The 72,089-nt window shown below is 42.7% G+C and overlaps 1 protein-coding gene across 1 annotated transcript; it reads right to left on the reverse strand.

Moving 5' to 3' along the window:
• Positions 1–16,726: 16,726 nt before the first annotated feature.
• On the reverse strand, positions 16,727–53,454 carry dipk1c (divergent protein kinase domain 1C). Its single transcript, XM_033018916.1, has 4 exons — positions 52,370–53,454; positions 33,674–34,369; positions 27,798–27,962; positions 16,727–17,153 (listed from the first exon to the last, which is right to left on the reverse strand). The coding sequence occupies exons 1-4, from the start codon at positions 52,553–52,555 to the stop codon at positions 16,950–16,952; spliced, it is 1,251 nt and encodes a 416-aa protein (XP_032874807.1). The 5' UTR covers positions 52,556–53,454; the 3' UTR covers positions 16,727–16,949.
• Positions 53,455–72,089: the final 18,635 nt, after the last annotated feature.

A 72,089-nucleotide genomic window follows, 5' to 3' on the forward strand; every position in this document is an offset into this window, starting at 1 on the left:
GTGCAAGTAAGTTAAGATTTTGAGAAGAGGATTAGTAACCTGCAAGACTTGTTAAACCTGAAAATGGTTGTCTTCTACATTTTAAATATTTACTGAGTAGCTCTTTGACTGAAATGAGTTTTTAATTCTTATCTTGGTTTGAAGCACTATTTTGTTATGGTCTTCAATATGGGATTCATGCTGTTGATCTCCTTTGAGTAAAGGAAGTGCAGAAGGAAAAGATGTACGACAGATTGTGTGTGCCAATCTGAGTCTTTCTCTTAATTTGCCCACAATATCTTTTCAAACCCTTATATCAGCCGATATGCAGTTTCACAGACTAATCAGGTAACATTCTATTCATCACCTGTATCTGAAGAAGGGTTTCGGCCTGAAACGTTGCCTATTTCCTTCTCTCCATAGATGCTGCTGCACCTGCTGAGTTTCTCCAGCACTTTTGTCTACCGTCAACATTCTATTCACAGTCTCGCATAAATATTGAAAGATTGTGATAAAATTGTAGGTATATCATTTTCCAGGGAAGCCACTGAGCACACAAACGACTGCATTTCGTTGTCTCTGTACTGTACACTGACAATGACAATTAAAGTTGAATCTGAATGAATCTGAATCTAATGTTACATTAAAGCAGAAAATTAACAAGAAGGGTCCATTCCCTTGGTTTATAACTGTCTTTCTCCCCTGACAATGTCTCAGAGAGTTCTGATTCAAGAGTCAATGGATCAGTTGTAAAGTTTAGTAGGGATTTGAATAGTTCGTCAGTCATGCTACCAGGGATGAATATATTAAATTTTCTCAGAACAATTCATCAAAACATTTGGCAATATACCAATGGTGAAGCGTTCTGTAAAGTTTCCAAAAAATAGAGAGCAGTCCTTATTGAATGACCTCATTTATTTTGGTATCATCTTAATAGATTAAGGTTTCAATAAGACTTGTCAGCAATATAACTTCAGTAACTCTATTAATACTTTAACTAACAATACTAAATATATTCAGCATATGTTGGAATAAAATCAGACTGTCTTACAAGGATTTATCACACAGAACCGATGTGCCACTTTGAAACATGTAATCAGTGAGTATCCTAGTTCAAAACCCACGATGACTGCTGCCAAATCTGTTGGCCCCATTAGAATCACCAAATATCTTGAACATTCAAGAATATTGCAATGTGCTGTATGCAACTATGATAGGGAACTTGCAGGATTCCTTTTGATCACAAATTGTGTCAATGAATCTCACTTGTTAACTTCATGAGGAGAGCTTGAGGGTCCAAAAATTGGTATTCAATCTGTTTGCATCATTCATACTGTTATCCCAGTTATCCTGTTATCCCTGTTATCCCAATTGTATTTTGCTGGGAGTATCCTCAGAGTATCCCAATGGGATAAGGGATACCAGAACAAGGGGTCACAGTTTAAGGATCAGGGGGAAGTCTTTTAGGACCGAGATGAGAAAAACATTTTTCACACAGAGAATGGTAAATCTGTGGAATTCTCTGCCACAGAAGGTAGTTGAGGCCAGTTCATAGGCTATATTTAAGAGGGAGTTAGATGTGGTCCTTGTGGCTAAAGGGATCAGGGGGTATGGAGAGAAGGCAGGTACAGGATACTGAGTTGGATGATCAGCCATGATCATATTGAATGGCGGTGCAGGCTCGAAGGGCCGAATGGCCTAATCCTGCACCTATTTTCTATGTTTCTATGAATTCCAAGGCCTTTAAGTATGAGATGAATCCCAGAAATCTCACCATTGCAATGGCACCTATTCGGGAATATTTAGGGAAGATAGCTTTTTATGTGTGGGGGAGAGGGGAGGGGAGGGGGAAACTAATTTTCAGGGTCCCTACCTGGTCGGGGATGCAGCTTTTCTCTGGGCTGCAGCTTCGACCCGTCCCAGCGGCCTACCAGCGGGCCTGGAGTGGCGTCTCCTGAGGGGACCGCCTGGAGCTTCGGCATTGGCGGCGGCACCGGCACGATTGGGACCTTTGTATTACCAAAAATCTACAAAGGGCAAAAATACAAACACTCAAAGTTAATACTGGTCATTTCGACAGACCAATAAGCCACCAATCAAAGCTTATGGAATTAAAATGGTGGAGGGATAACATTCGGCATTGTTCCAACCCTATCATTATCAGCAAACCCTTAGTGGTGCTACAAACTGATGCCAGTGCGCTTGGTTGGGGTACTACCAATTTCCATCTCCATCTGTGGAGGTAGATGAAAGGCACAGGAGGCACCATTGTCACAGACACTGGGCATAAACTACCTGGAAATGTGGGGTGCATTCTATGGCCTAAAGTCATACTGTTCTGGGATAAATCACCAGCATGTCAGACTACAGAGTGACAAACTGACTAATACAATTTGGTAAGGGTGTATCCAGAGAAATATTGGAATATCAGCTACTTACCTACCAGGTAACCCAAAATTCAGTGACAAACATCAGGTCACGCAAATTCAATAAAATAAGACTTAATCACCAGTTACCAAACTGTGTTTCTTGGGAACCAGACCCTGGGACAGCAGGGACAGATGCTTTTTACTGCATTGAAGGGCAATTGTTTATCTATGCATTCTCTCCTTTTCTGCATCATCAGTCGGGTATTACGAAAAATACAACAAGACTCAGTGTCTGTTAATTGGTAGTGCCGATTGGCCTACTTAACCATGGTTCCCTGTGATACTCAACATGGGTTTTAACCATGCATCACCATCCTGAAACAACCAGATTATTGGTTCATCCCGTAACAGGGGAACCCATCCATGTCAAAAACAACAAACCTATCAATTTGTAGAGTCTAAAGAAACCTCTACTGCAACTGGGACTGGCGGACCGAACATTGAACATTATCTCAACGGGCCACAGACAGTCCACCAAAAACTATAACTGGTATACATCAGGAAATGGGAGATATATTGTCACAGAAACAACATCACCTACAGTTTGATGAACATAACGTTTCTCGAATTCCTGGCAGGCCTCCATTATGATGAGGGGCTCAGTTACAGTGCCATTAACTGCGCCAGAAGTGCCCTATCAACATATCTATGGTGAGGATCAGAGCGTCATTCTGTTGGGACTCACCCCTGGTAACCAAACTTATGAGGGGAATTTTTAATATCAATCCCCCAAGAACCAGGTACTCGCTAAATGGGATATGAGTATTGCCCTAACGTTGCTAAGGAATTGGTCTCCAGCAACAGCTCTGTCCCTGCAAAGACTGACGCACAAAACAGTCATGCTGATGGCTTTGGTCACGGCACTAAGGGTACAGTCATACATAAGTTAAGGCTGGACTATACGACTTCTTCAACAGGAATATAACGTTTCATATTACGAATTAGTCAAACAGAACAGACCGGGATCATCAGGCCTCAAAATAGAATTTAGGGATTACCCTACAGATATCGTCTCTGTATAATAAGACAATTATTGTTCTATATGGAGAACACCAAAAACATCTGAGGCTATGAGATGGCACTACTAATCAGCCACAAACAAACCCACAAAAAAGTGTCGGTTCAAACTATTTCCAGATGGCTGAAACAGGTTTTAACAACAGCTGGGGTGGATACTAACATATTCAAATCTTATTCCACCAGGGCTGCAACTACATCGGCAGCTATGGAGTTGGATGTACCAATGAACCAAATCCTCGAGACAGCAGGATGGATCAGGGGAAAATGTTCCAACTATTCTACCACAAACCAGTAGTTAAACTGGAACTTTGCAGAGCCAATTTTAAGTTCTGTAATATAATTTCACCCCATAAATAGGGGCTATAATTTGTTGTTAACAATTTATCATGGATTTCAATGTTGGATTCATGTCTAAACATGTTAACACAATTCCTCCCACAGTCAATTAAGGCAGATGTGATGCATGGACTCGTTTCCACGACATCACAGAGCTTTGAAATCTTCACGTAGTCACTCACGTGACTCCGAAGTAAAATAGTAAGATTAAACGAGAACTTACCAGTTCGAAGTTTGATCGTTATTTTATGAGGAGTAACGTTGAGGGAATACGTGCCCTCCGCTCCCACCCTTGAACATATACTCAACTGGTATTTTCTTCTCTAATCTTACTATGTTTAGTCATTACCGGGATCATCTGTGATTTCGCACCGCTGCTTTGAAGAATGACACGCATGCGTCCTGGCGGGGTTCTTCACGTATTCCCTCAACGTACTCCTCATAAAATAACGATCAAACTTCGAACTGGTAAATTCTCGTTTAATCTTACTATTAGATTAGTTTATCTTGGCATTATGCTTGGCACAGACATTATGGGCTGAAAGACCTGTTCCTGTGCTGAATTGGTTACCTCTTCAATCTCAACATATCCACATGTCTATTTAAAAACTTCTTAAACACATGCTCTGAAATATGTGTTCGATTGATGAACATTTGAAAGCGAGAGATCACAATCACCAGGAGTTGGGTGAAAACTTTCCAAACTGAGTTTAGTTAAGACAGTTGTAGTTAGAAAACATGGGACTTACAGGCATCAGCTTTGTTTTGATTTTGTCTGTAACATTAGTTTCTACAATGACAAAGGTAGCAGAATGGCTGGTTCTTCTGATAAAATGTGAAATTCCTTAATATCCATGGCATGGGGATCAGGCTACAACTCTAGATCCAAGCTTCTGAAAGTAATTTTGTTTTTATCTCTACATAATCTAGCTCTTGTTAATTGGTCACTTCTTCCAAATTAGAGTTTTTGATAAAGGGGTTTGAATTTTATCTGAACTGGTTTAAACTATGGTTGAATAGCTAAAGGGCCTGTCCCACTTTCACAACCTTTTTTACTCGTGGACATTTTTCATCATGTTGAAAAAACACCCCGACCTACTTGAGGCCACGAGTACCTACGACTAGCATCACGACCTACCTACGACCTCGTGACGACCATGCTGCAAGTACGAGTCAAGGGCAAACTCAACAAAGGTCGTGAATTAGGTCGTGAAAGTGGGACAGGCCCTTAAATTGGATCATTGATAAACATGTATTTATTTTTGGGCGCTAGCAAGGCAAATATTTATCCCTAATTGCTAAAAAAAATGTGGTGGTGAGTGACTTTCTTGAACTGTCACCTTCCTCCAGGTGGATGTGTTCCTATGGTGTTGTTGCATCCAGTGTGCCAGAGATTAGACCCAGCAATGATGAAGAAGTTAGACCCAGCAATACATCTCCACATCAGATGTTGTGGGGTTTGGAGGAGTTTAAGCAGATGTTGGTGTTCCCAATTGCCCAAAGCCCTGTCCTTCTTTTGGATATGAAGATTAGTTTTAGTTTTTTTTAGTTTTTAGTTTTAGAAATACAGCGTGGAAACAGGTCCTTCAGCCCATCAAGTCCGCACCGACCAACCATCTCAGCGCATTAACATAAGCCTACACGCACTAGGAACAATTTACACTTATACCAAGTATACCACCCTAGCCAATTAACCTACAAACCTGTACGTCTCTGGAGTGTGGGAGGAAACTGATGATCTCGGAGAAAGCCCACATGGTCACGGGGAGACCGTGACTGTGACAGCACCCGTAGTCAGAATCTAACCCGGGTCTTCCTAGTGGCGGCGCGGCTCTGGCTGCAGCGGCTCTCCGGTAGTCCTGTTTGTTTTGTGTTTTTTGGGTTGTTTATTTTCGTTTTGGTTAGTCTAGTTTTGGTTTTTAGTTTCTGTTTGGGGGGGGGGGGGGGTTGAAACGGGGCTTGCTGTCTCTCCCTGCGGGGGAATGCGACTTTTATGTCGTATTCCCCTTCTCTGCCTCCGTCTGCGCTGAGGCCTAATGGCGGAGCTGGCGACCTCGAGGCTCAGGAGGCAGAGCCCGCCAGGACTCGCACTGAGCTCGCTCCCGTGAGGACGGCCCGGCTCGGGGCTGGAACAGTGCTTCCGTGAGGGGCTGTGACGCTACTGTGAGGACGGCCGGCCCGAGGAACGAACGGTGCTCCCGTCGGAGTGGCCGAGCTCGGGGAGGTACGACGTTCCCAGCCCGAGGGAGGAGCGGCGCCCGGTCGGGGCGGCCCAGCCCGAGGGAGAAGCGGCGCCCAGTCGCGGCGGCCCAGCCCGAGGGAGGAGCAGTGCCCGGTCGGGGCGGCCCAGCCCGAGGGAGGAGCGGTGCCCGGTCGGGGCGGCCCAGCCCGAGGGAGGAGCGGCGCCCAGTCGGGGCGGCCCAGCCCGAGGGAGGAGCGGCGCCCGGTCGGGGCGGCCCAGCCCGAGGGAGGAGCGGTGCCTGGTCGGGGCGGCCCAGCCCGAGGCTGAGACGGTGGCAGTACTCACGTGAGGGCGATCAGGCTCGGGGCTGGAACGATGCTCCGGTGGCTTGCACGGTGTTCTGGCGGCGTTGGCCTGAGTCCGGGGTTCGGCCGCGGGCCAGCGGCTGCGTCAGCAGGACTGGTGAGCGGCAGCTTCGACCACCCCGGGCCGCGGTGTTTGAGCCGCGGGACATTTGTAACATCGCCCGGGGGGTATCGCCTCAGCGCAGAAGGAGAAGAGGAGGGAAGAGACTGGAGACCTAAGACTTTTGCCTCCATCACAGTGAGGAGATGTTGGGTGGACTCACTGTGGTGGATGTTAATATGTGTTTATTGTTGTTTTTTATTGTATTGTATTGTATGTATGACTGCTTCAATTTCGTTCAGACTTCGGTCTGGATGACAATAAAAGGCTATCTATCTATCTATCTATATATATGTCTGGCATTGCAAGTGCTGTAAGGTAGCAACTCTACCGCTCAAAGGTGTGCACTAGATTTAATGCGTTCTTCAATCCTTTGCATTATTAGTGGAACAAAGTTTTGCCTGATTGATTAAATTTTCATCCTCAACATGTTACCATTGTCTATCAACAACAGCAACAGCAACTCCCTGCAGTAATTCGGAAGCATGTCCCTGTGCTCAAAGCTTTCATTGAATGTCTACAATGTACTTTGCAATGTACTTTACAATGTATTACACCAATTCCTAAATCCTTACATTGGCTCCCTGTATGTCAGAGAATTGATTTTAAAATCCTGCTGCTCACCTATAAATCACTACATGGTTTAGGGCCAAAGTATATCACTGACATGCTTCCACTATATAAGCCTTCTAGACCGCTAAGATCTTCTGAAACCAATCTGCTAGTGATTCCCAGAGTAAATACAAAACATGGGAAAGCAGGATTTAGTTACTATGCAACAAATAGCTGGAATAAACTTCCTGAAGATTTAAGACTTGCCTCAACTTTGACCACTTTTAAAACAAGACTGAAAACTTTTATGTTTACTTTAGCTTTCAGCTAAATCTTAACTACATTGCACTTTTAACTTTTGCACTTTTTATAATGCATTTTTAATTTTGCCTTTCTTTTCTTTTAGTTCTTCTATTTTATTTCATTTTATTATTTCATTTATTGTATGACATGTTTTTATGTGAAGCACTTTGAGTCTGCCTCGTTTATGAAATGTGCTATATAAATAAAGTTGCCTTGCCTTGCCTTGCCTACTTTATGTGCAGAATACTAGGAAAGACCTGAAGCAAGTTTTCAACATTCTGGTAATGATCTTGCATCAGCAGGAATAATTTAAAATGTTTGCCATGTCTCTGTCAATGACTATTACATCTGCCAAAGAGTTTGCTTTTTAATCCAATATATCATCTCTGAGATATTTTAAACTAGGGAACTGATCGACGTTCCTTAAAATATCGAGTGCTGATCCACCATACAAAAGCCACCCAACTGGTCACAAAAATGTCTTGCACATTTAATCAAAGAGAGTGGAGGATTTGTTCAAGTATCAGCCTTGAGGCTGCCAATGAGCTGAAGTACATTTTTGTTTAGTACTTTCATTGAACACAGCTGCAATTGTGACGAATCCTCAAGACTATTTTGGAAGTTTGATGTCGATGGTGATTGAAAATATCTGTAGTTTTGCATGTCACAACTAAGATACATTAAACCAGTTTGTCAGGAAATATTACACAAATCAGGAATTGAATTAAATGGAGCAAAACTGCATTCAGTGTAAAACTAAATCAGTTTGAGACACTGCTTCAGGTGATCTGACAAAGCATTAAAAACTACTGGATTCAGCTGCTGTTATTCCTGCGATCTCTATGACAACAGGAGGCGGGATGGATGTAGACTAGAAGGTTCAAGAGTTTTCTCCACGGGCCAACAACCAAAGTTCTTTTCAGATCTTGTGATTACTAACTGTTTCAAAATCAAAGCTCAGATTGTACCTCCAATCCCTTCCTCATCACAATGTCCGCACAAGATTTGTGATCTCCCCTCCAACCTTCTCAATATTTGCCTCAAATTCACTCTCCCTCATCCTCCAATGTCTTTTCTGCCAATTTCATGTCTCCCTAACGTATTTTAAACTTATAGAGGCATACAGCATGGAAACTGTCCAATCGACCCAATTTCCCCACACTGACCAACATTTCCAATTACATTAGTCCCACCTGCCTGCATTTGTCCCATATTCGTCTAAACGTATCCTATCCATGTACCGGTACTTGTCCAAATGTTTTTTTTTAACATTCTGAAAGTAACACAACATTAAACATTTCTTTATTAAATCAGACCTGTCACTTGTCTGCCCATTCTGCTCACTTATACATATCCTATTGCAGTTGATGGGTGTCATCTCATTGTTTGCTATACCCACATGTTGGGTATCATTATCAAGCTTTACAATGCAATGCTTTAAACTAATCCAAGTTATTTATATATATTAAGAAAAACAGTGGACTTGGCACTGTTATTTAAGGAACATCACTGTCTTCCAAGATTACTTTCGCAAAACAACCGTTTGTTTAAACAGCCAGAGGTATAGTTGTGGAAGATGATAGTATTTCAGCATTCAAGCTGCTTGTCTGCTGCCATACAATTCTACCCATTGAAGTTAGACAGAGGTAACATGCCACCAATCACAATATCCAGGCTAATACACTTTAACAATCTTATGTTGTAAACTGGTGGAAGAGCTTTAAAATGTTGCTTAAAGATTGGTCTTAAAGGTTTGGGTTTGGTAATTGTCCAACCATGGGATGAAGGCTGTTCTATACTGATTCAGTATGAGCAGCCAATCTTCTATATAGGTGTGGTGGTGGTATGTTGGTGGAAGTGAAGCTGGAATTTCTTTTTTAAAGAACACCGAGAGAAATGGCATTACACTTGAAAATCTCAAAGAAGTAGAGTGAAGCAATTTTGCAAACGGAGCTAGTCATTATTGGGATCCAGTGGCATGTCTCCCCTCAGTCCTTCCTCCAGTCATTATTTCTGTATTTTCTATCCCTCTGTATACCAATCCACATTTATTTATTCTTCCTAGTTCTGCATTAATGTAAGTAGCAAGATTAAATATTTTTTTGCAATGTTTTGCATCAGTATACGTTTAAAATAAATTGATTGTATCTCAGCATGGCTCTTTTTAAATGATTCACTGCATTAGTGGTAGTGACTCTGCTTTGTTGCTCGTGGGCACCTGCACTGTGGACAATTCATTACTTTTTTTCAAATTAATTATAATTCTTTACAACATAGTGTGAGGAGGTACATGAAAGGTATGGTTTAGTGGAACTCTATCTCTGTTCTGTTCCGTTCCTGGAGAAAATGCAAGGGTGGGTTCCATGTACCACGATAGAAGGGAAACCATGCTTTCTGAAAAAGGAGAATATTTCAGATGTCCTGGAATGAAAAGCCTGCTCCCCTGGTCCTCACTTTCACCCTACTAGCCTCCGCACCCAGCACATCATCCTTTGTCACTTCTGCCAGTTGGAAAGGGATCACACCGCTAGTCACATCATCCCCTCCCACCCTTTTCTGGTTTCCGCAGGGACCATTCCCTCTGTGACACCCTGCTCTGCTCATCCCCCTCTACCCACCTCTCCCTGACCCCTGGTACTGCACTCCTCCCCTGCAACCCCAGGTACTGCAACACTTGTTGCTACATTTTATCTCCCTCACCCTAGGTATGTTACAATACCTACCTTCAGCGGCGCTGCAGTTCTGCCACTGGCCGTGTGCGTGACTGGCGCCTTTGAGGAGGGGGGGGGGGGTAATTAAAATGCCGTTTTCTCCTGCCTATCCGAGATATATTTTCTCGGGCTACTACCTGATGCTGAAAAATCGTTCCGACTTCCGTTCTCAGAAGTTTTTTTTTAAAATCAAGGGACAATTAAATCGCTACTTCTAACGCCGTCAACGCCGACAACAGGACGGATCTCCCGCACGGGACAAAATATAAGGTAAGTCGGTTATTTTACATATAAACTTGCTTCTTTGGATGACTTTAATCCAAATTTCCTTGGCGAAAATGTGATTTTGGCCCCATACGAGCCAGCAGTGTTTTTCCTGCCGATATGGGGTTCAAATTCACCGCAAACCGCAACGTACCAATCGATCGCGTTCCACAAAAACTCACTCGCAAGATGATTTAAATGCCCATTAATTTACGGGAATTAAACATTAAATTCCTTCCATTTGGCCTATAAATTCATGACAATGAGATTTAAAAATCATGTTACATTGTGAATTCTTATGTGAATGTTACTTGGACACTTGGGCTATTTAAAAATGTTAATCTTTCCTTAAGAAATGGATAGATGTTTAGATCTAATAATTCAATTTTGTAATTAGCTACAATTAGGTAACTAACTAATTATATGCTTTAATTTCAAGTCATCTAAGTAAGATTGTTTAATATTTGTTTCAGAATGCTTAAATCTATAATAACTGAAAAATTATTTCAGTTCTCTTAATTTTGAAGAAAGTTATGGGCTTTTGACTGTCCTCGATCACAGCTTTTGTGTTAAGTCAACGGAAAAGCAATAGGGAACAAGATGCTAATTTCTGAGTATGAAAATGGCCATAACTTTTTTAATACTGAAGATATGAAAGTGAATTAGGTGTCAAATTAAACTTATTTTTATGCTTTATCTGATGGGATAAATTGCAGACTTGATTTTTAAATCTCAAAATGTTGTAACATTGCTACACCATCATCCAGAAATGGAAACTGCCCTTCCAGGTGAGACAATGATTTGCGCGCACTTCCTCCAAACACATCTAATGCATTTGGTCCTCCTGATGTTGCCTCCTCTACATTGGTGAGACGGAGAGCAGGCCCCTGTACCTGTGTAGACCAGCTGGCAGAAGTATCTTTAAACACTCCCTCCTCCAATCTAAGTTTTCTATCTGCTTTGACCACTATCATTCCAATACCAAATAAAACAATGTAATGTACCTTAATGACTACTGCCCACTACAATGAAGTGCTGAGAGAGGCTGGTCACGAGGCACATCAAATTCAGCCTCCCATTGTAACCAAGGATCACTCACACCTCAGTCATTCTCTCTTCTCTCCCTCCAGTCGGACAGACGATACAACAGCTTGAAAGCACGTGCCATCAGATTCCTTAACAGCGTTTTCTCCACTGTTATCAGACTCTTGAATGGATCCCCCATTTGCTAAGGATCTATCACCCAATGTACCTCATTGTTGTCCTTGTACTTATTTTTATCTCCACTTTCTCTGTAGCAGTAACACTATATTCTGAACTCTGTCGCCTTTCTCTTTTTCCACTTTCTGTTGCAGTCCAGCATGGTATGATTGTCTCCTGCGTGGTGTGATTCGCCTGGAGAGAATGCAAACACACTATTTTGGTACACATGACAATAAAGAAACCAAAACCAAAACCAAGATATCACCCAGATGCCTGTTTTATACCTCTATTCCATTCAACCCCAACTGGCTCAACCTGCTCATCATCCTTCGCCCCATCATGGTCCACATACCACCTACTGGCCCTTGACTCACCTTGCCCCTCTCCTCTACTGGTTACTTTCCCTCCTCACTCTCAGTCCTGATGCTGCATCTCAACTCAAAATGTCGACAGTCCTTTTCCCACCACTAATGCTGCTCGACCCTCTGATTTTCCCCGGTGGTGTTTTTAGTTTCCTATTTTTATACAACATATTCCCTGTAATATTGGTGATTGAATAATTAATCTACTAATTACTAGCTGTATCTGTGCACCAACCTTGAGTGTTTCAAGTAGTGGGAATCACAGATGCTTTTTAAACATATTTTACAATCTTATCCCATTTAAATATATATTTTAATATATTTTTTAAATTATTTCTTCATTAGAGACTTTTGGAAATAGCTCAGACAAGGTAAAGGTGTTTGGTAATGCTGTTTTATAAATAGCTTATGTGATGAGCAGGAAAATATGACTAGGTGGTAATATAATTAATAACTCTCAAGCCCGAGTAAGTAAAAGATTTGTTTTGTATATTTGGCCTTTGGTCGAGTGACAGCTTGAAATTATTGACATTAGAGACATAGGTCTTCAGCTTCTTTTACAAGAGTGAAGAAAAAATCAGTCCAAGATATTGGTAGCGGCAACCCAGGAACAAACATTGTAAGAAGGAGAGCCCAGATTTCGAAGCTCCGAAAAGCTATCCCCAGCAGAGGAAATTAATCTGGCTATTCATTCACATTTGAGTCCAAGCTGAGAGTGTTATGATTTTGTTTAAGAAATGATAAAATGGAACAGTAAATCAAATGCGAGATTATAAGAAGTCAGTGGTTTGCATACATGCTTAATAACTTAATAAAGATCTTGTACTAAATTTTGGTTTAGAAATTAGAAAAAAAAATTCCAATGCGTCAGTTGATGCCCTATAGAGGTATTAATGTCGACATGCTTGTGCATGCTGCTGGGCGCTGTTGTTAGCATAGGACTGATTGATTTTATCTGCCAGGCTTCATGCTCGTGTGAGTGGCAGAACTAGTCAATCCTATCAGCAGTGGACACCAGTTTTCCACCAATGTACGTCATTTTTACATGTGAATTCACCCCATGAATGCAGATTGTATTTATGAATTTAAACACTGTGTCTGTCTACTTTCATTTTGTTGGATGTTTCAAACAGTTGTGGCAAGGGTGAAAGGTTAATCCACATTGGGGGAGTCCAGCACCAGGGGTCACGTTTAAGAATAAGGGGTAGGCCATTTAGGACTGAAATGAGGAAAAACCAGAGTTGTGAATCTGTGGAATTCTCTGCCACAGAATGCAGTGGAGGCCAATTCACTGGATGTATTCAAAAGAGAATTAGAATGGTAGATATACAGTAGCTCTTAGAGCTAATGGAATCAAGAGATATGGGGAGAAAGCAGGAACGGAGTACTGATTTTGGATGATCAGCTATGATCATATTGAATGACAGTAATGGCTCAAAGGTCCAAACAGCCTACTCCTGCACTTATTTTCTGTTTCTATGTTTCTATTCCCCTGCATCTCTCTGGGGCTGATCTTACCAGAGGTCAGAAAGCAATTGTTTTGCTCTTGAAGAAGAAAACGCTGAAGAGTTGTTATGGCTGACACTGCTATGACTGTAAGATGCTTGGAGATACAGCATGGAAACAGTCTTTGTTGACCATCAATCATTCGTACACTCGTTCTATATTATCCTATTTTCCCATCATACACTAGGGGCACTTTACAGAAGCCAATTAACCTCCTAAGCTGCTGGTCCTTGGAACGTGGGAGGAACCTGGAACTCCTGGAGAAAACCCACATGATCACAGGGAGAATGATCAAACCTGGTACAGGCAGCTCCCGAGGTCAGGATTGAACCTGGGTCTCTGTCGCTGTGAGGCAACAACACCACCACTGCTTCACTGTGCATGAGATGCCCCGATCAGTATGGAAGGTAAAGAACTACAATCATGATATTTTTATTCAGCAGAGAATAAGTCTTCTTGTATGTAGCTGAGGAATAGCAGCACAATGATTTGACAAACCAGCCACTCTTATTTATCACTGCCGATTTCCTTGAACAGATAGATTGGTTCACCTCCACGATGAAGACCACTTGCAGATAAGAAATGAAAGGAGCAATGCCTTCAAATGTTTTGTGAGTGGGAAGATATCATAATTCAGGGGAAAGTGAGGATTGCAAGGACTTCCATTATGTAACTCAATAGTGTTGCAAATTAAACCAGCTGAGTCACAGTCACAGTACCACAGTATCACAGTCAATGCTGATCATCAAATTTACACTACCACCACGCTCACCCTCATCCCATTTTATTCTCTCACATTCCCATTGATTTCCCAGAATCTACCACTCACATACACGTTGCAGAATTTACAGTGGCCAATTAATCTACAGACAGCCTGTCTGTGGCATGTGGAGGAAACTAGAGCACCTGGGGGAAGCCCACATAATCACAGGGAGAACAATCCCTCACAGATATCTCCCAAGGTCAGGATTGAGCCTTGGTCCCTGAAACTGTGACACAGCAGCACCAACCATTAAACCACTATCACCTGCTGAATAGTGTGAAATCAGTGGCGGACTGGCCAGGGTGTCAGCTTGCCCGATGGCAAGTGGGCCCCTGATGAAGTGGGCCCCCTTTGTCTCCTGGCAACCAATATTTTTAGACCCAGTCCGCCACTGTGTGAAATACAAGGCTGAAACGGTTGTAACCAGTATGCTAGAAATGCCGAGGAGATCTTTCTTAACATTCTCCTTTACCCCACACCAACCTGGACCAATCTGTCCTGTATTCTCAAGAAATAGTTGGCAGCACTTGACATAGTCAGTTATGTGCTTGACTATTGATATATTACTGAAGAAATTGCTCCTAAAATAACCTCTACTATAGCTAAGCTGTTGTGGTCCAATTTTAACACATATGTGGAAAATTACCATAAAGTGTACAGAATTCTTATTGACTTTATGTTTAGAGGGCCATAAAAATAGAATGCTGGTGATGTATGTGCACTCCATTGAACATGACAGTTTATTGAAAATAATAGCCTGTACAATTAGATGCATGGGCTACAAAGGCTATAAAGTTAAGTTAAGTTTGTATAAAAGCGTACATTGATCCCAGCTAGAATATTTAATCCAAATCCAGGTATGGTTGTTTAGAAAGACTATGAAGAGTTGGGAGAGGGCAATGGAAGGGTATAAATGATAAGTGCTGCTTTTGTCAGGTAATAGAGTTGTATGATTTGCTCTCCTTAAAGCATTGATGATTGAGACTGGTTGAGATTGTGGGATGGCACAGTGGCGCAGCGGTAAAGTTACTGCCTTACAGCGCCAGAGACCAAGGATCGATCCTGACTATCTGTACTGTACGGTGCTGTCTGAACAGAGTTTGTAGTTTCTCCCCATGACCTGCCTGTGATATTTTTCCCAATGGCGTTTATCCAGCAGGTTAGATGAAAGTTGGACATCCTGATTTCTGACGTTAATACTATGTTGGGTCTCAATTTCATCATAAGCTATCTTTCCATTCCATTCACAAGGCTTCAGTGAAGCTCAGTGGTAGAGTTGCCAGGATATTCAAATAATGGGGGAGAATTTGTGTATGAGGTTTGTTATAGGGAGGCCATGGGCAGAATGAAACATGCTTTGTGATATACCAAATGATTGAATGGGGTAAATGTATCCTGTAATTGTAAACACCGTATCACATATTATTAAATGAAGGAGGAGAAAGAAAATATCATGCAGGATAAAGCACTGCTTGAAATCTGATCGTTTATTGAGCATACGGCAAACCTACAAATTCCTTCGTAGCAGGGCACCATTTCTGCATGGTCTTCCTCAGAAAGTATTAGCTTTATCTTGGAATTCTCCAAGTTTGTGTACACATGCCAGACTCTTGCGAAATTAAGTAGAGAGGCTAGGAAAGGGATGTTAATTCAAAAAAATCATATACACACCACGCCCTCAAAATAGCTCTTTGGAATTGGGCTAATGGGAAACTAGTCTTCACTAATACTCTACACATGTAATAGTCATACTGTAGAAATGTGTCCATCAGTGTTGTACAAACTCCTGGCTATGTTTCTGGAACCAGACACAAACCTAGAGGATTGAATTCAACCTACCATATTATCTGATTCTCTTGGCATCTGACCGCTCACTTCACATCCAACCTGTTCTGTGGTGCCAGGTCTGGCCCAGTTCCTGGCACCAGAGAATAGGTTGCATCTGAAATATTGGTCCCTCATCCAGGTCCAGACAGCTCCATGGTGCCAGGCAATGTCAACTCCCTGAGAAGGCACACTAGGACATTCAAGCGTGACTGAACAGGTATCAGATTACCCATGGGGACCTGGACTGGCTCCAGGTCAGTCTCAAAGATCGGGCTTGGCATTGAGAGGGTGCTGAAGACCTGACAGGTGATGGGTGGAGTTGAGTGCTCAGGATCTGAGTCACAACCACCTCTACAGTGCACCTCCAGTCACTATGCACTTCTAACCATGCAATAACTATATTTGGCCAGAGTTCGAGCTAGGATGGGCCTCTCTACACCAAATCCACTTCTTTTTTATTGGTTCCATTGACATTAAGTCGAGACTTAACACTTTACTCTCAAGCCTTTCTTGACGTCCTCTGTGAGAGGGCTATATGTCTGTATTTATGTATGTACTTAATCTATGAACCAAAGTTGTATAACGTTAGTACCTCCACCAATGTAAAGCACTTTGGTTAACGAGAGTTGTTTATTAAATGTGCTATAGAAATAAAAGTGACTTGACTTGATCCCATGTCAATATCACATAGAGAAACCAACTGTCCTTTTCAATTAGGAGAGTTATTCCATCCAGAATTAGGGCAAGATGGCTCTGAAGATGCCTGCCTACATCATGCCTTCTTCCAAAATGGTGGTGGATACAAAAAGATGGACGAAGATCTGTTAAGAGGATCGAGGCATTCTTTATATAACCTTCATATTCTCCTTTCCTGCATTGTCATTGCTCATTTTTCTGCAGTTTCAGTTAGAAGCACCAATATACAAAACTGTCATGATTGTCAGATCAGTAAAGTCATTGCAAATACTTCTTATGGAGATCTCTTGGATACCAACGTATGTGAAGGAGGCTACTCTTTAAATGTTTTGGTAGTCAGCTGATTTTATTTCATTGTTTTCTCTGACCAGCCTTAAACAAATTGTACAGTTCAGAAAATGTGTCCTCTGTAGTCCTCGTGTCCACATTGCCATGCTTGGACAGCTCGGCACACCTCGTTACAGCTCTGTACAGCTGGGATTGCAGTGGATGGCGCACCCTGTGTTCACTCAGCTGTGGCGAGAATAAAGGGCGGAATATTTTATCACAAATGACCTGTGGGAAACAAATAAACCAATTAGTCAAGCTTAACCAAGTGTTTTGTGCTGATACACCCATTGTGGGAACAGGAAACCATTGGCAACACATTGCAATAAGATTATAACATTGTTGTGGGTTGCAAGTACATTCAGCCTTTGCTAGTTCTTTGTAGAGCAATTGATTCAGTACCTTTCATCTGTTCTTTTCCCACACTCCTGAAAATTATTTCCCCTAAGATCTGCAACTGTACCTGCTGAAATCCCCGAGTTCGGTTTCACCATCCTGATGGCCAGTGAGTTTCAATTGACATCCACTGTGCTTCAGTGTTTCTTCACTCTTCTCCTCCCCTTTGTCCATCACTGTTCATCTGTTTCCCCAAGTTGATCAATGATATGTTAATTGAAACATTTTTTTCTATCCATTCTCTCCTAATCTATTTTACTACATTGCTTCTATGGGAGTGGGGAGGGGGGGGTTAAAATGGTTAGTATTCTAACCTGGGTAGACCAAGTGCAAGTGTTCATCAAAAGTCACCTAGTCTATATGGTCTCACCAATAACTAGTCTGCCCATTGTGCCAGCTATCCTGTAGCAGATTCTTCTCACTCTCTTCACTGTTTACCACATCACAACATTTAGTACAAGTTCTGATAAAATGTCATTGATCTGAAACTTTGACTATGAGTCTCCATCCACAAATGTTTCCAGACATTGAAGGTGTTCACCTTTTTTGTTTTTATTCCAGATTTCCAATATTTGCAGTCTTTCATTGTTCTATCTGGGACATATGGCAATAAAACACTCTCGCCTCTTGACTCTTTAGCCTTTGAATTGTTGTTTAATCCATATCTGGTGCTCTGTGTGTTACTTTTGATATTTTACCGCAGATCCAAGCAATATATTTGAAAAGCAATGACCCCAGCAGTGACCCTTGCGTACCATGTCTGACTGCCATCCTAAGTCAGCTAAATAACTAATTACTTGAACTGTCTGTTTTCTGACCAAACTAATTATTATCTATTGACACAGATCTCTTTATTTCACATTGCTCAATTTTGCCAACCGGCATTTGACTTGGGACTTTATCATACGGCGTCTGAAGATCAATATAATGTGTTTCTTATTCTCTCTTATGATGCAGAGGGAAGCTATTCAGCCCATCAAGTCCACGCCAACAATCAGAGCATTTTCATCAGCCTCATCCCTCACTTATTTCACTGTAACTGTTCTCTCGCTTGTATGACTGCACTAACATGATGCTAAACTAAATAATCCATCTACCTGCACGTGATCTGTACCCCTATTTTCCCTGCTTGCTCATGTGTCTGTCTGCAGGCCTCCAAGAGGTTGTTATTGTATCTGCTTCTACCACCTCCTCTGGCTGCACGTACCAGGCACCTGCCACTCTGCCACATAGAAACATAGAAAAATTGTGCAGGGGTAGGTCATTCGGCCCTTCGAGCCTGCACCGCCATTCAATATGATCATGGCTGATCATCCAACTCAGTATCCCATACCTGCCTTCTCTCCATACCCCCTGATACCTTTAGCCACAAGGGCCACATCTAACTCCCTCTTAAATATAGCCAATGAACTGGCCTCAACTACCTTCTGTGGTAGAGAATTCCACAGATTCACCACTCTCTGTGTGAAATTTTTTTTTCTCATCTCGGTCCTAAAAGATTTCCCCTTTATCCTTAAACTGGACTTCCCCAACATCGGGAACAATCTTCCTGCATCTAACCTGTCCAACCCCTTAAGAATTTTGTAAGTTTCTATAAGATCCCCTCTCAATCTTCTAAATTCTAGCGAGTACAAGCCGAGTCTATCCAGTCCTTCTTCATATGAAAGTCCTGACATCCCAGGAATCAGAAGACATCCCACAAACACTTTTACACAATAAAATTGCCAAAATGCAAGACTCAAAATTCAATATTCCTGCGTCTCTTTGCCAGCAGTATCCAGCTGCTACCTCATGTACTAGGTGTTCTTCACACATAAGCCTTGCCATGATCTGGACGATTAGGCATTTCAGTTGAACATCAATTGTTGTCTTTGCCAGACTTCATGGTCCACGGCAGCCTTTATATGATCATTTAGGCATGGAGCACAGATCATACACTCAAGCGCATTAAATCAAGTCTGCTAACAATCGGGGAACAAGCAAAATTGACCGAAAAAATAATTTGATCAGTGGAATACGAGTTGGGCAGATGTTTTGATCAATATATCGACCTCTGACAGGAATACATTTAATCCATCTCTTATTGGGGATTTCAAAGCTGTGTGCAGCTGGTGCTTTTATGATAAAAGAAAATCATTTATTGTAGGTCTGGGGTCTGATTTATGCTGACAGGAATGAAAGTAGGAGTTGTGAGAAAATTGGAGTTATTAGGTATGCTCGGAAAACTATAGACAGCCTAAGTAGACAACAGATGTAGGCACCCAATTGGTAGTTTTCTTCTCAGTCTATAATTAACTGAATAAGTGTGATTGATGGATATTTAAAATATTCTGATATAAATGTGCTGCATGATATTTAGTATGTAATGTATTATGTACAGATTTATCACAATGTGAATATAGTAATTCATGACTTTCAATTCTATTGAATACCCCATGATGTTTTACTTCGCAGTGATTTTTTAAATTCCTTCAATATTGTCTGCCCTGGATTCAATAGTTCTATGTGTAGCCCATGTACAGTTATCCATAAATGTACTTAAGATTTCAATAGTCAAGCTGATGAGAATTATCCATCAAATTCTAGAGTCCCCCTTTGATCATGTGTAGCCAGTCTCACCAAGCCATCCCTGCCCCAACTCCCAGCCATCAACATCAGGGCTACTACTCCACCTTTTAATAATTAAGGTTGACTGATTAATGACAAGGAATGATTAATTTGGACTGTGGACCTGACTGGTTCATACATCAGACTAAATGTCCGGGGCAGAAAATTGCCCTGGTTCCATGCTTCTTTCGGTAGACTTGTTAAATGCCCCAAAGGGATTCTGGCTTCCTCCTCCTCCTCCAAGGGAAGGCATTTGGGAAACTACTGATCAGTAACGGTTTCAGTAAATTTCCGGGAATGGGTGTTTGGAAATCCTTGTGAAATATAGGCAAAACAAATGCAGGGAAATAAATAATAAGCAAGGAAAATAATTGAATTTTGGGGGACAGAGAGGTGAGAGGTAAAGAGCTTTATATTAGATATACTGGAATAGTAAGAAGATATAAATAAATCATCATCTATTACCCATTATTCTCCCAAATAAAAGGTTTAACAATAATGTCAACAATTTACAGTGGACAGAGAAGCGGATTTGCCTTTTATTAAGAATGTTGCCAGACTTCACATTCTGTGACAAATTTAAAAGACAAGTCCGACAAGATCGTAATAGTAATTAAAACAAAGCAGATTGTACAAAGCAAAAGAGTAGCAGAAATTTCCCAATAAGTTTTGGAGTTGTGATCTACTTTTTAATCGTATACATTTTCAGACTGATTTATATATTAATAACAAGAGTGCACTATTAGCATACCTGATTTCCACAGCAAAAACCTGGTTCTGTTACATTGTTCTCAAGGCCAATGATGCAGCCATCTGCTTCAGTTTCAACTTACTGTTCATTAATAGCGTAACACTACTAATGATGCTGACTACATAGCATTCTAAAGAATTACAAATGCGTACATTTGGGTTCCCCAACTTAGATCCTTACTGTTTAATATCAATTTTATGTAAAGTTCATGAGATTCATCATTTTTAAATTCAGACCTTTGAACATTACAATTAATCATAATAATTTGCAAACAACTATCAGATGTGAGTTGGAATCATTTTCAGGAAACAAGGTAGTGTGTAGCATTCATCATAAATCTATTTCCCATCCTGTTTCACCAGACCAATATGTTACTTTGTATCACATGCAAAACTAATTTATTTTAAAAAATACAATCATTAAAGAATCTTTTAAATTAAAGATATGATAAAATATGGAAAGTTTCTTCAGGGAATATTCATTCATTCTTTTACAGTCAAACGTTTCCATGAAATATTGAGTGAGAAAGCTTGAGGCATTCATAAACGTACATTTGTGGATCTGACCTAATGTCTTTGGTGAATTGGTCTGGGCCATATTGATTTCAGCCTCTGTGTGCACCCAAAACTAAGATTCAGATTTCCCATCACTCACCTATGTCACCCGGAGACAAAAACATGATGTCTAATGAGCCCTGTAATAAGTCTGCATTTAGAGGTCATGGGCATTGCTTGCTCTAAGCTCGCCTCGATAATGGCCAGGAAGTGCCAATGAAGCAGGGGCGGAAAACCCGGGGGGGCCAGAGGGGACACGTCCCCCCACATGTTTTGAGAGGTGGGGGACATCCCTCCCAAGTTTTTGTCATCCAGATTTTAAAATCTCCGCTTTCCGCGAGACAGTGGAGGTGGGACTGCTGATCAAGGGCGCCGATTGGACGAGAGAGATGTCGTTCAGCAGGCAATGGGGGCAGGACGTGATGATTCAGCGCGATGATTGGAGAAGGGAGGAGTGGGGGGGGTGGGACTGAGGATAGAGCGCGGAGATTGGAGGAGGGATACGTGCCACAGACCTGCGCCTCATCCACAGCCAGGATCGACCCGGCTCTCCGGCGCTGTCCCGTCCCCACCGAGTTCCGTGCCTGCAATGAAGGCACAATGAACGGCAAATGCTGGAATCTTGAGCAAAACACAAATTGCCGAAAGAACTCAGCGGATCGAGCAGCAAATGTGGAGGAAATGGATAGCTGACCTTTCAGGTCGGGACCTTTATTCACACTGTTTGCAGTAGGGGAGAGAAAGCTGGAGAAGGAGTGGTGGTGGACAAAGCCTGGCAAGAGATTGATGGATACAAGCCAGGCGGGGGAGGGGTTGACTGGCTGGTAGGTAGACAAAGATGTACCTTTAGCAAGGACATGAGGAGGAATTTCTTTAGCCAGAGGGTGGTGAATCTGTGGAATTCATTGCTGCAGCTGGCTATGGAGGTCAAGTCTTTGGGTATTTTTAAAGCGGAGATTGACAGGTTCTTGATTAGTAAGCGTGTCAAAGGTTACAGAAAAGTGAAATACAAAGCCAGAGGAGGGATATAAGTGAAAGGGGGACAGGCAAACAGGAGCAGAATTGTAGGAGAACTGGGTGCACAGCAGGGCACAGGAAAGAGAGAGAGGGTAGGGGGTGCAAATGAACATGTGGATGGAGACATGTTGGAAAAAGGCAAGAATTGGATTCTTGAGGCTAAGTGCTTAGTCCTGTGCTGAGAAGGCTGGTATTTGCAGAGGATGGATGCATCTGAACAGGGCTAAGTCCAATAATGTGAGTGCGCGGTATGCCGGTGATATTGGAGAAGGTTTAAAGTAGCCAAAAATGCTGGAGAAACTCAGCGGGTGAGGCAGCATCTATGAAGCGAAGGAATAGGTGATGTTTTGGGTCGAGACCCATCTTCAGACTGATGTCGGGGTGGAGGGGGAGGGGGGCGGAAAAAAGAAAGGAAGAGGCGGGGACAGTAGGCTGTGGGGGAGCTGGGAAGGAGGGAGAAAGCAAGGACTACCTGAAATTGGAGAAGTCAATGTTCATACCGCTGGGGTGTAAACCACCCAAGCAAAATATGAGGTGCTGCTCCTCCAATTTACGGTGGGCCTCACTCTGGCCATGGAGGAGGCCCAGGTCAGAAAGGTCGGATTTGGAATGGGAGGGGGAGTTGAAGTGATGAGCCACCAGGAGATCAGGTTGGTTATTGCGAACTGAGTGGAGGTGTTGGGCGAAGCGATCGCCAAGCCTGCGCTTGGTCTCACCGATGTAGATCAGCTGACATCTAGAGCAGCGGATGCAATAGATGAGGTTGGAGGATGTGCAGGTGAACCTCTGCCTCACCTGGAAAGACTGTTTGGGTCCTTGAATGGAGTCGAGGGGGGAAGTAAAGAAACAAGTATAGCACTTCCTGCGGTTGCAAGGGAAAGTACCAGGGGAGAGGGTGGTTTGGGTGGGAAGGGATGGATTGACCAGGGAGTTACGGAGGGAACTGTCTCTGCAGAAGGCAGAAAGGGGAGCAGATGGGAAGATGTGGCCAGTGATGAGATCCCGTTGTAGGTGATAAAAATGTTGGAGGATTGGAGGGTTGTAGGCGACGGCTGGTAGGGTGGAAGGTGAGGACAAGGAGGACAATTGGCAACTGCTGCTTGAAGATGACCCTGTCCCAGAACATTGGGAGGTATTCAAAGAGGAAGTTGTAAAGGTTCAGAACAAATATGTGCCCAATAAAAGAAAAAGGAGGAGCTCCTAGTTTTACACCAGTGGATGTCAAAGAACATCCTAGAAATATTAAAGCAAAAAAGTAATGTGTGGACAGATAATGACAGCAGAACGTTGCACAAAGTCTGGAAAAGTGTAGAAGCTGCAGGGTTGAAATGGGAAAAACATTTTGAAGACAAAAAAAAAATGGCAGTTAACATCAATGAAAACCTTAAGATTTTACACACATTTGTAAAGGAGAATTAGAGAGGGAAGGAGAGGTTCTAGTCAAGATCACCTGGCAACTGGCATGTGGAAGTGGAAGATAAATGGATACCTTGCATCTGTCTTCATGGAAGGAGTGAAATTGGCGTTGACTGTAGGGAAGAAGAAGTGATAAACACAGGGAGGTGGGATTTATTAATGGTTCTACATCTTCAAAGGGGGATAACTTACCAGCCCCAGATACAATGTGCCTCAGATTCTTATAGGAAGCACTGTAGGAAATAGTGCAAGTTTTGACATCTATTTTCCAGTTCTCATTGGTTAAGTGATAGAGTCCATTGTGATACCATGGTCTAACAGAACATAACAGAATAGAATCGAATAGCTGAAGATTACTCTAAAATTGAGTATGGGAAAATTGTTGGAAAAATGGTTGGAGGGCTGCTTTAATTAGAGAGATACTGGTTTGTCAAGGACAAATAGCGTGGAATAGGATGTGTTTGGATGATTTCCATTTTTGAGGGATTAGCAAGGACCATTGATGAGGGCAGAGCATTTCATGTGATATATATTGATTATAGCTAAGTCCTCAACAAAGACTTTCATACAGATTGATTTAGGAAATTAAAAATGTATTAGTGGCAGAAAGCATATTGTGATTTGAGCTAATGATCAAATGTACAGGTAATGCATTTCATAAATAGTGCATTTTGAGTCATTAAATAACAGGTAATGAATATGTAGATGTCTAATACTGGTTGAATATCTATATATTACTAAAACTCTCATCTTGACCACTTCTGGCCTGCATTGTAATTAAATTTGCGCAAAAACGATCCCTCATAGTGCTACGACTTTTTGCCACCTTACTCACCATTCTCCTCTGCTGCAAGTCAAATAGGTTTTGTTCCGATCGGTGAAATAGTACAAAGTTATGAAGGTTTTGAAGGTTCCCCCTCCCACACCCCCCCTCCCCCTACAGGATGCAGTATGGAATGAAGCATTTTAGTTATGAGGAAAGACTGGACAGGCTGGTATTATGAGGGGAGATCTAATGGAGGCTTATAACATCATGCGGGACATGTATAGGGGAGATATATACTGTCTATTCCCAGGCTGGGGGAGTATAAAACCGAAGGACATGGGTTGAAAGTGAGAGGTAAACTACATAAAGAGAATTTTAGGGGCAGGTTTGTCACACAGACAATGGTGGACTCTTCTGAAGATGGGTCTCGACCCGAAACGTCACCCATTCCTTCTCTGCAGAGATGCTGCCTGTCCCGCTGAATTACTCCAGCATTTTGTGTCATTCTTCGGTATAGACCAGCATTTGCAGTTCCTTCCTACACATGGATAGGAAAAGTTTAGAGAGATATGAGGTGAACACAGGCAAACAGAATTAGGGTAGACTTGTGATCAATATCAACAAGACAAGCCTGTTTCTGTGCTGTATGAATCTAAACCTTTCACATACGTCTTGAAGGAACCCAGAATTGGACACAATAGTCCAATTGTAGTTGAACTAGTCCTTTATGTAAAATCAGAATATACATTCCCTTTTATGCACTCTGTGCTTCTGTTTATGTCCCAGGGTCCCTTATTGGCTCAACATGTCCTGCCATTTTAGATATTGTATGCTCATGTACAACTAGGCCCCTTTGTTTTGCATCCCCTTTGAAACTGTCTTTTAATCAAAATTGTCTCTCCTTATTCTGTCTGTCAAAATAAATTACTTAACACTTTTAGTTGTTAAACTTAATTAGCCACTTCTCTGTTAATCGTGCCAGCCTATTCTTTAACATTCTTTTCTTATCTCTGTACAGTCCTCACCCCCAGAGGAACAACTCCAGGACTGTTTGGAGTCTGTAGACTGGGCAATGTTCAGGGACTCGGCAACGGACCTGAATGAATACACCACAGTCGCTACAGACGTCATAAAGAAATGTGTGGAGGACTGCATCCCAACAAAAACCTTCCGAGTGTTTCCTAACCTGAAGGCTTGGATGAACCATGAGATCCGCATTCTTCTGAAGACCAGATCCTGGACATTCAGGTCTAGAGATACAGAAGTCTACAAGAAGTCCAGATACGACCTTGGTAGGGCCATCAAAAAGGCCAAAAGGGATTTCTGCTCCAAACTGGAGGATGAGACAGATGTTCGGCAACTGTGGCGAGGCTTGAATTGGGAGAACACTGATGTGCCTTCCTGAGCCCCCAGTCGGTGTGATGCTATTTCAGTCACAGTCACAGAGGCCGACGTCAGAAGATCCTTCAGAAGGGTGAACCCTCGGAAAGCGCCTGGACCTGATGGTATACCTGGCCGTGTTCTAAAACCTGTGCGGTTTAAAAACTGGCTGGAGGTTTTACGGACATTTTCAACCTCTTACTTCTGAGGTCTGAGGATCCCACCTGCTTTAAAAGGGCATCAATAATACCGGTGCCCAAGAAGAGTAAGGTGACGTGCCTCAATGACTATCGACCAGTGGCACTAACGCCGGTGGTGATGAAGTGCTTTGAGAGGCTGATCATGACGCAAATCAACTCCTACCTCGACAAAAACCTGGACCCATTGCAGTTCGCTTACCGCCACAACAGATCAACGGTGGATGCGATCTCGCTGGCCCTCCACTCCGCTCCGGACCACTTGGACAACAAAAACTCATATGTCAGGCTGTTATTCATCAATTACAGCTCGGCATTTAACACAATCATCCCCTCCAAGCTGGTTGCCAAGCTCACAGAACTGGGTCTCTGCGCATCCCTCTGCAATTGGATCCTCGACTTCCTCATTCACAGACCACAGTCTGTTCGTTTTGGTGGAAATGTGTCATCCTCGATAACAATCAGCACGGGATCACCTCAAGGATGCGTGCTCAGCCCCCTGCTGTACTCACTCTATACTCATGACTGCGTAGCCGGTCACAGTGCTAACTCCACCATCAAGTTCGCCGACTACACCACTGTTGTGGGACGTATCACTGATGGGGATGAGTCAGAGTATAGAAGAGAGATTGGCCGACTGTCCATATGGTGCCAGCACAATAACCTGGCCCTCAACACCAGCAAAACCAAGGAACTGATTGTGGACTTTGGAAGGGGTAGATGGGGACCCACAGTCCTGTTTATATCAACGGCTTGATGGTGGAAAGGGTCAAGAGCTTCAAATTTCTGGGCGTACATATCTCTGAAGATCTCTCCTGGTCCCAGAACACTGATGCAATTATAAAGAAAGCATATCAGCGCCTCTAGTTCCTGAGAAGATTATGGGGAGTCGGTATGTCAAGGAGGATTTTCTCGAACTTCTACAGGTGCACAGTAGAGAGCGTGCAGACCGGTTGCATCGTGGCTTGGTTCGGCAACCAAGGCGTCCAGGAGCGGAAAAGGCTGCAAAATGTTGTAAACACTGCCCAGTCCATCATCGGCTATGACCTCCCTACCATCGAGGGGATCTATTGCAGTTGCTGCCTCAAAAAGGCTGCCAACATCATCAAGGACCCACACCATCTTGGCCACACACTCATCTCACCACTGCCATCAGGGAGAAGGTACAGGAGCCTGAAATCTGCAACATCCAGGTTCAGGAACAGCTGCTTCCCCACAGCCATCAGACTATTAAACACTTCAAACAAACTTTGAACTATAACAGCCTATTGCACTTTATCTGTTTATTTATGTGTGTGTGTGTGTATATGTATATTCTATGGTATATGGACACACTGATCTGTTCTGTATTTATGTCTACAATATTCGGTTGTACTGTAGCAAGCAAGAATGTCATTGTTCTCTCTGGGACACATGACAATAAACTCTCTTGACTTAACTCTTGTGTTAGTCAATTGGCAAAAGGACTGAAAGTGAATGGAGAAAAAAAGCCTGGTAGAATTGACACAGAAATTCTCACCACATATATAAAGATTCTGGCTAAGCCCTTGACAAGCCCTGTAACCTGCAGGGTCAAGAATTAAACAACGCTCTCTTTTTGGCAGTAATGAGACACAGTTAGAAGTGAAGATAGGACTGGAGAACTGATGTGTTAAATGAATTATTACTGGTGAGCACCAGTCAGACAGCACAAGCAATAATTGTCCTATGCAACATTACATCAGATGCATGAACATTAAAGTGTTGATGAAAATACATTTATTTAACTCAGTGATGTGTTTAACTAACCTGCAGGTTGTTATTTGAACGCTCTGCTCTGCATCTTTGAGTCTTTAAATTACAATGAGAGAAACAGTCAAAAAAACTGCAGTCTTCGTCCTTTGTACAATTTTGTTCAAGGATGTCACGCATTTTGGGTTCAAAAAAAGCCATGTCTACATCTATTGCAACAACCTAAAACAGAAAAACGGAGGTCAGCTAACATCCCCAAAATAACATCCACAGATGGGTTCTCTTTCAATCACCTTAACAAAATGAGTTTGCTTACATAAATCCCAAAAGGACATACGTACAATATTATTAACAGTAATCAATTTAAAACTCTTCGCTTCACGACATTCCAATTGTCTACTTTAATGGAAACTAGACCAAGTGCAGACCTGTTGGGTCTGTTCCCGCAACGCGCGGTTGGGAGGGGAGGGGGCGGCCTGAGGAGTCACACACACACTAACCAACCTCTTACACACACACACTAACCACCCCCATTGATATTATATTAAGAAGGGAGGGAGGAGAGGGGTAGGGCCGCCCAGCAGCCATCGGCCTCAGAGTGAGCCTCAGCTCTATGGCCTCACATCCTCGGCACTTCAGACCCCGAGCATGGGGAGGGGGGGAGGGAGGGTGGAGTGGGCTGGGCGGGCGTGATCCTGAGTGAGCCTGCGGGCTACCAGCGAGGACGGCGAAATGCAGCGGGGGACCAGCCGATGTTCGGCACGGACTAGAAGGGCCGAGATGGCCTGTTTCCGTGCTGTAATTGTTATATGGTTATATGGTTATCTGTGGCTTCGGCCAGTGTGACAGAGCCGGGCCGGAGGGGGGGGGGAGTGGAGGAGTGCCGGGTGGCAACAGCTGTTATGGTCGCACGGGGCACGCGATGAGAAGGTGGCCAGTGGGAGGCGAAAAAATGACTGAGTTGGGGGGGTGAAGGATTTTATTAAAAATGTGTACAGAAAAATGACTAAATGTAATGAGGAGTGGATTTGCGGATGTTAAAGTAAAATCGCTAGCGAAATGGTAAAAATCTCAGCGTTTTTGCTTCTGGTTTAAGCGGAGTAATGAATCAAATGCAAAATCAAAATGACATACACCCACACACACACACACACAGTTTTCAAAGTATATAGATATTAAACCAATCCTGTAATTGTCCAGTCACCCATGCTTGTCTCGGATCAACACCCCAGCTCAAGATTTACCTTTCGTAGATTCCCTTGGTGTCAGGCTCACTTACTGCTCATGGCAATGCCCTGGGGTCCGGCAGACCTGTGTAACCTATGACATCATGTAGGCGAGCCATCAAAGCCCCTATCCATTTTGACAGTCAGCCAAGCTACACAACCGAGCATAGCTTGCCACAAGTATTTTATTCAAAATAAATGTTTAAAATGATATTTTTTAAATGAATAAAATGTTAATTAAATTTTAAATGTAAAACTTACAACATTCTTAAGGGGTTGGACAGGCTAGATGCAGTAAGATTGTTCCCGATGTTGGGGAAGTCCAGAACAAGGTGTCACAGTTTAAGGATATGGGGGAAATCTTTTCGGACCGAGATGAGAAAAACATTTTTCACACAGAGAGTGGTGAATCTCTGGAATTCTCTGCCACAGAAGGTTGTTGAGGCCAGTTCATTGGCTATATTTAAGAGGGAGTTAGATGTGGCCCTTGTGGCTAAAGGGATCAGGGAGTATGGAGAGAAGGCAGGTACAGGATACGGAGTTGGATGATCAGCCATGATCATATTGAATGGCGGTGCAGGTTCGAAGGGCCGAATGGCCTACTCTTGCACCTATTTTCTATGTTTCTATGTTTCTATGTTAAAAGATATAAAGGTAAAACTTAAGTATACTTAAAATATATGTTAATATAATAAAATGTAATAAGGAAAAAATATTTATAAAAGTAAATTAATTCAAACATATCATTGCATTTTGTCACCAGCTATTCCCACCAAGCCTATACAAAGGGCATTTTACAGTGGCTGATTAAGCCACAATCAACCTACCTGCTTGTTTAGGGTTCAGGGGAAAGCAAAAGCATCGTGGGGAAAACCCTCACAGTTGCAGTGAGAATATGTAAACGCTCTGCTGACAGCACCTGACATCAGGATTGATCCCAGGTCCTTGAAGCTGTGTTGCAGCAATGCTAGTTGTGCCTCTGCACCACAATTTCCCTGCACCATGTTTACCTTTGCACATATTGGGAGATATTATCCAGTTTACATGATGCTAAATTACAATTAATTGACACTTCTCCACAGGACGGCATGAGGACCGCATGCTTTTAAAAATGCCATCACCCACTGACTAAAGACAAAGGGCTGCAGATGCAACTCCAACAGAAGTTGTACTCAGAAATTATTCGCTGCTGTCCACAGCACTGGACAGTGGTGTTAAGGTAGTGGTACGCCAGTAAATGGTGTTAAAAGAAATGTGCTTTTATATATATCTGGATTGGTGATTCATCCTTGGAACATTCATGTATAAAATATTTAGACATGCAGATGAGCTAATTCTAAACTTTTTATACTACTTGCTTCAGTATCTGAACATTAATCCATAGCATGCACAAAGTTACTCACACAAACAATTGTGCATTTGATTATATTCACAACTAAAAATGCAAAATATGACATCCACTATTAACAATTAATAAGGTTAACAATGCAATAAAGAGGGTTAACAATGCTATGCATATTTAAACAGATGCCTCAAATTAATAGTTACTGTTATACTATTAGATTATTTTTTACATTTTTATGCTTTGCTTTGAATAAAATGCCAAAACAAGTTTCCAGATTCACATTCAGTTCACACTATTTATTTAAATCTATGTAACTTATCCCCAGTTGAATTTGATTGTCAATTTCTGCCCTCAGCACTTTAGGAATGATAAGTCAGCTTTGGAAAGGGAAAACAAAAGATTTGCTAAAATAGTTTCAGGAAAAGGAATTAGTTCCATGGACTGGGAGGAGAAGCTGGTTTGTTCTCTTCGTAACAGTGAAGCCATAAAGGAGATACGATTAAGATGTCAATAGTCATGAAGAGGAAAGTCTTAAACCGCTTAAATAATGAAAAGCTGCATCTCTACTGGTGGCAATATGGTGAGCATATGTTTTAATAACAGCTGCAAAAAAGGTTAAAACAACTTGCGTGCAGCAAATCGTAGACACCATTCAGGCATGGTCCGAAGGATCTATCTAATTTACTTCTGAAATTTATCTTTGCATTTGTTCCTATTGACCTCTCATAATGTATTAATCATAAGGTGTTTATGTATTTGTATTAGTTTATTATGGTCAGGTATACCTAGTTACATTTAAAAGAAAGTGTTGCTTTGCATGCTGTCCAAATCATACAATACATGAGTACATCAGGTGGTGGAGAAATAAACACAATGCAGAATGCAGAAATGCTACAGCTACAAAGAAAGTGCAGATAAACACTAAGGGCCAGAACAAGGTAGATTGGAAGATTTGGTAGATTATAAAGAGTTATTTGTGAATCTTGTCACACAAGACGGTGAATCTTTGGGATTCTCTGCCTGAAGGGCCTGTCCCACTTGGCCGTCATTTGCGCGTAATTTACGCGTCATCATTTACATGTCACGATGCACAACGCGCGCGTTGTGACACGCTCATCATGACACGCATGTGATGCGCGCTAGGTGCGCATTACGCGCGCATGGTGCGTGGTGACATAGGCAGTGACACGCGGTCGCACGCAGCGTCCCAGGATTTTGTGATGTACGCCATCTTTGTGACGCACAAATGACGGCCAAGTGGGACAGGCCCTTTAGAAGATAGGGCTGACTAGACCACTGTACGTGGTGAGAGAGTGCATGGACTGTGCCAGTTAATTAATTGGCCTTTCTCCTCTTTTGCAGGGCGAAAAATCAATCATCTGCATTTCTGTCTGACTTGAGAATAGACTGTGTGAGTAGGTCTCATGCTCCACAATAATATCATGCAAGCCATGCCCAACATATCCACAACAGACCCACTCTCAGTTCAGACTGAACAATTGATGTGCCGTCACCCCAACAATTGTCTCAATCTGTCCCGTTGTAATACTTCACCTCAACATTGCTCTCCCATGGAGAAGGACACAGTGCTGGAGTAACTCAGTGGGTCAGACAGCATGTCTGGGGAACATGAATATGTGACATTTCTGGTCGAAACTCTTCTTCAGACTGATTGTAGAGGGAGGGAAGAAAGCTAGGATAGAGAAGGGACAGGGTAAAGTGGTAGGTGGTTTCACTCTGCATGTGAATACAGGTGGGGAGAGTTTTTGATAGCAACATGGCTGGACAAAGGCCAGAGATAACAAAAAAACACGAGTGAGACAAAAGCATTGAAGAGTTTCAAACCCAGAGGAAGGAATGTAGATGGAGGGGAGGGGAGGAGAAATAGGTGCAAGTCCAGGTGAGGCACAGGGGAGGGAGGGAGTAAAGGGTGGGGAGGGTGGTGTAGAAGAGAAAGGCGAAGGGAGAAAGGGGTGCGTTGTTAGAGGTTACCTAAAATTGGAGAATTAAATGTTCACACCATTGGGTTGTAAGCTACCCAAGCAGAATATGAGTTGCTGTTCCTCCAGTTTATGTGTGGTTTCACTCTGGCAATCCAGGAGGCTCAGACAGAAAGATCAATATGGAAATGGGAAAGGGAGTTAAAATGTTTAGCAACCAGGAGGTCTAGTAGGCCTTGGCAGCTCAAGTGCAAGTGTTTGGTGAAGCAATCCATGCTTGGTCTCACTGATGTACAGGGGGCCCGCATCAAGAGGCATCCAGTGTGCTTGATGTTATCTGAATGGTGGCCGATTAGTAAAAGGGGAGATGCAACGAGACCTGGGTGTCATGGTACACCAGTCATTGAAAGTAGGCATGCAGGTGCAGCAGGCAGTGAAGAAAGCGAATGGTATGTTAGCATTCATAGCAAAAGGATTTGAGTATAGGAGCAGGGAGGTTCTACTGCAGTTGTACAGGGTCTTGGTGAGACCACACCTGGAGTATTGCGTACAGTTTTGGTCTCCTAATCTGAGGAAAGACATTATTGCCATAGAGGGAGTACAGAGAAGGTTCACCAGACTGATTCCTGGGATGGCAGGACTTTCATATGAAGAAAGACTGGATAGACTCGGCTTGTACTCGCTAGAATTTAGAAGATTGAGGGGGGATCTTATAGAAACTTACAAAATTCTTAAGGGGTTGGACAGGCTAGATGCAGGAAGATTGTTCCCGATGTTGGGGAAGTCCAGAACAAGGAGTCACAGTTTAAGGATAAGGGGGAAGTCTTTAGGATCGAGATGAGAAAATCATTTTTTACACAGAGAGTGGTGAATCTGTGGAATTCTCTGCCACAGAAAGTAGTTGAGGCCAGTTCATTGTCTATATTTAAGAGGGAGTTAGATGTGGCCCTTGTGGCTAAAGGGATCAGGGGGTATGGAGAGAAGGCAGGTACAGGATACTGAGTTGGATGATCAGCCATGATCATATTGAATGGCGGTGCAGGCTCGAAGGGCCGAATGGCCTACTCCTGCACCTATTTTCTATGTTTCTATGTACTGCCTCGGTGAAGTCTACTATTCTCACACTGCAATTGGTGCACTTTTACATGTAGTTATGCTTGTGCTTAAATATAGTTTTACCTCACAAAATTGTACGCAAAACAAAGAATTTAACTGTATCTCAGTACATGTGAAAATAACGTATCATTGTACCATTGAAACCCATTGCATCGAATGGAAGATTAACGGAGTACTATATACACCACATGAAAATGATAACTGTGCACCTTGAATTCATAACATTTTAAATGCATTTATGAACAGGGGTAACATGAACCTATACTTTCAATGTTGCCATTCTCTCGTCCCATGCGCACAATTTACCGTTAGATCAGCCCTGATAGCAAAGTTCTCCGGCTTGATGTCACAGAGATGAAGCGGGTGGGAAAAGTCATTCTCAAAGTGCCCCGCTAGATCAAGGAAGCTAAGTGCAATGCTATTAGTCGCCTGCCACAATGCCTTGCTGCTGCTGCCACGCCAGGAGTGGGGGCTCAGCTCCTCCAGGGAGAAAAGGTTGTGATGCCAAGCGTGGCCGGCTGTAAGGTACTCGACAGCATAGAAATGTCCACAGGAGCCTATCATTTTGAGAACATGTTTACTGAGATCCTGCAGTAACTGGAAGAATACGTATTCCTCTTGCTGCAGCAGGGACCACATACTGGCCAGCTCTGCCCTTGAGAATGAGCCCCTCCTGTCTTTTAAGTGCTTGGTCCATAGTTGTGGTGCTGTAACATTCTTCACTTCCAGACCCAAGGAGTGTTTGATTTCCAGTGCAGTAAAGACCAAGATGTCAATTTCTGGAATGGACCTGCTTTCTTGTTCATCCAGGAGGTACAGGCTGTCGTAGCTTAAGAAGTCTTCTAGCTTGGATTTCAGAATTATTGGTTGTCCATTCCAATCAGCCTGTATAACTTTTTTACCTTTATCATAGTAGAGGCATCGTTTATAAACCATTGTTTGGGTGACACACAAATCCTTGCACAGGTCTCCTGTCAGTAATCCCTGCTGGTAACCAAGGCACTGTAACAGACATGGAAACCAACATCAGTTCTGCTACATTCTACTGAAGCAAAGGACACCAAAATATGAAACTTCAAGGTGAATTTAAAGCTAAATTAAACATAAAAGATTTATGAATTAATAATCTTCAGGGTAATATTTCTCACAGTTCTGTGCATTGCATCTGAAATTAAGGTGCTTAAGAATAAAGTAAGCTCACTGCTTACTATTTTAATAACAGCTCGACTCTTATGTCCTATGCATAGAGAATTGAAACAAAAGGAATGATATATTTCAGTAACAAAATGAAATGAACATTTCTAATAGTTGTCTTACCTTAAAGCAAATATTACAGAAAATACCCTCCAATAAAAAGGAACACAATTAAACAAATTGGCTCGCTCATATAATGGCCCACTCTTAGTCACGTGTGTGACCAGACTGATGAAAATTTGTGGAAGAAATCTCTTCTAATTCTGAAAGCATTACAGGTATATTGTTTTGTACTGTATATATATGTTTCATATTTTTTTTCGGTTTTAGAAAGTGAAATGTTTATGTTATGCTGACCACGTTTGTTTAGGGTCAGAGGTAAAATAGGACTGGTCACGTGTGTGACAGCACATGGAAGCGTTTTACAAACTCTGTGAATTAAAAAAAACTAGAATGTTCATATCTTTAGCAGACGTGCATTATCGGTTTGTAGGTAGGAAAATAGTGATGAATAAGATTAATCTCTTACGAGAATTTTGTAATGTATTACTTTGTGGTGACATCTGGTCACGTGTGTGACATTTTGGTTCACCTTCCAAAGAACGGGCCAAATGAGATATTTTGAAGCGTGGAAAATGAAGGTTTCGTCTGAAGTAAAATAGAAAAATCATTTACATAAATATTTGAGTAAGAAAATGGCCAAAAGTATTACCTTTCTTTGGATTAGCGCGGTGTTGCATTTGGTGGAATAGGCGTATGTGAGTAATTCAGGTTATCTGAATTTTCACATTTCAGCCAAACCCGCACCCCCTCAGCATCAGGAAGCCCAGCATAGATCACACAGCTTAAAGCCTGTCCATTAAATGGCAAAATTCCATCATCATTGTAGAAAACAAAGGGCTGCAGATACTGGCAACACAAAATGCTGGAGTAAATCAACAGGTCAGGCAGCATCTCTGGAGAACATGGACAGGTGATGTTTTGGGTCGAGACCCTTCTTCAATGAATGTGGGCGGCAGAAGACAGCTGGAAAGGGGGAGAGACAAGACAATGCGTAGCAGGTAATAGGTCGACACAGACCAGGGAGGTTTCTTTACAGGCAGATAGTTGGAACAAAGGCCAAAGATAAGAACTTTAGGTGTGAGACAGGTTTGAAGTTTTCTCCCACTAGCTTCACAATCTGCAACTCTTCAAACCCATCTCACACCTATAGTTCCATCTGAGGTGCTGTCTGACCCACTGTTACCCCAGCTTGATGTGTCTATCTTCGGTTCAAACCAGCATCTGCAGTTCCCTCCTACACCTAGAGTTCTTATCTCTGGCCTTTGTTGCAACCATCTGCCTGTCAAGAAATCCCCCTCACCTGTGTCAACCTATTACCTGCCATGCTTTGTCTTTCCACTTCCCTTTTCCAGCTTTCTTCTACACCTCTACAATCATCGCACAAGGGTTTTGACCCAAAAAGTCACCCATCCATGTCCTCCAGAGATGCTGCCTGACCTGCTGATGTACTCCAGAGCTTTGTGTCCTTTTTTTTATGAACATGGTATTATTTTCTCTACACTGAGCTGTAATATCTGATTTTGGCTCATTTTCTGAAGCAATGTATATAGCTAGGAGCATTCAGTCAAACAATCATTTGAGCCGCAGCCATACTGTGAAGGATAATAAACCTGCTGACATGTTTGATCAATACATTAGCTGTGATCCTACTTTCAATAGTTAAAGGCACTTCATTATTCTGAGGACATTTCTAATCAGTTAAGTAGGAAGACATTTGTAACATTGGCCTCTAGAGTTGTTCAGAGTGCTCATAGATACTCCTTTTAATGGTAGCATTGTACAATCTTTTCCCATGAAAGAGATTAAAATTTCCCATGAAAGTCTGGAGAGGACCCTGCGCTGATAGTGCAGAGGTCGATGATGGCAACAATGTGGAAGTGACGCGACGCTACCGGGGGAAGGAACAAAGGAGGACCCGGCTTGGGGGGATCGCCGCGAGGCAGGGGTGGGGAGAAGAACAAAGGGGGTCCTGACATGGGGGTACTTCGTAAATTTGTAAGTACCCTTCATTGGCGACTATAAAAGTACCCTTTATGGGTGAAAAGACTAGGCTTGTATTCACGGGAGTTTAGAAGGATGAGGGGGCATCTTATAGAAACATATAAAATTGTAAAAGGACTGGACAAGCTAGATGCAGGAAAAATGTTCCCAATGTGGGGCGAGTCCAGAACCAGGGGCAGAATTAATGATGTCGATGTCACTGAACGGTTTTATAAATACCTATTGATATGTATTTATGCCTACAATATCCTGTTGTGCTGCAGCAATGCAAGAATTTCATTGTCCTCTGGGACACATGACAATAAACTCTCTTGACTCTTGACTTGACTCGACTTCCAGAACCAGGGGCCACAGTCTTAGAATAAAGGGGAGGTCATTTAAGACTGAGGTGAGAAAAAACTTTTTCACCCAGTTGTGAATTTATGGAATTCCCTGCCACAGAGAGAAGTGGTGGCCAATTCACTGGATGGATTTAAGAGAGAGTTAGATAGAGCTCTAGGGGCTAGTGGAGTCAAGGGATATGGGGAGAAGGCAGGCACGGGTTATTGATAGGGGACGATCAGCCATGATCATATTGAATGGCGGTGCTGGCTCGAAGGGCCAAATGGCCTCCTCCTGCACCTATTTTCTATGTTTCTATGTTTCTATTTGCATACCTTGGGCATGCAAGCAAAGAATCTCACTGTAACTTGTCACATGTGACAATCAAGTATTCCATCCAATTCAGTTCAATTCAAACAAATCGTGTGAACTGTAAATAATGCTACAATGATTGTGTTCTGCAATATTTCAATCTCTGTATGGTAATGTGCACTATTTCCAGTGAGTGTGGCACTGCATAAAAACAAGTAATACTGCTGCAGTTGATTCTTATGGAAATAAATTGGATAGGAAGTGTTTACTCTCAAGATGATTATCTTTGCTGTTACGGTGCATGCTGAGATAAAAAGAAAGAACCAATTAAAATAATGTATAGTTTCTGAAAACGTTGAAAGAGAAGGCTAATTTCAGTTGTTTATTCCCTAAGTACTGCATTTTGTGAGCATTATTCTTGAATTTGGCTGCCCCCTGAAATCTGTCTTCATCAAGCATCTGTTGCATGATGGCAAAGTGGTCGCTGATGGCACAGCAGCATAGCCTGAAGCAATATTTTACATATTTTATTATAAAGTATCGTGTATGTCGGCTGTATTTATACTCCACCAAATAACTCTGCCAAACAGAGTACTAGATAAAAGGTACCAGGACATCCCCAGTGCCCCAAGAACTATCCCCCAAGTTGCCAAGCTAATCTAAACTAAACCAATATCTCAACTGGACTAGTGGATAGATTAAGCATGGGACAACCAGACTCCAATCAAAAGGTAGGGGTCTACAAGGACAAGATGATCATGCAGTGAAGGTGATGTCAGATGATGCACCATCTCATCTTAGAACGGGTGTCAAGGGTTATGGGGAGAAGACAAGGAAATGGTATTTGGAGGCAGAGATCAGCCATGATTGAATGGTGGAGTAGACTCGATGGGCTGAATTGCCTAATTCTACTATAACTTGTGGACATGTGAACTTGTGAAAGTCTCTATATTGGTTAAAATGGTTCACCTTATCGCTAAATGTATATAAAAATACCGTGCTTTGTAAAAGTGGAGAGAAATGAATGGACTGTGCTGGTTGAATCACAACTCTCCTTCCTTGTGGTAAAATATCAATCAAATGCATTTCTGTCTGAGCTGAGAATGGACAGAGAAACATAGAAACATAGAAAATAGGTGCAGGAGAAGGCCATTCGGCCCTTCGAGCCAGCACCACCATTCATTGTGATCATGGCTGATCATCCCCTATCAATAACCCGTGCCTGCCTTCTCCCCATATCCCTTGACTCCACTAGTCCCTAGAGCTCTATCTAACGCTCTCTTAAATCCATCCAGTGATTTGGCCTCCACTGCCCTCTGTGGCAGGGAATTCCATAAATTCACAACTCTCTGGGTGAAAAAGTTTTTTCTCACCTCAGTCTTAAATGACCTCCCCTTTATTCTAAGAATAAGAGACAGTGTGAGTGGTTCTCTTGCTCACAATAATATCATTCAAGCCATGGTCTTGGACAATAAATCCTCAACAGATCACTCTCAGCACAGACTGGTATCAAGCAAAAGCTGTGCCATCCCTCCAACAATTGTCTCAATCTCTCCCATTGCAATACTGCACCATTGCATCGCAAATTGTCACAGGAGACACCAGCCATACACAATTGCATAATGACTAACAACTTTTATATTTAGAGAAATACCTTTTAAGATATTTTTGGCCAGTTGTCATGATAATTGACCAATGCTATGCCAACTCATATCACCATCTTTTTCACTTCCCAAACTAAATGCAAGAATCTCATGGATTCTATTTTGCTTCTGTCAAAATAACCATGTAGCCCACTGCTTGGTCTGCTGTTGAAACTGAGTTAAAAAGTTCATGTCATCGGAGCAGAATTAGGGCATTCAGCCTATCAAGTCTACTCTGCCATTCAATCCTGGCTGATCTATCTCCCCCTCTCAACCCCATTAACCCACCTTCTTCCCATGATCTTAGAAGAACATGGTGGAGGCATGAATATTTGAAGCAACAGTGATGTGTAAACTGCCTGCAATGATCTTCCCTTGGGTAGACATCAACAATTGCTTTCGAACTTCTATAAAATCTTTCGCGATGTTGCTTTTCTGTAATGTCCTGGTTGTTTGTCACTAGTATAATGATCAAAAGGCACAGGATGCCTCTGTAGCTGTGTCTCATTAAGTCCCTACATTTTCCCAATTCCATCTTATTCACTTTGTCTGTCAGTTCCACAGGCAGTACTGATCCCATGGAATGGGCAACATGTTTATTATTTTGAAAGAAGACAAGAAGTCCTGGAGTAACTCGACAGGTCAGGCAGCATCTCTGGAGATCATGGATAGGTGACCTTATTCCTTGTTTCTCCACATTGCTTCTTTAAAATGCTGTTATTGCCGCTGTGTGTTACATTCATTTTAACTGCTCAGAATGTATTTTGGAAGCATACGGAATTCCACAAAGGAGAATCAGTAAAAGTTACGGGATTAGTGAGACTTTGCAGGGAAGAAGTTTTAGTTGGACGCTGAGCAACTGCAAACTAAAATATAAAGCACTTGTATTATTTATTCATTCACAGATGTGTATGCTATTGGCAATCCTAATGCGTATTATCTATCCCAAATTGCTTCTGATACTGAAGAGGCAGCGGAACTCCAAACCAATACTACTAGTAATCTCCTCACACTTTTAAGTGTAGTCATTACATCCTCCCATTTACTTTAGAAATGCAGGCTGCTAGTCAAATATCTCTTCACATATGAAGGAGTGATAGATAATGGGCAACTCCCTTAGTAAATCTAATTACAAGCTTATGATTACCTGTGAGTAGATTATAGGGATAGCAATGAAATGAATTAAGATGAACCATAAATCATAAAAAGCATAGAACTACAGGGTGTTTCTTGGGTGTAGAACAACAGACTTTTTCAACTCGAAGGTAGACAAAAGTGCTGGAGAAACTCAGCGGGTGCAGCAGCATCTATGGAGCGAAGGAAATAGGCAACGTTTTGGGCCGAAACCCTTCTTCAGACTGATGTAGGGTGGGGAGAAGAAAGGAAAAAGGAAGAGGAGGAGCCCAAGGGCTGAGGGAGAGCTGAGAAGGGGAGGAGACAGCAAGGACTACCGGAAATTGGAGAATTCAATGTTTATGCCGCTAGGGTGCAGACTGCCCAATATGCCTTAAGTCTTTTAAAGACTTTTAAGACATAAAGTCTTTTAAGTCTCTTAAAGTCTTTTTCAACTCATTTATTTCTCCCCAACTCCCCTTAGTTTGATTTTCACAATATCTGTACCTTTAAACTCATATCTAACTATCTGTAGTTGAAATAATTAGTTTGAGGGATACCATGTAGAAACAGGTCATTCAGCCCACCTAGTTACGATGACCATTGACCCATACACTATTTCCATGTTATCCTACTTTTCACATCCAACACACTAGGGGTAATTTACAGATCCCAACGAACATAAAACCCGGCATGTCTTTGGAATGTGTGAGGAAACCGGAGAATCCGGAGAAAACCCATGCAGTTACAGGGAGAACATACAAACTCCGCACAGACAGCACCCCCCATAGCCAGGATCAAACCCGTGTCTCTTGTGCTGTGAGGCTGCAACTCTACCTCTGTGCCGCTCTTTTGAATTTGTTTTTGATTTATTGTTTTGCAGTACATATATATGGCTGTCAATGTTGGCATTCATTGTCCACACCTACAGTGGCTTGCAAAAGTTTTCATACCCCTTGAACTTTTCCACATTTTGTCACGTTACAACCACAAACGTAAATGTATTTTATTGGGATTTTATGTGGTAGACCAACACAAAGTGGTGCATAATTGTGAAGTGGAAGGAAAATGATACATGGTTTTCAAATGTTTTTACAAATAAATAACTGAAAAGTGTGGCGTGCAAAAGTATTCAGCCCCCCTGAGTCAATACTTTGTAGAACCACCTTTCGCTGCAATTACAGCTGCAAGTCTTTTGGGGGTATGTCTCTACCAGCTTTGCACATCTAGAGACTGACATTTTTGCCCATTCTTCTTTGCAAAATAGCTCAAGCTCAGTCAGATGGGATGGAGAGCGTCTGTGAACAGCAATTTTCAAGTCTTGCCAGAGATTCTCAATTGGATTTAGGTCTGGACTTTGACTGGGCCATTCTAACACATGAATATACTTTGATCTAAACCATTCCATTGTAGCTCTGGCTGTATGTTTAGGGTCGTTGTCCTGCTGGAAGGTGAACCTCCGCCCCAGTCTCAAGTGTTTTGCAGACTCTAACAGGTTTTCTTCCAAGATTGCCCTGTATTTGGCTCCATCCATCTTCCCATCAACTCTGACCAGCTTCCCTGTCCCTGCTGAAGAAAAGCATCCCCACAGCATGATGCTGCCACCACTGTGTTTCACAGTGGGGATGGTGTGTTCAGGGTGATGTGCAGTGTTAGTTTTCCGCCACACATAGCGTTTTGCATTTAGGCCAAAAACTTCAATTTTGGTCTCATCTGACCAGAGCACCTTCCTCCACATGTTTGCTGTGTCCCCCACATGGCTTGTGGCAAACTGCAAACGGGACTTCTTATGGATTTTTTTCAACAATGGCTTTCTTCTTGCCACTCTTCCATAAAGGCCCGATTTGTGGAGTGCACGACTAATAGTTGTCCTGTGGACAGATTCTCCCACCTGAGCTATGGATCTCTGCAGCTCCTCCAGAGTTACCATGGGCCTCTTGGCTGCTTCTCTGATCAATGCTCTCCTTGCCCGGCCTGTCAGTTTAGGTGGACGGCCATGTCTTGGTAGGTTTGCAGTTGTGCCATACTCTTTCCATTTTCGGATGATGGATTGAACAGTGCTCCGTGAGATGTTCAAAGCTTGGGATATTTTTTATAACCTAACCCTGCTTTAAACTTCTCCACAACTTTATCCCTGACCTGTCTGGTGTGTTCCTTGGGCTTCATGATGCTGTTTGTTCACTAATGTTCTCTAACAAACCTCTGAGGCCTTCACAGAACAGCTGTATTTATACTGAGATTAGATTACACACAAGTGGACTCTATTTACTAATTAGGTGACTTCTGAAGGCAATTGGTTGCACTGGATTTTATTTAGGGGTATCAGAGTAAAGGGGACTGAATACTTTTGCACGCCACACTTTTCAGTTTTTTATTTGTAAAAAAATTTGAAAATCATGTATCATTTTCCTTCCACTTCACAATTATGCACCACTTTGTGTTGGTCTATCACATAAAATCCCAATAAAATACATTTACGTTTGTGGTTGTAACGTGACAAAATGTGGAACAGTTCAAGGGGTATGAATACTTTTGCAAGCCACTGTAATTACCCATGAACTGATGAGGCAATTAAGAGATAAAAATATTGCTGGGTTGGTGTCATACATAGGCTGGATTGAGTAAGAATGATAGATTTCCACCACTGAATCAGTGAATCAGATACTTGAATTTCGATTTCCATTCCCTCTGCTTCCTGGTGGGATTCGTTCATGTTTCTGGATGAGTGGTGCGGAACACTTGCTGGTAGTCCAGCTTCTATCACCCTGGTCTCAACCCTCCCATCCTCGCTATGGAGTCCATGACCCTTCACTTCCATTTGAACAGAAGACAATCAGTTCCCCTCCGCAAACACACTTCCACACATTGTAGAATCTGTTCTTCCATTGATCAAATTCTCACTTGGCTCCACTCACTTCATCCAAATAAATGTTGTTGCTATAGGAACCTACAGATCCAAGCTATATCTCCAAATTTGGAACATGTGGAACAATTCCTGCATCAATTCTGCTTGTGTATCTTCCCTCACCTCTTTCTCAACTATATTGATGACAGGAGGTACAAGAGACTAACATCTTGAGCAAAGAACAAATTGCTTGAGGAACTCAGCAGGTCAGGCACCATCTGTGGAGGGAAATGGACAGACTGTGTCTCTGCTGTATTGGTACCATTTCCTGCCCTCACCCTGAAATAGAAAATGTTACCTTTGTAACTAGGACTCTTCCCTTCATTAACTTTTCAATCTCCATTTCAATCTCCATTTCAAGGGATAGGCAAGAGACCATTGACTTAGCACCAGCTCAAGAACTCCCACAACTCCCACCCTGCTTCGTCAAAGAACTACATTCCTTCTATCCCAACTCTCAGTCTCTGCTGCATTTGTTTATGCAATGCCCCCAAATATCCTAGCATTTCCTATGCATCTTGAGAGCAGCATCTTGCAAGTCTCAAGGTAGCCGGTCATTGCAGAATATTCATCCTCAAATCCATTCTTACATCCATATTAATGGAGAAAAAGGATGGGTGACGTTTTGGGTCGGGACCTCTTCTTCCTACCGAATATCGACACAAAGTGCTGGAGCAACTCAGTGGACCAGCCAGCGCCTCTGGAGAAAAATGATGGGTAGCAGCATCTCTGGGGAAAAAGGTCCCCACCTGTAACGTCACGCATCCATTTTCTCCATAGATGCTGCCTGACCCACTGAGTTATTCCAGCACACTGTTTCCATCTTCAGTATAAACCAGCATCTGCGGTTTCTTTCCACACATTTGGTGCAGTTTATTCATTCAGCTGGGGGACCAACAACTTGAAAATGTAATCAATTAATTGGTGCATGTACCCATGATTTAAAAGATGTATGTCTCCAACAGAATCCCAATAGGATTGATTACAAATTTAATTAGTTCAAAACTGTATGTTTTTAATATCTGTTTAATACGCTAGACATTACTTTTCTCCCAGCAATGGAAAACGTAGTGATGCTAGGATTTGTTTCTTAAAGTACATCGAGCAATCTAATTGGTTTCTATTTTCTTGCTCATTGGACGTTTTATTGGTATGTGTTTGCTGAATGATGATGGCTGTTTTCATATATCTCCGATAGTCTGTAATTGATTCCTGCTTCTCGTTGCTCCCCACTACCTATTCAATTCAGATTTAGTGCAACTCATCTTCAATATTAAAATGCACCCGATCAGCTGCAAATATTCCGCAAACATTTTCTTGTTTCCTGATTCTGACTTGCATATAGGATCAACGGGACAATTAGTGACCTGGTGGACAAAAGTGCTGGAGAAACTCAGTGGGTGCAGCAGCATCTATGGAGCAAAGGAAATAGGCAACGTTTCGTGCCGAAACGTTGCCTATTTCCTTCGCTCCATAGATGCTGCTGCACCCGCTGAGTTTCTCCAGCACTTTTGTCTACCTTCGATTTTCCAGCATCTGCAGTTCCTTCTTAAACAATTAGTGACCTGGCTTGGATGAAGAGTTTTGAATAAGTGTGCATTTCAAATATTTATATTATTGTGACATCCGTCGATAATGATAAATTGTGATTCCATTAAAATGATGAGAGGGATAGACAGAGTTGATGTGATCAAACTTTTCCCTTTGAGAATAGGGAAGATTCAAACAAGAGGACATGACTTCAGAATTAAGGGACAGAAGTTTAGGGGTAACATGAGGGGGAACTTCTTTACTCAGAGAGTGGTAGCGGTGTGGAATGAGCTTCCAGTGAAAGTGGTGGCGGCAGGTTCGTTGGTATCATTTTAAAATAAATTGGATAGGCATATGGATGAGAAGGGAATGGAGGGTTATGGTATGAGTGCAGGCAGGTGGGACTAAGGGAAACAAGTTGTTCGGCACGGGCTTGTAGGGCCGAGATGGCCTGTTTCCGTGCTGTAATTGTTATATGGTTATATTATATGGTTATTTGCGGCCAATAAGAAAAATAATAAAATAATTATATTTTAATATTTAATACTGCCGCACGTGCTAATAAATTTAAAGTTAAGGGGAATAGAAAAACAATTTTGTATTTATGACCCTTCATAAGAAAAATGGTAAATAAGGCCTAACAAAATACGTCTCGGGATAATAAATGCTAGCTTTTGCCAAATGCTCCGTCTAAACTCAAAAAAATGTATGCACACTAAGTGAAGGAAAAAAAAGTCCTATATTCGCTTTACACGTCCCTGGTGGACTCTTCGGAAGGTACAAGGTGCACGTGATTTTTGTCGATTCTCTTTTAAAGTTGCAGACAACCGGAGATTCTGAATTAGACAATAGACAATAGGTGCAGGAGCAGGCCATTTGGCCCTTCGAGCCAGCACTGCCATTCAATGTGATCATGGCTGATCATCCCCAATCAGTACCCCGTTCCTGCCTTCTTCCCATATCCCCTGACTCTGCTATTTTAAGAGCCCTATCTAGCTCTCTCTTGAAAGCATCCAGAGAACCTGCCTCCACTGCCCTCTGAGGCAGAAAATTCCACATACTCACAACTCTCTGTGAGAAAAACATAGAAACATAGAAACATAGAAATTAGGTGCAGGAGTAGGCCATTCGAGCCTGCACCGCCATTCAATATGATCATGGCTGATCATCCAACTCAGTATCCCGTACCTGCCTTCTCTCCATACCCTCTGATTCCCTTAGCAACAAGGGCCACATCTAACTCCCTCTTAAATATAGCCAATGAACTGGCCTCGACTACCCTCTGTGGCAGAGAGTTCCAGAGATTCACCACTCTCTGTGTGAAAAAAGTTCTTCTCATCTCGGTTTTAAAGGATTTCCCCCTTATCCTTAAGCTGTGACCCCTTGTCCTGGACTTCCCCAACATCGGGAGCAATCTTCCTGCATCTAGCCTGTCCAACCCCTTAAGAATTTTATAAGTTTCTATAAGATCCCCTCTCAACCTCCTAAATTCTAGAGAGTATAAACCAAGTCTATCCAGTCTTTCTTCATAAGACAGTCCTGACATCCCAGGAATCAGTCTGGTGAACCTTCTCTGCACTCCCTCTAGGGCAATAATGTCCTTCCTCAGATTTGGAGACCAAAACTGTACGCAATACTCCAGGTGTGGTCTCACCAAGACCCTGTACAACTGCAGTAGAACCTCCCTGCTCCTATACTCAAATCCTTTTGCTATGAAAGCTAACATACCATTCGCTTTCTTCACTGCCTGCTGCACCTGCATGCCCACTTTCAATGACTGGTGTACCATGACACCCAGGTCTCGTTGCATCTCCCCTTTTCCTATTCGGCCACCATTTAGATAATAGTCTGCTTTCCTGTTTTTGCCACCAAAGTGGATAACCTCACATTTATCCACATTATACTGCATCTGCCAAACATTTGCCCACTCACCCAGCCTATCCAAGTCACCTTGCAGTCTCCTAGCATCCTCCTCACAGCTAACACTGCCCCCCAGCTTAGTGTCATCCGCAAACTTGGAGATATTGCCTTCAATTCCCTCATCCAGATCATTAATATATATTGTAAATAGCTGGGGTCCCAGCACTGAGCCTTGTGGTACCCCACTAGTCACTGCCTGTCATTGTGAAAAGGACCCGTTTACTCCTACTCTTTGCTTCCTGTTTGCCAGCCAGTTCTCTATCCACATCAATACTGAACCCCCAATTCCGTGTGCTTTAAGTTTGTGTACTAATCTCTTATGTGGGACCTTGTCGAAAGCCTTCTGGAATTCCAGATACACCACATCCACTGGTTCTCCCCTATCCACGCTACTAGTTACATCCTCGAAAAATTCTATAAGATTCGTCAGACATGATTTACCTTTTGTAAATCCATGCTGACTTTGTCCAATGATTTCACCACTTTCCAAATGTGCTGCTATCCCATCTTTAATAACTGACTCTAGTAGTTTCCCCATTACCGATGTTAGACTAACTGGTCTGTAATTCCCCGTTTTCTCTCTCCATATAACCATATTACCATATAACAATTACAGCACGGAAACAGGCCATCTCGGCCCCACAAGTCCGTGTCGAACAATTTTTTTTCCCTTAGTCCCACCTGCCTGCACTCATACCATAACCCTCCATTCCATTCTCATCCATATGCCTATCCAATTTATTCTTAAATGATACCAACGAACCTGCCGCCACCACTTCCACTGGAAGCTCATTCCACACCGCTACCACTCTCTGAGTAAAGAAGTTCCCCCTCATGTTACCCCTAAACTTCTGTCCCTTAATTCTGAAGTCATGTCCTCTTGTTTGAATCTTCCCTATTCTCAAAGGGAAAAGCTTGATCACATCAACTCTGTCTATCCCTCTCATCATTTTAAAGACCTCTATCAAGTCCCCCCTTAACCTTCTGCGCTCCAGAGAATAAAGACCTAACTTATTCAACCTATCTCTGTAACTTAGTTGTTGAAACCCAGGCAACATTCTAGTAAATCTCCTCTGTACTGTCTCTATTTTGTTGACATCCTTCCTATAATTGGGCGACCTAAATTGTACACCATACTCCAGATTTGGTCTCACCAATGCCTTGTACAATTTTAACATTACATCCCAGCTTCTATACTCAATGCTCTGATTTATAAAGGCTAGCATACCAAAAGCTTTCTTTACCACCCTATCTATATGAGATTCCACCTTCAAGGAACTATGCACGGTTATTCCCAGATCCCTCTGTTCAACTGTATTCTTCAATTCCCTACCATTTATCATGTACGTCCTATTTTGATTTGTCCTGCCAAGGTGTATCGCCTCACATTTATCAGCATTAAACTCCATCTGCCATCTTTCAGCCCATTTTTCCAAATGGCCTAAATCACTCAGTAGACTTTGGAAATCCTCTTCATTATCCACAACGCCCCCTATCTTGGTATCATCTGCATACTTACTAATCCAATTTACCACCACTTCATCCAGATCATTGATGTACATGACAAACAACAAAGGACCCAACACAGATCCCTGAGGCACCCCACTAGTCACCTGCCTCCAACCCGACAAACAGCCATCCACCATTACCCTCTGGCTTCTCCCATTCAGCCACTGCTGAATCCATCTTGCTATTCCTGCATTTATACCCAACAGTTTAACCTTCTTAACCAACCTTCCATGAGGAACCTTGTCAAAGGCCTTACTAAATCCATATAGACAACATCCACTGCTTTACCCTCGTCAATTTCCCTAGTAACCTCTTCAAAAAATTCAAGAAGATTAGTCAAACATGACCTTCCAGGCACAAATCCATGTTGACTCTCCCTCCCTTCTTAAAAAGTGGGGTTACGTTTGCTACCCGCCAATCCTCAGGAACTACTCCAGAATCTAAAGAGTTTTGAAAGATTATTACTAATGCATCCACTATTTCTGGAGCTACTTCCTTAAGTACTCTGGGATGCAGCCTATCTGGCCCTGGGGATTTATCGGCCTTTAATCCATTCAATTTACCCAACACCACTTCCCGGCTAACCTGGATTTCACTCAATTCCTCCAACTCCTTTGACCCACGGTCCCCTGCTATTTCCGGCAGATTATTTATGTCTTCCTTAGTGAAGACGGAACCAAAGTAGTTATTCAATTGGTCCACCATATCCTTGTTCCCCATGATCAACTCACCTGTTTCTGATTGCAAGGGACCTACATTTGTTTTAACTAATCTCTTTCTTTTCACATATCTATAAAAACTTTTGCAGTCAGTTTTTATGTTCCCTGCCAGTTTTCTTTCATAATCTATTTTTCCTTTCCTAATTAAGCCCTTTGTCCTCCTCTGCTGGTCTCTGAATTTCTCCCAGTCCTCCGGTATGCTGCTTTTTCTGGCTAATTTGTACGCATCATCCTTCGCTTTGATACTATCCCTGATTTCCCTTGTTATCCACGGATGTACTACCTTCCCTGATTTATTCTTTTGTCAAACTGGGATGAACAATTTTTGTAGTTCATCCATGCAGTCTTTAAATGTCTTCCATTGCATATCCACCGAATTAATTGCCAGTCAATCTTGGCCAATTCACGTCTCATACCCTCAAAGTTACCTTTCTTTAAGTTCAGAACCATTGTTTCTGAATTAACAATGTCACTCTCCATCCTAATGAAGAACTCAACCATATTATGGTCACTCTTGCCCAAGGGGGCACGTACAACAAGACTGCTAACTAACCCTTCCTCATTACTCAATACCCAGCCTAAAATAGCCTGCTCTCTCGTTGGTTCCTCAACATGTTGATTTAGATAACTATCCCGCATACATTCCAAAAAATCCTTTTCCTCAGCACCCCTGCCAATTTGATTCACCCAATCTATATGTAGATTGAAGTCACCCATTATAACGGTTTTGCCTTTGTTGCACGCATTTCTAATTTCCTGTTTGATACCATCTCCAACTCCACTTCTACTGTTAGGTGGCCTGTACACAACACCCACCAGCGTTTTCTGCCCCTTAGTGTTTCGCAGCTCTACCCATACCGATTCCACATCCTCCAAACTAATGTCCTTCCTTTCCATTGCGTTAATCTCCTCTCTAATCAGCAACGCTACCCCACCTCCTTTTCCTTTCTCTCTATCCCTCCTGAATATTGAATATCCCTGGATGTTCAGCTCCCAGCCTTGGTCACCCTGGAGCCATGTCTCCGTGATCCCAACTATATCATAGTCATTAATAGCTATCTGCACATTCAACTCATCCACCTTATTACGAATGCTTCTTGCATTGAGACACAAAGCCTTCAGGCTTGTTTTTACAACACTCTTACCCCTTATACAATTATGTTGAAAAGTGGCCCTTTTTGATTTTTGCCCTGGTTTTGTCTGCCTGCCACTTTTACTTTTCACCTTGCTACCTATTGCTTCTACCCTCATTTTACACCCCTCTGTCTCTACGCTCACACATTTAAGAAACCCTTTCCCTTTAACTCCATCCTCCACTATCCCATTCGACACCTCGTCTCCGTTCTAAATGTTATTCGATTTGAATACAACTGTTAGGCATGCAGCAAACCAACATTTAAAATGTTTTCTCCCTTCACCGTATTTAGTACCAGGGTGATTGTCTACCAATTGATGATATTGTTGCATGATTGTGCTAATCCTGTTCCCCCCGGGCTGTGATAATTAACCATGCACACCGGTGCGAGTCATCTCGACAGAGGGGGCTTGCAGCAGCTTAAAGCAAGGCTGCTTAAAACGGCTGCTTAAAACGGAACTGCAGATGCTGGTTTAAACAGAAGATAGACACAAAATGCTGGAGGAACTCAGCGGGACGGGCAGCATCTCTGGAGAGAAGGAATGGGTGACGTTTCGGGTCCTCAGACGGGGGGCCCGGGGGGGGGGGGGGGGTTAGTGGAAAGGGAAACGAGGGATGTAAACGGAGTGATCGAGAACAAATGAATGAAATATATGAAAAAAGTAACGTTGATGAAGGAAACATGCCATTGTTAGCTGTCAATCCACTTAAAACAGTGCTGGGTGCCAGAAATACACATCTAAAGTCTGCTTTTCTTTGCAATACTTTTAAGTCGTCCGCACCATGAGTTGTTTATAGGCAAGATTCAATAAAATGCACCAATTTCTTAAAGGTATGGAATTATTTTGATCACATTCACTCACATCAATTATACAAAACAATCTCTCACTTCCAATCGGAATCATCAAAAATATTTGAATAATTTGCTATTTGATTTGAGTATAGGAGCAGGGAGGTTCTACTGCAGTTGTACAGGGTCTTGGTGAGACCACACCTGGAGTATTGCGTACAGTTTTGGTCTCCTAATCTGAGGAAAGACATTCTTGCCATAGAGGGAGTACAGAGAAGGTTCACCAGACTGATCCCTGGGATGTCAGGACTTTCATATGAAGAAAGACTGGATAGATTCGGCTTGTACTCGCTAGAATTTAGAAGATTGAGGGGGGATCTTATAGAAACTTACAAAATTCTTAAGGGGTTGGACAGGCTAGATGCAGGAAGATTGTTTCCGATGTTGGGGAAGTCCAGAACAAGGTGTCACAGTTTAAGGATAAGGGGGAAATCTTTTAGAACCGAGATGAGAAAAAAAAATGTCACCCAGAGAGTGGTGAATCTGTGGAACTCTCTGCCACAGAAGGTAGTTGAGGCCAGTTCATTGGCTATATTTAAGAGGGAGTTAGATGTGGCCCTTGTGGTTAAAGGGATCAGGGGGTATGGAGAGAAGGCAGGTACGGGATACTGAGTTGGATGATCAGCCATGATCATATTGAATGGCGGTGCAGGCTCGAAGGGCCGAAGGGCCTACTCCTGCACCTATTTTCTATGTTTCTATGTTTCATTTGCTTTCTCTGAGAGTGAGCTTCATTAATATTATTCCAAATGATGTAACGCTTTTCCAGTTAGAATGACATTCAGTTAATCGATCAACATCTCGTTACACCGTCAGGTCCTAATGCATACAAACAGCTCGATTTCATTATCATTCACAATCTTTTCCCAATATATATATATTGGGAAAAGATTGTGAATGATAATGAAATATATATATATTGGGAAAAGATTGTGAATGATAATGAAATCGAGCTGTTTGTATGCATTAGGACCTGACGGTGTAACGAGATGTTGATCGATTTAACTGAGTGTCATTCTAACTGGAAAAGCGTTACATCATTTGGAATAATAATAATGAAGCTCACTCTCAGAGAAAGCAAATGAAACATAGAAAATAGGTGCAGGAGTAGGCCCTTCGGCCCTTCGAGCCTGCACCGCCATTCAATATGATCATGGCTGATCATCCAACTCAGTATCCTGTACCTGCCTTCTCTCCATACCCCCTGATCCCTTTAACCACAACCCTTTATATATATATAAAATTCAGGATAAAATGCGAGGAAAAAAAGATTTCCGAATAGGTCTAAACCTTGCTAAATGTTAGCAAGCTTTTTTTGTGGGAGAACCAGTATAAAAAAACTACCTTGAAATAAAGATAGACACAAAATGCTGGAGTACCTCAGTGGGACAGGCAGCACCTCTGGAGAAAAGGAATGGTGACGTTTCGGATCGAGACTAAGAAGGGTCTGAATAAGGGTCTCAACCCGAAACGTCACCCAGAGATGTTGCCTGTCCCGCTGAGTTACTCCAGCATTGTGTGTGTACCTTCGGTTTAAACCAGCAAGTTCCTTCCTTGAAATAAAGCTTAAGATACACAAAAATGCTGGAGAAACTCAGCGGGTGCAGCAGCATCTATTGAGCGAAGGAAATAGGCAACGTTTCGGGCCGAAACCCTTCTTCAGACTGATTGAAAAGTTAGTTCTTCAATATAAATCGCGACGAAAGTGCTCTTTCTGCCGCATCAGTCAGTAGTTTCTGAGCAGTCGTATTTTGTAAATCACGGTAAAATGTTGTAAAATTTCTTACCAGTCTACCGAGAATTCCTTTACTTTTCTGGTCAGTACAATACTCCGCAAAGATATTCCTGTGTATGAAGGTTGATATGTTTACAAGAAACCAGCAGGCGACCCACAGGAGGACACAGAGCAGCGCAGGTTTCCTCACGCTCTTCGGTCTAAAGTGCCGACAAGACACACTTGCTAAGCCTGACATCGCTGCCTGGAGTCACTTCTCAACCTCCAGTCTTCTGAACCGAACAAGTGGGACAATCAAAGCCGAATCTCTGGCTCGCTCTGCCGATGGTCCCGACATCTCCTTGAGAGCAGCTTCAGCCACAGAGACTCGCGTCCGAGCCCAGGTCTCGGCTGTGATGCAGCAACATAAAGCAGGAAGAAATCCCCATGGTCTGCCAAACCCCACGCACTCACACACACTCACACACACACAAGCGCGTCTGACAGTTCAGTCTGCCCCTCCCCTGAGAATACTTCTGTTACCAGATGCGCGGATACAAAATAAACCCAAAACAAAGGCTAGGTTTATTCCGGGGTGTTTTTTTTGACGGCGGTTCTCGCTATTTAAACCACGGACTTCCGCATTTCTCCTCCAGTGCCCAGGTGTCGCTCGCTGAGAGCCGCAACAGTCGGCTTCAGATGGCCCAGGGCTGCTCGCCACTCCGCGTCTAACCTTTGGTTACAAGGCGAAAAAAATGAAAGGGCACGAACTCGACTAATTAACATTGCAACACGGCGGCGGGGCAACACGTTGCTTGGGAAATAATTGGGCGTGTGCAGAATTGTGTGCGGTTTAGTGGCGAAACAGAAATAACTTGGGGGAAATAAAATTCAGCTGCATCTGAAACAAATGATGGTATATTTCCGATCTACTGCGGCACGCCTGATTCCCTGCTGCCAAGGATTGTGGCCACTTTTGACTTGGTGCCACGTTACAGACAGCGGAGCAGGCTAATATCCCTCTGTACCGTTGCGCCAAGTTCGGCTCAAAAGTCATAAACTTTAATGTTGATTTTCTTTTCCGGATGCATTCCTTAATTCCCCGGTGCAAACGTTGCCGGCTTCGCACCGTGGCTGTTCCCACCACATCACCGCAGGCAATTCTTTCCGCTCATTTCCCAACCCCGCTCTAGGCCAGTTGCTGTGTGTGTGCGCTTTACTTTTCCGCCCCATTACTGGCTCAACTGAGATGGTTGTTTATGCCTTTCACTCCCTTCCTGCTCTTTATTTTCAAATACAAACTTTAATCATATATTATTTTAAAACAACAAAACAAAATCCGTGCAAGACTCCCACTACGTTTTGAAATTGCCCTCTGCAACGCTGGTAACGGTTCCCCATCCTAACCTGCACCTCTTCTCTCCACTCCCCATCCCCTCCCGCGTCCCTCCCCACTTTCTCTTCTTAGGGGCTTTAAAGCCTTTTGCCAATTATCCGAGGATCCATGCACCAAACATTCCCCGCATTTCCAAATTTCAACTAAGCTGCCGCCTTCTTTCAGCATTTTAGCACTTCTTGCTAATTGCAACGGGCATGTTGCATCACCCATCACCCGGACGTTGCTTGGACGTCGCCAGCGTGTCAAGGGCAAAACCACACTCCAATCTATAATTGGAAACATGTTACAACACACAAGGCTATTCAACCCATCGCCTCCTCTTGCACGCTCTTTGTCCGTCGCTCAAATCCCTTTACAGAGGCCCGGGATTACTTTTAATTACAGGTACAAGTGGGCACTATTCTTCTGTGCGGTGTCGCTTCCATGAGCCTGGAATACTTTCGGTAATCCGTAAATAATCCACGATGCAGTCAATGTCGACAGAAACCGCTTGCCCACCTCAAGGGTCATTCTGGGTTTCACTTTGTGGACAGACACAAAATGCTGGAGTAACTCAGCGGGACAGGCAGCATCTCTGGAGAGAAGGAATGGGTGACGTGTCTGGCCGAGACCCTTCCTCAGACTGATCACATTTGATCAAACTGATCAAATCAAAAATATTTATTTTTGTGGAAATCTGCTCAGAGAGAAAATCCTCAATTGGCAAGTGAAGGGTATAACATAATAATTGATTGGTCTGTTTATGCATGGTTGCGAGAGCCTGGATACAGCAAATAAGAAAGACTTATCTCCATTAGCCCAGCGGGCATAGATTGATGGAATGATTAGCGGGATGACGAGGAAAAGCTTTTTCATCCAGAGGCCCCAGCTGGGAAAACCAAGTTAGAATGAAGTTTTCAAATCAACGGGTTTTGTTTTAACACGAAATCATCCATAACTGTTTAAAATGCATTTACTATTCGTGTTCTTTTCATGCATTCCCCCTCCCCCCCACTACCACCGACTCCCACCACCACCACCACCATTTATAGAATGGTTCAAAGATCAGATTTAGCATGCTGACTCTCAGACCGACTGGCCAACACCTGGAAAGTTGACCTCTCCGCGCTCTGGCTGTACTGTTCTCAATCGCCACAATTGTGTATTGTTGGTTTCGTTTTATTTTCTTTACTCAGTGCACAGGGCAGGTCAGAGACGTCCCCACGGATCATCGCATCACGGGAGAAACATCTGCAGCTGCATCTGGGGAGGGAGCTTGACACTTTCACCCTGAGCCGCTGGTGAATGAACAACAGGGCTGCAGAGCTTAATCCTCGAGGCCACTCAATGCTCCTCAAAGGCCTCGAAAAAGAACGAGGAATTAAAATAAACGCAGAGGGGGGGAAAAAAACGTGCAATGGATTCTACAATACTTTTACAACAAGCTCGAATGACTAACTTCCCCCAAAAAAATAAATCCCAGTTCATTGTGAAATATAACTGAACATCCCCATTTCTGACATTGTGAAGGAAAGAAAGAAATTTATTGATAAAGCAGTTAGAGATGTTTGGGCCCAGTACATTGTCTAGAGGACTTGCAATAATCCACTGGGAGTCGGGATGACTGACCTCCAATAACAATAGACAATAGAGAGGTTTCACGACAGTAGGGTCACGACCCATGACCCGTACTGTTGCTACGCTACTCCAAGTGGAGTACACGCGATGAACTGCAGGTGAGCACTTACCATTGTTTCCAGCGTAGCGGGCCCGTTAAAACCCACTGAAAATGTCAATTTTTGCGCTGTAAATAATTATGGAAATCGGGATAAGCGTGAGAGACATTTAGCCTACTTCAGAATTCCAAAAGTGAGGAGAAATGACGGTAGATAGAAGCGAGGGCTGAAGGGACAACAACAGCCAGAGTGCTTGGCGAACATTGGCCGTTTGCTCACTGCATTTCATCAACTAAGGCATTATTTGTGTTTTTTCTTGATTCCTTTGGCATCTAAAAAGTTTCAGAAGTGATAAATCTGGCTGTAAATTTTTTAAATCGCCCATGGTTCTCAAGTGGGTTTTTACATACAAATTGAAAACGCATATGAAGAAAAATTTACAGCCAGATTTATCACTTCTGAGACTTTTTAGATACTAAAGGAATCAAGAAAAAACAAATAATGCCTTACTGCTGATGAAATGCAGTGAGCAAACGCGATAATTCCCAATATTTTCAATTCCGATATCTGCACAGCCAAAGTTCGCCAAGCACTTTAGCTGTTGGTGTCCCTTCAGCTCTCGCTTCTCTTTACCTTCATTTCGCTTCACTTTTGGAATTCTGAAGTTGGGTACGTGTCTCTCACACTTACCCCGACTTCCACAATTTGTTACAGCGCAATAATTCAACATTTTGGCGGTTTTTAACAGGTAGGAAAGTACGCGCTTCTTGCATTAATAACATATACCGGAAGTGACGGATGTCCTCCAGATGGATTGAGCGGCTCCGTGCATCAAGCCCTATGACCCAGTGACCCAGTGCAACCCCCCTATAGGTGCAGGAGTAGGCCATTCGGCCCTTCGAGCCAGCACCGCCATTCAATGTGATCATGGCTGATTATCCCCAATCAGTACCCCGTTCCTGCCTTCTCCCCATATCCCCTGACTCCACTATGTTTAAGAGCCCTATCTAGCTCTCTCTTGAAAGTATCCAGAGAACCGGCCTCCACCGCCCTCTGAGGCAGAGAATTCCACAGACTCACAACTCTCTGTGAGAAAAAGTGTTTCCTCGTCTCAGTTCTAAATGGTTTACCCCTTATTCTTAAACTGTGGCCCCTGGTTCTGGACTCCCCCAACATCGGGAACATGTTTCCTGCCTCTAGCGTGTCCAAGCCCTTAACAATCTTATATGTTTCAATGAGATATCCTCTCATCCTTCTAAACTCCAGAGTGTACAAGCCCAGCTGCTCTATTCTCCCAGCATATGTCAGTCCCACCATCCCTGGAATTAACCTTGTAAACCTTCGCTGCACTCCCTCAATATCATGAGCCATCTTCCTTTGTGTGAGGTTGAGCCCAACTACTGAGAGGTTTGATCTCTGATACCCACTGACATCCGTTTTATTCGGACTGTTTAATGCAACGGTTGGTTGAAGTCTACCAGGATGTCCTTTCATTCACCTGAGATTCAGTTCTTGAGCCTATATTTTGGACCAAGCCTTTGATGAGGGCCAGAACGGAGTGGATCTGACAAAACCTGAACTGGGTGTCAAAGAGTAGATTATTTGAGAGTAAGTGTTGTTTGATGGCACTGCCACAATACTTTGCAAACATTTCCTGATGTATGAAAGTAGACCGACATGGCTGATAATTTATGTAGTTGGTTAAATTGTTGGAACACATGACCTATTTCTATAGAAATTCCAAAATATTGATACTAATAAACCTAATACATAACTATGTTAAATAAAAGATCACACACACAATTCAAAAAATACTTAACTTATGAGTCATAATGTCAGAGCCCTGTTTCATTAGAACATTTTCTTTATTTTCCTTTTATTAATCATGGGTTTAAATTAGTCATATGCTTACAAATTTGAATATCCAATAAGACTACTTTCCTCAAACAACAGATCTTTGTGTTTCAATTAATGAACAGGCAGTGTTGCCTTGGCAAAGCTTATTCGTATTTTGAACCTCATACTAGTTTGAAACACTGCTCCCTTGTTGAGTGAGAATGCTTGTGTGTTCTCCCGGGATCTCACTTACAATTATTGCTTTACAAGTACACTGTATTCAGAATGAGGACTTTTTTTCCCCCATTAAAAGTAAGAATGAATTGTGTGAACCCAGGCCGGCACAGGGAGGTGTTTAGCTTTTCCTTTGGATTGGAAGCTCCCCTTTTCCCATTAATGTGCACTAATTTGTTCATAACCCCCACCATCCACCTCTTGAATGTCTCCGACAAGCTTGTACAATTGCCAGGTTCTGCATGATAAATTATCTCTTCTAGATCATATTTCTAATGCACACCCTTGCTGCATCAAACAATATAAAACTATTTTGCAGCGAATCATGAGTAAATATAGATAATACCCAATACCCCTAAGGAATCAACTCCCCCAGCTTTTGCCCTACTTTACCACCAGCCAGAAAACAGGCAAGGGAGACAGGCTGAAGTAATTTATACTTTGCACAATCTTTGTTTATCGGCTCTGTTGCTGCAAACCTAATGAGAAACCAAACAACGGTAGATGCAAAGTGTCTCGCTAACCCATCTCTGTCAACATCCACAATTTTTATCTTTCTTTAATCAATTTTTATGTTTCTTTAAAGTATATTTTATTAATTTGACATGGATTGAAGAATGAAGACAGCAGATTTATTTATCCCCAAATCATCCTAGAATTAGCTCTGGGCATACTTGTTGGAGATTGCTTGTTGGAGAGTTCATCCTGAGCCTGGAGATTAAGCAGACAGGCTGATCAATACTTTGATAGAGACTGAATGGGTACTTCAGGTCCAGGATGTTCCACCGCACAGCATTATTCAATCATTTCATAGAAACATAGAAAATAGGTGCAGGAGTAGGCCATTCGACCCTTCGAGTCTGCACCGCCATTCAATATGGTCATGGCTGATCATCCAACTCAGTATCCTGTACCTGCCTTCTCTCCATACCTCCTGATCCCTTTAGCCACAAGGGCCACATCTAACTCCCTCTTAAATATAGCCAATGAACTCGCCTCAACTACCTTCTGTGGCAGAGAATTCCAGAGATTCACCACTCTCTGTGTGAAAAATGTTTTTCTCATCTCAGTCCTAAAAGATTTCCCCCTTATCCTTAAACTGTGACCCCTTGTTCTGAACTTCCCCAACATCGGGAACAATCTTCCTGCATCTAGCCTGTCCAACCCCTTAAGACTGGCCACAGTCATGGTCGCAGTGAATTGAAATTCTGCTAGTGTGGAGCTGTGGTTTAAAAGGGTAAAAGGGAGATAAATCAAGTAATTGAAGAGCAGTCAGTCTAACATCAAGGATGGGAAAATCAGCAAAAATTCAGAGAACAGTGAAAATCATTAGTTTGAAAGGCTTGAAATAATTAAAGACTATCTGCTCAATGCTGACCCACTGTTTTTTAAAGTACTTAACAAGAGTCAAGTCAAGAGTGTTTTATTGTCATATGTCCCAGATAGAACAATGACATTCTCTCTTGCTGCAGCTCAACACAATATGTAAACATAATAAGTAATATAACAAAATCTCAGAAAAAAAAGAACAAACAATAAGTGCAATAATAATAGTCTATTGTAGTACATAGCTTATCAGATTGTAGTGTTTAATAGCCTGATGGCTGTCGAGAAGAAGCTGTTCTTGAACCTGGACGTTACGGTTTTCGGGCTCCTGTACTTTCTTCCTGATGGCAGGGGTGAGATGAGAGTGTGGCCAGGATGGTGTGGGTCATTGATGATGCTGGCTGCCTTTTTGAGACAGCAACTGCGATAGATCCCTTCGATGGTGGGGAGGTCAGAGCCGGTGATGGACCGGGCAGTGTTTACAACTTTTTGCAGTCTTTTCCGCTCCTGGACGTTCAAGTTGCTGAACCAGGCCACGATGCAACCAGTCAGCAAGCTCTCTACAGTGCATCTGTAGAAGTTCGAGAGAGACCTCTTTGACATACCGAATCTCCGTAATCTTCTCAGGAAGTAGAGGCACTGATGTGCTTTCTTTATGATTGCATCAGTGTGCAGGGCCCAGGAAAGATTGTTGGAAATATGCACGCCCAGGAATTTGAAGTTTTTGACTCTCTCCACCATCGTCCCATTGATGTAAACAGGGTTGTGGGTCCTCAACCTTCCTCTTCCAAAGTCCACAATCAGTTCTTTGGTTTTGCTGATATTGAGAGCCACGTTGTTGTGCTGGCACCATTTGGTCAGTCGGTCGATCTCACTTCTATACTCTGACTCATCACCATCTGTAATTCGTCCCACACGGTGGTGTCATCAACGAACTTGAAAATAGAGTTCGCACTATGTCCGGCTACACAGTCATGAGTATAGAGTGAGTAGAGCAGGGGGCTGAGCACGCAGCCCTGAGGTGCTCCCGTACTAATAATCACTGAGGAGGAAATCTTTCTGCCAATTCGAACAGATTGTGGTCTGTGGATGAGGAAGTCGAGGATCCAATTGCAGAGGGATGCGCAGAGACCCAGTTCCATGAGTTTCGTAACCGAGCTGTTGTCAATAAACAACAACCTGACGTAAGTGTTTTTTTTGTCCAAGTGGTCCAGTGTGGAGTGGAGAGCCAGTGAGATTGCATCCTCCGTTGACCTATTGTGACGGTTGGCAAACTGTAGTGGGTCGAGGTTCTTATTGAGGTAGTAGTTGATATGACCCATAACCACAGACGTTAGTGCCACTGGTCGATAGTCATTGAGGCACGTCACCTTACTCTACTTGGGCACCGGTATTATTGATGCCCCCTTAAAGCAGGTGGGAACCACAGACCTCAGCAGTGAGAGGTTGAACATGTCTGCAAAAACCCCAGCCAGTTGGTCTGCACAGGTCTTGTGAACTTGACCGGGTTACCATCAGGTCCAGGCGCTTTCCGAGGGTTCACCCCCCTGAAGAATCTTCTGACATCGGCCTCTGTGACTGTGACTGTAATACGATCAGGGCGAATGGGGGCTCGGGAAGGCGCATCAGTGTTCTCCCTATCAAAACGTGCGTAGAACGCATTGAGCTCCTCAGGGAGTGATGCTTCGCTGTCGTTTGAGCTGCCTCCTGATTTTGCCTTGTAGGAGGTGATGGCATTCAAGCCCTGCCACAGTTGACTGAAACTTATATTTAGCAGTCATAACTAAGATGTTTTCAGTTGATTGAGTCATTGGTTATATGGGTAATAAAGAAAGCTGCTGACATCAGAAAGATCTCTTATTCTATGACTATGTCAATGAACCAGTCAGGCAGGCAGGAAACTTGGATATGGAATTCAATGCAGAGAAGTAAGAAAAACATTACATTGAAAAGATATCCATATGATTACTGCAAGACTGTGAACTGCAGAACTGTGTCTTTGTGGTAAAGATAACATAAAGGTACGCGTGCCTTCATTGATCAGGGCATTGAATATAAGAGTCAGGAAGTTAAGATACATCTTTATAGGACATAGGTTAGGCCGCAATTGGAGTATTAGAAACATAGAAACATAGAAATTAGGTGCAGGAGTAGGCCATTCGGCCCTTCGAGCCTGCACCGCCATTCAATATGATCATGGCTGATCATCCAACTCAGTATCCCGTACCTGCCTTCTCTCCATACCCTCTGATCCCCTTAGCCACAAGGGCCACATCTAACTCCCTCTTAAATATAGCCAATGAACTGGCCTCGACTACCCTCTGTGGCAGGGAGTTCCAGAGATTCACCACTCTCTGTGTGAAAAAAGTTCTTCTCATCTCGGTTTTAAAGGATTTCCCCCTCATCCTTAAGCTGTGACCCCTTGTCCTGGACTTCCCCAACATCGGGAGCAATCTTCCTGCATCTAGCCTGTCCAAGCCCTACATTACATGTAGTTCTGGTTGCCACTTAACAGGAAGGATGTGGAGGCTTTTGACAGGATGCAGAGGAGGTCTAGCAGAAAAATGCTTTGATTAGAGGGTATTAGAGACAAAGATAGGTTGGATAGATTTGGATTGTTTTCTCATTATTTAAAAATAGCGATTTCAAGAATTCATGTCATGCAAGTTTCTGTTAAAGGACAAGCAAGGTGGGAGGAAGGAAGATTGGATGATGAGAAATTGAGGCTCTGGTCAGGAAAACGGAGGCATGGGACATGTAGAGGCAGCTGGAATCAAGTGTATCATTGGAGGAGTTTTGGGGATGGATGAGCATACTTAATAAGGAAATAATATGGATATATGCGTTTGAATATACAGGGACTGGTTAGGGAGACAGAGCATGATATTGTACATGGGAAATAATGTCTTGCGAATCACATTGAATTTTTTAAAGAAGTAAAAAAAGGTTGATGAGGGCAAAGACATAGACGTTGCATATATGGACTTCAGGAAGGCATTTGATAAGATTCTACATGATAGGCTGCTGTGCAACGTATGATTGCATGGGATCCAGGATCAGCTAGCCTCATGGAAGGAAGTAGAGGGTGATGGTGGAAGGTTGTTTTTTCGGTTTAGAGGCCTGTGACTCGTGGCCTGCCTCAGGGATTGTTGCTGGGCCCATTGCTGTTTGTGGTTTATATCAATGATTTGGATGAGAATATAGAACGCTTGGTTAGTAAGTTAGCTAATGACGCAAAAGTGGGTGATATCGGAGACAGTGAATATGGTTATCAAACATTATAGCAGGACATTGATTAGTTGGGCAAATGGGCTGAGGAATGGTTAATGGAGTTTAATGCAGGTATGTGTGAGGTGTTACATTTTGGGGAAGTCAAACCAGGGCAGGACCTTAAATGTTTTTACATCAATTACATAAATCAATGAACCATAAAAGCACCCTGATAAGTGTTGTAGAGTAGCGGCATCTAGGAGCGCAGGTGCATAGTTCCTTGAAAGGAGAAGTTCCTTCACAGGTATAAAGGGTGGTCAAGAAGATTCCAACATGGGGCATTTTGGTCGATAATGGCAAGTTGGGTCGAAGGGCCTGTTTCCATGCTTTTTGACTCTATGCCTCTCAACAATTGCTTAACACATTTGTAATAACACAACAACAACAAGCAGGATGGCCCATCTGAGAATATTTTAGTCATAATATTTTGAACACAATTTTCTTCAAATGAGAAACTGAACACAATAATTTGAAATACAATTGATGACGCTATATTTGATGAGTCTGGCACTTTATATACGCCACATATAATTATTTTTAATGTCGCCAGATGTGGCTCAAGGATGCATTCACACAGCACCATTTTGGCCACTATGTACATTGTACGGAGAAGTACAAACTGATTCCAACTGGTGAAGTTACGAGTTCACATATTTCTAGCATAAGCTTTTGCCAAAGTGAAAAAATGAACAAATTCCCACCTTTGATATTGTTGCAGTGTAATTACAGGATTCATGCCAGTTTTAGTTGCTTGGAACAAAGTGAACTGCATTTTCATCCAAACATCTGGATTCATTTTGCATTAGATTTTATGTGAATATTTTAATTGCGTTTACCAAATATATATCACATCATTAATTGCAGCCATGGATTAGCTTTTAATAAAAACGGCAAATAAATTAATCCTCTACTTGGAATCTGCTTTTGGCTAAATGCTGCGCTGTTCAAAGTTTACATAATGGCGCAGCGGTAGAGTTGCTGCTTTACAGGGCCAGATTCGATACTGACGACGGGTGCTGTCTGTACAGAATTTGTATGTTCTCCCTGTGACCGCGTGGGTTTTCTCCAGGTACTCCAGTTTCCTCCCACATTCCGAAAACATGCAGGTTCGTGGGTTAATTGGCTTCTGTGAATTGTCGCTAGCCTGTAGGGTAGAACTAGTGTATGGGTGATCATTGGTCAGCACAGGTTTAGTGGGCCAAAGGGCCTTAATCCACACTTTAGTTTAATCACCAAATTAAACTAGTAGGAAATTGAATGGAACCAAAAGCTGAAATATGCAGAGATAATAGTAAAACGGCATCATTTCATATTTCAACCCTTCAGAGATATTTATTTAAAAAGTGAAACTAGATCTATTGCATTATATTGCATTTGTTCCCGGCAGCCTGTTTGGTTTGCTCAATCCATAAATGGGGTGGAAGATTGCAACCTTCACGTAGTCCACCCTGTTTCGACGAATGCAATCAACCCGGCGTGCACAAACAGAATATCAAACAGAACAAGTTGTCTTACAACTTTAGGCTGTGCACGCCATATGCACTTAGAAAAAATCCATAAATTAACTTCTAAATAAATCTTGAAAAAATGTTGAACCTCAAGCAATTGTTGAAACTTCAGGTCAAGTCAGTCTTGAAAATTCAGAAATTGGGGAGACTGGACCAGGGACATGCGAATTAATTATTGGCCTGAGATAGGGATGTATTAGGAGACATGGTGAACTAATCAGAGCTGGGGATAGGGAATGAATCGGTGGGCAAATATTGGACCCAGATTGAGGCTGATGTTTGATTAATATTGGGACAGAAATGTGCTTGGAAATCAGGTAAGTGACTGTGCTGGGTGGGGGTGGAGATTTACCAAGTGGCAGTGGAGGTAAGCATTGGCCTTGGTTATTCAGGAACTTTATGGGAGATCAGGAGCTGATGGGCTTCAGTGGTTTCATGGCGTTGGATTGGAAATGAGCAGATTGGGAGCAAGATGAAGGGTGGCTGTGGAGTTGTTGACGTGTTGGGAGAGGGGCCTGAAAGATCAGGGTAAACATGTGACTTAAGATAGTGAGATCCCAATCCAATGTCATACTATAAAGACCTACTCGGTTGTAGATGGCAATGATGGTCACTTCCTAAACCGATTTGTCTATATTCTCCCACAATGATCCAGAAATAACATTACACTAGGTATGGCATCATTGTAAGACTGACACAGAAATCACATCAGGCATGTAATGGTGGGCAACAACAGTAAGTGCCCCTTCATTACTACATTTCCATCTTGAAGCAGTCAATGTTCAAGAATGTACCTAAAGAGAAAAGCAGTATTACTCATCTGAATTCCTCAGCTGTAATGTGCTATCTTTATACTGACCTTGGATGTGTATTTATTTGTGTGATGTTCGTGTGCGTTTCACCTCCTTGAAAACACGACGGGCTAACAGTGAAAATGTTACATATTCCTATAGATATTTACGCCGTGATGTCAAAAATCGCCTTATCTGAAAATGTCATGCATTATTTCTCGAGTTATTTATGAAAATATTCAAATAACTTTGAAAATAAACAAGATGGTCTCGCTGATGACGTCACAATGGCCTGCTGCCCTATGATCCATGCGCAGCGGGCCCCTTCCCCTCCCAGCTTGCGCCTCTGCTCGGGTTTCCCGAGAACTCCCGAGCTCTCTCTCGGCTCCTCGGTCACCTCTTCTCTCTCCCACCCGGGCTCTCTCTCCCCCCTCAGGCAGTCTCTCCGCCCCCGGGCTCTTCCTCCTCCCTGGGTTCTCTCTCCCCCCGGGCTCTCCCCCCTCGGGCTCTCTCTCCCTCTCCCCCGGTCTCTCTCCCCCCCCCCCCCCCCCCGGCTCTCTCTCTCCCCGGCTCGCTCTATCCCTGCCCCCCCCTGGCTCTCTCGCCATCCCGGGCTCTCTTTTCCCCCCCCCCCAGGCTCTCTCCCCCCTGTCTGGGCTCTCTCCCCACCCCCACCCCACCCCCCCCCCGGACTCTCTCCCCCACTCCCCGGCCTCTTTTTCACCACCCCCACAGGGCCTCTCTTCCAACCCCTCTTTTCCTCTCTCACACCCCCTCCTCTCTCTACCCCCCTCCTCTCTCACCCCCCTCCTCTCTCACCCCCCTCCTCTCTCTCCCCCCCTCCTCCCCTCCTCTCTCTCACCCCCTCCTCTCTCTCCCCCCCCCTCCATTCTCTCCCCCCCTCCTCTCACTCACCCCCTCCTCTCTCTCCCCAGCCTTTCTTTTCCTCCCGTCATCCCTCTTCCTCCCCCTCTTTCCCCCACCCCTCTCCCCCTCTCCTCTCCCCCTCCCCTACACGTTGACGGGACGGGACCCAACGGGTCCCCCTTGGTCTAGTGTGTTTTTACTTTTCCCTACATATTATTCTTCATGTTTTGAATCATTTTGATGTTATTTTTTCTTAACTTACAGGCTGTCCAAACCACGGCTGATGCTGATCTGTTCCTATGTGCATAGTTACTGTAATATCCCAAAAATAAACATGAGCGGAAATAAATGTATGCAGAAACTCATCTACACTTATTCCACTTTAATTGTTAAAGATAATTATGATAACTAAAATTGAACTTGCTTGAACTTTATGGTCGATTTGCTTCTTTAAAAAGCTGCAATCAACTGAAGACAATGTCTGAAATCATGCACGTTGTGGTCTAAGATCCTGCAATACGCCGACACTAGTCACTGCAAAAGTATACCAGATTGATCAATAATCAGAAGAAAGATGCCATGGCAATATCTACACTGCCAACTGTTTTTGTATATCTTCTGTTGATTATTCAGGCAGTTAGTTCACTTAAAGCACTAGTAAGAAATATTAGTAAGTTAGTCCCCTTAAACTGCATCTAAGGAAAGCAAATTAAAGCAGTTGAAGTCAGGACTTGTGCATAGTTCTCTCAGTAGAAAGGGAAAACGCCACATACTCGTGAAAGAATGAGGAAGTGCTGATCCAGAGCTATCCTAATGTCAAAAGATTTGTCAAAATGTGACAAGCACTACCTGCCATTTTTGCCGTTTTTGTACAGTTTGCAGGAACTGGTGAAGTCTAACAGTATTGAAGCTCCAATTGCAGCAGGACTCGCCAAAATTGGGTGATTATGGAGCTACTTACTGAAATCTACAGCAGATTGTAAACCTATCCCCACTTATCCAAACCCTTCCTATCTACATCCAAGACACCTCATACACCCTTTGACTCTTCAATAACTAAATTTCTCGGCTCCCATTGCTTCATTTGCAACATGGATGGCCAGATCCTTTACACCTCCATCACCCACCAGGGTGGTATCAAGCCCCTCCGTTTCTTCCTTGAACAAAAATCAATTTCCAATCAATTTCTCTTCACAAGCACCATCCTCTGCCCGATTAACCTTATCCTCGCTCAGCTGGAAGTAAAAAATTATTTCTCATCAAAAAGTCTGCATATTGAAGTACCAGTTAAAAATAAATGAAGATGACTTTATGGCGTGTCCGAGTTAAAAGTGTATGATTCATTTCTTTCAATATGCCATCATGTTTAATGGACAATTTTTCTTTGATAAAGGCCATTTATACTTTATATGTTATTGATCATTCACATATCTTTAAGAATACCGTAATGATATTCAGTGTAATGTATGTGGATAGAATTCTGCAGAATGGAAATTGCCGGAATGTTTGCTTTAGTCTGACATTTGTTGACCTGCTAACAAAATTACCCATTAAAAAAAATCAAGATTGTGAATCGTAATAATCATAATCATAATCGTAATTTGTTAGCCAAGTATGTTTTGCAACATATGAGGAATTTGGTTTGCCACACAGTCATAACAAAAAAAGCACCAAGACACACAACTACATAAACATCCACCACAGCAGCTCCTCCACATTCCCCACTGTGATGGAAGGCAAGTAAGTCTTATCTATTTTCCTCCTTTCCTCCCGCGGTCAGGGGAGTCGAACCATCCGCAGCCGGGGATCGAGCTCCCGCATCGGGGCGGTCGAAATCCTGCGGCTTGGAGTTCCCGAATTCAGTCCCTAACCGGGGTTAGCAAGCTTCATTATGTTAAAGTCCACAGCTCCCGCAGGTTGGAGCACTAAAGGCCGATCCCTAGCAAAGGGATTGCCCGCTCCGAGATGTTAAAGTCCGCAGGCTCTGCGGTTTTGGAACTCTAGAAGTCACAGCAAGAGGCCGCCAATTCCACGATGTTAGGCCGCAGTGCGGACGGAGATACGACACGGAAAAATTTGCATATCCGTTGAGGAAAGAGATAAGAAAAGTTTCCCATGCCCCCCCCCCCCCCACCCACCCCCACATAATACAAAACTAAAGATAAACTGAAACATGCATTTTACAACAAACTAAAAACACAAAGAAGAAAAAAGTCAAAGACAGACCGTTGGCGAGGCAGGCATCATGCGGTGCCCCCTGGAGGATGAAGAGAATGTTGAATCCATTATTAATCTTCATTCATAAGTCTATTTCCGTGAGCAATGTTAATGGATGTACTAGTTTCCAGTCAACGATTTAGTTGGTGAGAAGGAGGCACAAGTCTGCCTTTATTCGCTCCAGTCACACAAAGGGATCAGCCAGAGGCCTGGAACAATAGGGAGTGAATCAAGTTATGGAGTGTTATTCCAGGTAAAACTGGTTATTTCAGATAATTTAGTGAGGCAATACTTTGAAAGGTGTAGGTACTCACATAGCTAAATAAATGAAAAAAAAAGAGGTATTTCATAATACAGAAATTCTTGCAAGAAAGTAGTTGCGGTTAAAACTTAAGATGACATTTCTGGACATAGTACAATATGTGCCTTTATCATTGTTATCATGTTATAAACACCAGGCCAGATTGATGGAGGATCTTGGTCATGCCAACATTGAGTGTAAGGCCCATCCCCTAATATGTATCAAGTGTTGATGAATGTCTGGGATGTTGAGGGCCTGGAGCATGCGCATATGCAATAGCTTTCTGCAGACTGCAACTTGACAATATAGGCTGGGTAACTAACCTTGGTTCTGGAGAATAATCAGGTGAGTTGAGTAGGTTCCATTAGTTCTGATGACTAACATCCACTCCTGCAGGAAGTGTGTTGGAGGAGTGCAACATGTTGGTGAGTAAAATTGAGGAAGTATTTGCGCAGCTTTGCTTGTTGCCAGTCTTCATTGACCATGGTTCTGTGGTAGATCCATTGGTTATTATCACAGCCTGCATACCAACATAATGCACCTCGTGGATGGAGCTGAATTTCTGTAAGTAGCCAACTTTGAGGATTTAGAACAGAAAACAAGAACAAGCCTTTCAGCCTATCATGACTGGGTCAACTATGAGACCAATCTAATTAATCCCATCTGTCATAATATGGGATTGGAGGATATGCAACCTAATCTGTATCCCTCTATTCACGGCTTGTTCATGTATTTGTCTATATGCCTCCAATCTTGTTATTATATCTGCTTCTCCCACATCACCTTGCAGCATGTTCCGGGTACCTATCACTCTCTGTGTAAATAACTTGCCTCACACATCTCTTTATGTGAAAAAGATTAGGTTAAATAGATTGTGGGGTGGGATTGAAGGGTGCTGGCATTCAGTCAATGGTCTGAATGACCTTTTATATCACAAGAAATTACTTAAAAATATGGGAAGGAGTCTAATGTTTGAATAACATTTAAAAGGGTTAAAAGGTCAAGAAAGAACTTATCCTTTGACCATCATTTTTTAACTTCAAATCTCTCTAGGTTTCTGCTAATGGACAGGATTTCTGAATGTGTAGGTTGCAAATGCTGTAAAACAACCAATTTCTGCATTCGTTCAGTGGTGTAAGTTGAAATGAACGTGCTCCTGTATTTATATTTCCAACTAGATGCTCACATAGTGTGCTATCATCGATAATTCATGTACTATGAAAGGAATATTTGTGAATTGCAAATGTTTTCACTACATCAATGCACGTTATGTATACATTTAAAATAGTTGTTCAAATTTGTTTTGCAAGATTAGCGACTAGCCATGTTTCATTCCATTGAGCCAGATGGTGCCGAATTAGGCCCTTTGATCCACCATGCCAATGTAGATCAGTATCTATATGTACTAACCCTGCTTTCCAGTGCTTGGCTTATCATTGCTATATACATCGCAGAAATAAACCCTTTCAGTCCACTTTCTTCATGCAAACCGGAATCCGCCATGCCTTTCGTATTCACATACCTGCCCAAAATGCCTTTTAAACCTTGTAATTGAACCAACCTCTAGCAGCTCTGAAGAAGGGTCTTGACCCGAAATGTCACACATGCCTTCTCTCCAGAGATGCTGACTGTCCCGCTGAGTTACTCCAGCATTTTGTGTCTACCTTCGATTTAAACCAAAATCTGCAGCTCTTTCCTACACATCTCTAAAGACGTGCCTTGGTCCAGTACATAGATGTAATCACAAAGAAAATTCATCAATATCACAATTTTTTTGAAGATTGAGAAGATTTGGTATATTATCAAATATGCTCTATATTGAACCTCTACATGTGTACAGTGAAGAACATACTGACTGGTTGCATCACAGCTTAGTTCAGCAACTCAAACACCCAAGTACGAAGGAGTCAACGAAGAACAGTAGACACTGCCTAGCCCATCAGAGATACTGACCTCCCCACCAGTGAAGTGAGCTATAGGTGGTGCCACATCAAAAAGGCCACCAATATCATCAAAGACACACACTCTCCTGGTGATGCTCTCATTTCACTACTACCATGGTAATAGATGGTACAGGAGCCTGAAAACCATGACCAACAAGTTCAAGAACACCTTCTTCCAAGCAACCATCATGCTCTTGAAAACTGCACAACATTAACCCTACCTCAGCAACAAGAATCTATGAACTGTGTCTTTGGTTGCACAGTTGTCTTTGGTTTTGTACTATTCTGGTTATCCAATATTGTAATTATGCTCCTAGGACTAACCCCCCCCCCCCTTAGTCTAGTTCAGTAAAACACAGAGTCAAGCACTGGACCACTAAACTTTAATATAAGAAACAATAATGAATCCCCTATACAATGCATACCTAACCACTGCAGGATCGATCCTTATCTCTGTTTGTCCAAGTCCTTCAGCCACGTGCAAGCAGATACCTCCAAAAGGTTACGCAGTCCTAAGCGCCCCTCCAGAAGATCGATAACGAGGATAAAGTGTACAACATTTAGTGCCTCAACTACACTCTAGCTGGTGAGAGGACTGTTCAGTTGCTTGATAACAGCTGGGAAGAAACTGTCCCTGAATCTGGAGGTATATGTTTTCAAACTTCTGTACCTCTTCCCTGATGAGAAAGGGGGGAAGAGGGAGTGACCGGGAGTGGCCGAGGTGGTGGCCTTGCCGAGGCAGTGTGAAATGTAGATGGCGTCAATGGAAGGGAGGTTGGATTGTGTGATGGGTCTGAAGTACATCCAGAATTCTCTACAATTTCTTGCAGTCTGGAATGGAGCTGTTCCCAAACCATGCTGTGATGCATCCCGATAAAATGCTTTCTACGGCGCATCTATAGATGTAGGGTGTTGGAGAGAGCTGTTGGGAACAATCCCAACTTTCTGAGCCTTCTAAAGATGCAATGGAGTGTTTTATTGGCCATAGCTTCAATGTGGCAGTTCCAGCATAAATTGCTGCTGATATTTATTCCAAAGAACCCAAAGCTTTTGACCATCTCTACAACACAACTTGAATTATAAAACTTGTTTGTCCCACAATCTTGGTCAATGTGCCTGGTTTTACTTGAATTAAAACACTGCTAACCTGTTAAGGAGCGGCAAAAATGAAGGGGTGCTGCCTCCCTAACAGGTTTTCCTGAATTTGCAGTCCATGACTGATTTTTAACAAACGACGACACACTGATCATAGTGTTAAAGAAGGAACTGCAGATGCTGGAAAATCGAAGGTAGACAAAAGTGCTGGAGAAACTCAGCGGGTGCAGCAGCATCTATGGAGCGAAGGAAATAGGCAACGTTTCAGGCCGAAACCCTTCTTCAGGTTCAGACTTCGGACCCTGGTCTGAAGAAGGGTTTCTGCCCGAAACGTTGCCTATTTACTTCGCTCCATAGATGCTGCTGCACCCGCTGAGTTTCTCCAGCATTTTTGTCTACCTATACACTGATCATATCTTGTTGGAGAACAGTCCATGATGCATTATGAATTATGTCATGGCCTAGTACAGCCAGTCTATATATTCTTATAAAACTTTTTTTTTTTAAACATAATTTTTTTCTGCATGGAGCTTCACTGGGGTATACCTGCAGCATCTTATAAATCACATATAACTAGTTCAAAATACTGCATGGGAAGCCAGCTTAGTTTAATGCAACGCTTCTCCCAAGTCTGATGGGCCTCAACCCGAAATGTCACCCATTCCTTCTCTCCAGAGATGCTGCCTGGCCTGTTGAGTTACTCCAGCTTTTTGTGTCTATCTAGATTATTCTAAAAAGCAGGTTGTGCAGCGATGCTCACATTGTGTAGACCTGTACATTGGAAAAACATAACACAGTCATTCTGTGGAAAGTGCAGTAGCAAAAAATGTTTTATATCACTATTTTCCAAAGTGACATCATCCTTGCAGATACTCTTCCAATGCTATGGAGTATGTCTGTCGAAAAAAATTATCCTGACTGTCTGGCCTGAATTTAAAATAATATGATGATAGTTCCACCTGCCCAGGAGCTCCTAGGGACTGCTGTTACATGGGAAAGGGTGCCTACTATATCCTCCCTCACTTCAGCAACCAAAGTGTTTGATACAACTAGATCTCCAGTCAGAACACTAGCTGGATTTCCTGAGCTTGGCTGATCCACCGGGATTCTTCAGCTATCCGAGGTTTTCACTACATTTGGGATTTTCTCCTCAGTAGTTCAATCATAGAGCCGAGGACTTAACATGAAGGGAAGCAATAGGGGAGGATATAATATTCAACTCTGCCTATATACTTTTTGCACAAAATCAACTTGAGGGTATAGATATATAGATATTGCCTCCACAACTGCGCAGTGTTGACCTGCTACCTTTCGAACTTCTGAGTAACAGTGTGGCTCTTACAGTATGTCA

The sequence above is a fragment of the Amblyraja radiata genome, chromosome 4, assembly GCF_010909765.2.
Source record: "Amblyraja radiata isolate CabotCenter1 chromosome 4, sAmbRad1.1.pri, whole genome shotgun sequence".
NCBI lineage: Eukaryota > Metazoa > Chordata > Chondrichthyes > Rajiformes > Rajidae > Amblyraja > Amblyraja radiata.

Excerpts from the sequence above, each read along its gene's own strand:
- dipk1c (XM_033018916.1), bottom strand. The coding sequence starts at position 52,555 with ATGTCAGGCTTAGCAAGTGTGTCTTGTCGGCACTTTAGACCGAAGAGC. Across the intron at positions 34,370-52,369 it reads AAGGAATTCTCGGTAGACTG|TGCCTTGGTTACCAGCAGGG; the intron begins GTAAGAAATTTT and ends TGTCTGTTACAG. Across the intron at positions 27,963-33,673 it reads CTATCAGGGCTGATCTAACG|GTTGTTGCAATAGATGTAGA; the intron begins GTAAATTGTGCG and ends TTTCTGTTTTAG.